The following is a 71,316-nucleotide window of genomic DNA, read 5'->3' as shown; positions in this document are numbered from 1 at the left end:
GTGTCTCTTGCAGTTGGGAAAGTCCCTGGGGACCCACGGAGTCAGGGCTTTGCCGCAGACTCTGCTGTCTGAGGCTCTCACAGAGGCTGTGCATTCGCCCTCTGTGGACGAAACAAAATGTCTTATGTGTCCTATACAGGAGACATGGATTCACCAAATACCAATATTTGCTTTATTTTTATTTTTATTTATTTTTCAAAATGGAGTCTTACTCTGTCACCCATGCTGGAGTGCAATGGTGTGATCTTGGTTCGCTGCAACCTCCACCTCCTGGGTTCAAGCGATTCTCTTGCCTCAGACTCCCAAGTAGCTAGGACTACAGGTACATGCCACCACGCCTGGCTAATTTTTGTATTTTTAGTAGAGATGGGGTTTCACCATGTTGGCCAGGCTGGTGTCGAACTCCTGACCTCAGGTGATCTGCCTGCCTGGCTAATATTTGCTTTAAAATGTGCCAGAGAAACCTTCTTTGAAAAAGAAGCAGCTTATTGATGAAACAACGCATGTTTCTTATGCTTTTGGTTTTTTAAAACAGCTCTTAATTTTTGTTTGCATTTCAGGTAGAAGATGACTGGAAATACGTGGCCATGGTGGTGGACAGAGTATTTCTTTGGGTATTTATAATTGTCTGTGTGTTTGGAACTGCAGGGCTATTTCTACAGCCACTACTTGGGAACACAGGAAAATCTTAAAATGTATTTTCCTTTATGTTCAGAAATTTACAGACACCATATTTGTTCTGCATTCCCTGCCACAAGGAAAGGAACGCAAAGGCTTCCCACGCAAGTCCCTCATCTGCTAAAGCTGATGGCTAGATGGAAAAAGAGGACTTTCTTGCACCTCAGGAGGTGGAATATCCTCCACTGTAGCACAGGGGGAGAAGTGAGAAGGGTTATGACATTAGTGCCCAGATTGGGCAGCACCCACGGCTACAGTATCAGGTCAGTTTTCTCATGTCTGTGTGTTTGGCTTCCCAGGACACAAATGACTTACAATACAGCCTAACTATGTAATTTACATCAAGCCACACTAAGAAGTTCTGCTTCACCTCCAGCGGTTGCTGTTTCTCAGTATTATGACATGTGACAGGTGAACTCCGGGAATTGGACCTTGCGACATTTGTGAACTGTTTACAATACTTGTGAACTATTGCATCCTTGATTTCTTGTGCACGTCTCTGTGATGTAGCTCACCCCCTCAGCATTATTTGATATAGATTGTTTTTTTTTAAAAAAAAAAAAACAGTTTGGCCAGGTGTGGTGGCTCACGCCTGTAATCCCAGCACTTTGGAGGCTGAAGAAGGAGGATTGCTTGAGCCCAGGAATTCGAGACCGGCCTGGGCAACATAGGGAGACCCTGTGTTACAAAATTAAAAACATTAACCACTGTGGTGTTTTGCACCTGTGGCCCTAGCTACTTGGGAGGCTGATCTGGGGAGGATTGCTTGAGCTTGGGAGGTTGAGGCTACAGTGAGCCATGATCACACCACTGCACTCCAGCCTGGGTGACAGAGTGAGACTCTGTCTCAAAAATAAATCAATAAATAAAAACTACCAGATAGTCAGAGTCTTTCTCAACAGGCTGTATTTGCTTAGCATTCATCTGGCAAGAAGCTTGAGGGGAAACCCAGTGCTGTGCTAGGCATTGCAAGGGTGACAGCAGTGGGTTCTTTCACACAAGTGCTTGTAGCTTCTTAGGAAAAGTAGTAGCTATGAAGACTGTAGGCCAGATGTCATCTGGGGAATGTCACTAGAGCAACCAGAATAGGAGAACATGACGAGACATGGCCAGGGAAACCTAAGGCAACCCTTTTGTTGTGGTTGGAAAAAGTTGTCTTTCTAGTCTTTTCAATTTTTTTTTTTTTTTTTTTTTTTTTTTTTTTTTTTTTTTTTTGAGACACTGTCTTGCTGCGACACCCGGGCTGGAGTGTAATGGCTCAATCTCGGCTCACTGCAACCTCTGATTTCCCCGGTTCAAGTGATTCTCCTGCCTCAGCCCCCGCCGAGTAGCTAGGACTACAGGTGTGCGCCACCACGCCCAGCTAATTTTTGTATTTTTAGTAGAGACAGGATTTCACCATGTTGGCCAGGCTGGTCTCGAACTCATGACCTCAAGTGATCCACCCGCCTCAGCCTCCCAAAGTGCCAGGATTTACAGGCGTGAGCCACCGCGCCCAGACGTCTAGTCTTTTTTCATCAACAGTTTTCATTTCTTCATTGTACTGATACTGAAAATAAAGTTATTTCTTTTCTTTTCTTTTTTTTTTTTTGAGACAAAGTTTCACTCTTGTTGCCCAGGCTGGAGTGCAATGACGCGATCTGGGCTCACTGCAACCTCTGCCTTGCGGGTTCAAGCGATTCTCCTGCCTCAGCCTCCTGAGTAACTGGGATTACAGGCATGTGCCATCGTTCCCAGCTAATTTTATATTTTTAATAGAGATGGGGTTTCATCATGTTGATCTGGCTGGTCTCAAACTCCTCATCTCAGGTGATCTGCCTGCCTCGGCCTCCCAAAATGCTGGGATTATAAGCGTGAGCCACAGCACCTGACCTAAGTTATTTCTTTTTTAAAATTTTCATTTAGGTTTTTAGTTTTAAGTTGGGTCCAATGCCACATGCATATTTCTTCTATAAGGAATTATAATCTTGGAGCTTTTGGAACAATTCCTTTTCTGAGAGGGAGAAGCTTGGGAATTCTGTTTTATCATACTCTGATTATCTTCTTATTTGTCGTATAAATATTATAACACTTTTAAACATGTATTTTAAGGCAGAAAACAATAAATCAAATCTAGCAAAGGAAATAATTTCATTTGTGCCTTTTCCCTTCTAGTCTTTGTCTGTATGCAAACACTTCAATTTTACCTTGCAATGCTGTTTCCTTAAAACATAATATCAGCAACATTCTCCTTTACAGAGTCTTGAAGTATAATTTTTATGATGGCATAATTAACATTGTGTTGGTACATCATAATTTTTATGACTACCATGTGAATTCTTCTTTGTCTTTTTTCTGCTGGAGCTTGAGGTTCTCTGTAGGACATTAGGCAGAGGTCTTGAATTTGAATGACTCTATTTTATTTTTTATTCTTTCTTTATTTTTTTGAGATAGACTCTCACTCTGTCATCCAGGCTGGAGTGCAGTGGCACGATGCCGGCTCATTGCAACCTCCTCCTCCCGGGTTCAAGCGATTTTCCTGCCTCAGCCTCCTGAGTAGCTGGGATTACAGGGGCCTGCACCATGCCTGGCTAATTTTTGTACTTTTAGTAGGGATGGAGTTTTGCCATGTTGGCCAGGCTGGTCTCGAACTCCTAACCTCAAGTGATCCACCCGCCTCAACCTCCCAAAGTGCTGGGACTACAGGCATGAGCCACCGCACCCAGCCTGAATGACTCTATTTTAGAGCATTTTTATTCCCTGTAATGTTGGTGACTGTAGTACCTACCTTTTATCTTCCTGTCTTTATAGAGGATTGGTTGTTACACAATACTTTATTTTTTATTCCTAAGCCCAATCAATATTTAATTTCATTTACCTTTTTTTAACTGTGGTAAAATCATATAATGTAAAATTTCCTATATTAGCCATTTTTAAGCATCCAGTTCAATGGTATTAAATGCCTTCTTTTTTGTTTTTAAGATGGAGTATTGCTCTGTCACCAGGCTGGAGTGCAGTGGCACAATCTCTGCTCACTGCAACCTCCGCCTCCAGGGTTCAAGTGATTCCCCTGCCTCAGCCTCCCAAGTAGCTGGGACTACAGGCACGCACCACCCCACCCGGCTAATTTTTTGTATTTTAGTAGAGATGGGGTTTCATCATGTTGGCCAGAATGGTCTCAATCTCCTGACCTCGTGATCCGCCCACCTTGGCCTCCCAAAGTGCTGGGGTTACAGGCATAAGCCACCACACACAGCCCATAATGCCTTCATGTTGTTGTACAACCTTCAGCACCATCCATCTCCATAACTCTTTGTCCTGCAAAACTGAAACCCTGTACCCAGTAAGCAATTACTGCTCCTCCTGTCCTACCTCACAGGCAACCCCCATTCTACTTTCAGTCTCTATGAATTTGACCACTCTGGGTACCTCATATAAGTGGAATCATATTGTGTTTGTCCTTTTGTGACTGGTTTATTTCACATAGTGTAAACAGCTTCAAGGTGCATCTATATCGTAGCATGTGTCAACATTTCTTTCCTTTTCAAGGCTGAATAATATAGTGTCGTGTGTATTTACCGAACTTTATGTATCCATTCACCTGTCAATGGACACTTGGGTTGCTTCTACCTTTTGCCTGCTGCCATGAACTTGGGCTTACAAATAATTCTGAGTCGCTGCTTTCAGTTATTTTAGGTATGCACTCAGAAGTGAAATTGCTGGATCAGATAGTTATTCTATTTTTTAATTTTTAATTTTTGTGGATAAATAGTACTTGTATATATTTATGGGTTATGTGAGATATTTTTATATAGGTGTGCAATGTGTAATAATCACATTGGTGATTATTATAAATGGGGTGTCCGTTACCTCAAGCATTTGTCCTTTGTGTTACAATCTAATTATACTCTTTTAGTTATTTTTAAATGTACAATTAAATCATATTTTACTAGTCACCCTGTTGTGTTAGCAAATACTAGATCTTACTCATTCTTTCTATTTCTTTGTACCCATGGTTATTCTATTTTTAATTTTCTGAGGAATCATTATACTGTTTTCCACAGGGCTGCACCATTTTACATATTCCCACCAGCAGTGCACAAGGGTTTTGATTTCTCGGCATCCTCACCAACACTTGTTATTTTCTGGGGTTTTTGGCAGTTGCCATCCTAATGGGTAAGAGATGATGTCTCATGGTGGTTTTGTTTTGTGTTTCCCTAATGATTAGCAATGTTAAGCATTTTTTCATGTGCTTACCGGCCATTTGTGTATCTTCTTTGGAGAAATGTCTATTTAAGTCCTTCACCCATTTTAAAAATCAGGTTATTTGTGGCCTTGCGTTGTGGTGCACGCCTGTAATCCCAGCACTTTGGGAGGCCGAGGCAGGCAGATCACAAGGTCAAGAGATCGAGACCATCCTGGCCAACATGGTGAAAGCCCATCTCTACTAAAAATACAAAAATTAGCTGGGCATGATGGTGCACACCTGTAGTCCCAGCTACTTGGGAGGCTGAGGCAGGAGAATCACTTGAACCCGGGAGGTGGAGGTTGCAGCGAGCAGAGATTGTGCACTCCAGCCTGGCGACAGAGTGAGACTCCATCTCAAAAAATAAAAAAAATCAGTTTATTTGTTTTTTGAGTTGTTGAGTTGTAGGAGTTCTTGATATGTTCTGTATATTAATTGCCCATCAGATATAAAAACAAGACTTTCAAGAATTGCATTGTAGCCAGGTGCGGTGGCTGATGCCTGTAATCCCAGCTCTATGGGAGGCTGAAGCGGAGGGATTACCTGAGTCCAGGAGTTTGAGACCAGCCTGGGCAACATGATGAAACCCCGTCTCTACAAAAAATACAAAAATTAGCTGGATGTGCTGGCACCTGCAGTCCCAGCTACTCATGAGGCTGAAGTGGGAGGATTACTTGAGGCCAGGAGGTCAAGGTTGCAGTGAGCTATGATCATGCTATTGCATTCAGCCTGGGCAACAGAATGAGACTCTGTCACAAAATAAAACAAATAAAATAGAAAAAGGAACTGCATCGCAGGAAGATGGGAGGAGAGTGCTCCCAGCCAGGGTCAAGCAAACCCCATCCTGACTTCTTAACACATACCTTTCTACTTGAGCATGCCTTAGACTGCTCAGTTCAGCTTTCCAGAAGTTGCTCAGTGACCCTTAGGGGAGAGAGAATCTTGAACTTACAAGTAAACAAACTAGCAACATAGTTTTAAGAAGAAATGAACTGAGCATTGGGGGGGAAAAAAGGGGAATCACAGCATTTGTTCAGAAGAACATATGAAAGCGTGGATTGAAAATGTATAAAGGGGCATGAAGGGAGTAAAAAAAAGGATCTCTTTGTTAATTGAGATTTTTAGCTTTTATTTTTATTTTTATTTTTTTTTTGAGAAGGAGTTTTGCTCTTGTCACGCAGGCTGGAGTGCAGTGGTGCGATCTTAGCTCACTATAACCTCTGCTTCCTGGGTTCAAGCGATTCTTCTGTCTCAGACTCCCTAGTAGCTGGCATTACAGGCACACGCCACCATGCCCAGATAATTTTTGCATTTTTAGTAGAGATGGAGTTTTATCAAGTTGGCCAGGCTGGTCTCAAACTCCTGATCTCAGTTGATCCACTGGCCTTGGTCTCCCAAAGTGCTGGGATTACAGGCATGAGTTACCTCGCCTGGCCGGAGGTTTTTAACTTTTAGAATTGACTTGAAACAATCTTGATTATGATTTCATCATTAATATCTGTATGTGTGTATGTTCACACGTGTGCACATGCATTAGGGATTGTCTGTGTATCTGAACTATAGAATCAATGACTTAGACGTGAAATGAAACTCATAGATTATTTAACCCAAGTCTTACTTTATCTCAAAAGATAGAGTAGTTTGTCCACAATCATACAGCTAATCAATAACAGATCCAACACTAAAAAACAAATCTCCTGACTCTTTAACCATGTCTCTACCTTCTGTACAATTCATCCTCTTCCATGAGATGAGAGTAGAAAAAGAAGTAAATCAATTGAGATAGTTCAACCTGTCCCCGCCCCAAACCCAGGCTCACCACCACAGGACAGGGGTGGCAGGGGATGCCCGAATTAGGGAGGGTGGTTTTGGGGACACCTTTCACTGTCAGTAGTCAGTAGGGAGAAGAAGGCTTTCAAATGTAAACCATGTCAGGAAGACAATGGAGCATGCGGCCCACTTATTTTAGGAAGATCAGGGACTGGGTGCGGTGACTCATGCCTGTAATCCCAGCACTTGGGGAGGCCGAAGTGGGCAGATCACGAGGTCAGGAGATCGAGACCATCCTGGTTAACACAGTGAAACCCCGTCTCTACTAAAAATACAAAAACTTAGCCGGATGTGGTGGCGGGCGCTTGTAGTACCAGCTACTCGGGAGGCTGAGGCAGGAGAATGGCCTGAACCCGGGAGGCAGAGCTTGCAGTGAGCTGAGATCGCGCCACTGCACTCCAGCCTGGGCGACAGAGTAAGACTCTGTCTCAAAAAATAAACAAATAAAAAAAATAAAAAAGGAAGATCAGGACTATCAGTTGGGGGGGGAAAAAAAACCTGAGAAAGTTTATTTTAATGAGCATAAAGGATAAAAATACCTAATGTATACAAGTTTTCACAATGAGACCAATCAAGGAGGTGGCAAGCTGAGTTGTGTGGTTGATATTTGGAGGAAGACAAGTCACAGGCCAGATGGAAACATCCCGGGTTTCCTCTTCCCACTGCCCTGCCCCACCCACCCTGTCACACTTTCCATGGCAGAGGCAGCAGAAAGTGGGCAGAGGAAAAACCACTGACATCATCAGATGCTGAGTGCAGAGGGGCGATGTCTGGAGTAGGTCATCCTGGAAGCTCATGAGCCAGATTGGAGTTGGCTGGGAAAGACAGGCAGACACCCCAGTGCCCTCACCCAGCTCCACTCGGTAGCCCTCGAAGCCGCATGCTGGATGTGGCCTCAGGTGCTTGATCATCTGATTTTTCAGAGAAACAATGATGACCAAAATGAAGGACTGAGGCATGTCTCTATCATTGAGGTTTATTAAACCACTTGAAGGCGAGTCTGGGAAAAACACCGCACCTGTGGGACACACCTGTGGCTGTTTTTCGGAAGAGGATTTCAGTAGGTTTAACATTTATACACATCCTTAGAGGTGGGGGTGGGGCAAGTAGGGAGAGGGACAGGCTGGCTCCAAATGGTGCATTTTACATAAGAGGTGAACATCTGGAGAGGAAAAAGGGAAAGAATCAAGCTGGGCGTGGTGGCTCATGCCTGTAATCCCAGCACTTTGGGAAGCCGAGGCAGGTGGGTGCTTGAGCCCAGGAGTTCGAGACCAGCCTGGGCAACACAGGGAGACTCCCATCTCTACAAAAAAATACAAAAATTAGCCGGGTGTGGTGATGCCTGCCTGTGGTCCCAGCTAGTTGGAGAGGCTGAGATGGGAGGATCATCTGAGCTTGGGAAGTCAAGGCTGCAGTGAGCTGTGATCCTGCCACTGCACTCCAGCCTGGGTGACAGAGTAAGACCCTGTCACAAAGAAAAATAAAAAAAGATAACAAAGTTAAAACTATAAACTAAATTTCTCCCAGTTTGGCCTATGTCCAGGGATGAACGATGGCAGCTTGGAGGTTAAAGGCAAGATGGAGTGGGTTAGGTCAGATCTCTTTTCTTACTGTTATAATTTTTACAAAGGTAGTTTCAGGAACAAGGCAATAAGAATAGGGGCACACATGTGCACACCTCCCCTCACCCATCCCCTTTAGACTTTGGAGCGATTGTCTCAGTACCTCAGCATATCCAGCTGCTGTATACTGAATGTGTGTCCTCCTCAAACCCATAAGTGTATTTTATTTTTTTTATTTTATTTTATTTTTTATTTTATTTTATTTTATTTTTTGGAGACAGAGTCTCACTCTGTCACCCAGATTGGAGTGCAATGGTGTGATCTGGGCTTACTGCAACCTTTGCCTCCCATATTCAAGTGATTCTCCTGCCTCAGCCTCCTGAGTAGCTGGGCTACAGGCAGCTGCCACCACATCTGGCTAATTTTTAAAATTTTTATTTCTAGTAGAGATGGGGTTTCACCATATAGGCCAGGCTGGCCTTGAACTCCTGACCTCAAGTGATCCACCTGCCTCAGCATCCCAAAGTGCTGGGATTGCAAGCGTGAGCCACCGAGCCTGGCCCAAACCTGTAAGTTTAAATCCTAAACTCCAATGTGATGATGTTAGGAGGTGGGGCCTTTGGAAGGTGATTAGGTCATGAGAGTGGAGACTCCATGAATGGGATTAGTGCCATTATAAAAGATACCCCAGTGAGTTCCCTCACCCCTTCCACCATGTGAGGACTCAGGGAGAAGAGGGTCATCTATAAACCAGGAAGCAGCCCTCACCACACACCAGACCTGCCAGCACTTTGTCTTGGACTTCCCAGCCTCCAGAACTGTAAGTGATAAATTTCTGCAGTTTAGAAGCCACCCAATTTATGGTACTTTTATTATAGCATCCTGAATCGATTTAGATACCAATTATTCTCAACTGGAGATGCCACTGCACCCATTCTACACACACACACAGACACACACACAATTTCCCATTGGTGTTTGGAAATGTTTAAAGGGGTATTTTGGCTGCCACGGTGACTGGGGGTGGCCGAGTAAAGTAGGGTGAATCCTTCCCCATTCCCACTCCATGGAATTTTGCAGATGAAGAGAACCTTCATCTGTAAAACAAGAGCAATAATAGCGCCTTTCTCACAGGGCTGTTTCTCTAAGGTTGCCTGAGCTGACGTCACAGTTTTCATCCTTCTGTTGTTTCCTTTTGAACACTGTGATCTTCTAGCCTGGCTGACTCTCCTCTTGATGCCCAGAGCTGAGACTGTCCTTGAGCATTCAGACGAGCATGTGTAATTCCACAGCAGGCCAGGCTGCCCTGTCCCATGACCATCAACACTGCCTGGAGGTGTGACAGTCCACATCTGGGCACGGATTGCTGCTCTCACCTAGTTTTCCCAAACCCGAGATTATGTCCATGAGCCAAAGACATAGCGTTACTTTTATGGTCACTGGTACTTGATTGACATACTGAACAGAAAGTTTTAATGCAAAGAAGAAATACATGTCAGGTTAAACATATATGGTAAGCACTGTGTTAATTAAATGAATGAATTTAAGTGGATAACAGTAGGTACTTCAGAGAAAGAATTTTGACACAACCGAAAGGTCCACTGCAACATAAGAACATTACTCTCTGGAAATTACTGTGTTCCAATGTTAACTGGCTATATACCATCCCCAAAGGGACCAAGATCATAGCTAAGAGTTTTTGTAACTTTGCTGTGTGTTGTGGCCACAGGCTAGACCACAAGATTTACTACTGGATACAGTGGAGAGATCAGACTTGCATTACCTTAATCTAGGGATTAATCTTAACTCTAATGATCAAATAGCCAAGTGGCCTCCCTCCTCACTGTCGTACAATATGAACGCTATGTTACCATCTATAGCACATCCCTAACAAAAAGACTGCGGTGACTCACGCCTGTAATCCCAGCTCTCTGGGAGACCCAGGTGGGAGGACTGCTTGAGTCCAGGAGTTCAAGATCAGCTGGCCAATATGGTGAAGCCCCATTTCTACTAAAAATACAAAAATTAGCCTGGCGTGGTGGCACAAGCCTAGTGGCATAAGCCTATAATCCCAGCTACTCAGGAGACTGAGTCAGGAGAATCGCTTGAACCTGGGAGGTGGAGGTTTCAGCGAGCCGAGATCGTGCCACTGCACTGCAGCCTGGTGACAGAGCGAGACTCCGTCACAGGGGAAAAAAAAAGATTGAACCAGAATTATGGTTAGGGATACAGTTGTAACTTTCAGTTTACAGAAAAATACAGGAGACAAAGGAATAAGCTAAATGCCACCAGAAGCAAGGAACCAGACAAACTCCAAGTAGGGAGATATACTTGGGGAAAACGGATCTGGTCCTTTCAACAAATCAGTGCCAAGAAAGAGATTAAAATAGATTTAACATCACGCCTGTAATCCCAGTACTTTGGGAAGCCGAGGCAGGCAGATCACGAGGTCAGGGTATCGAAACCATCCTGGCTAACATGGTGAAACCCCGCCTCTACTAAAAATATAAAAACAAAATTAGCCGGGCGTAGTGGCGGGTGCCTTTAGTCCCAGCTACTCAGGAGGCTGAGGTGGGAGAACGCGTGAACCTGGGAGGCGGAGCTTGCAGTGAGCTGAGATCATGCCACTGCACTCCAGCCTGGGTGACAGAGCGAGACTCCGTCTCAAAAAATATATAAATAAATAAATAAAAATAAAAAGATTTAAGAGGCATAACAAACGGTCTTGGGTGAACTCTTATTTGAGACAAGCTAAATATCAAATTAGGATAATTTTGAGGCGGGGAACTTGAACGTAGAATTATTAATTTTGCTAAGTACGATAATAGTATTTTGGAGATTGTTTTAATGTAAGAAAATGTTGTTTAAGGTGCATACTGAAAATTACACATACACACACAGCTAGAAATGTTTGGAGGGGCTGAGCAAGAGTACATGTTTGTCCCCATTTTAGACAACTTCGTCCAAAATTCCTGGTATCTGGTTTAATTAATCAACAAATATCAAGTAAGCCTTGACTGTCGACTAAGCTCTATTAGATGTTGTTTGAGGTATTACAGAGAATATGCTGGTATAGCTAAGAAAGTGAGGTTCACTTAATATAATAATAGAAATGATATTCTAAATCATACAGCATACACTGGAAATGCCACTGGCTTTCCAACACAGGGAGCCTGGTGGAGGCCATGTGTTCTATGAAGGCTTCAGAAGGAGCAGTGGAGTGGGTGTGTGACCAGAGGTCTGAAGGCTGCACATAACGTGGACAGCTCTCTGTGGCCCCCCATGTGTGGGCCTGCACACGTGTGTCCCGTACTCACACATGTGATACAGAGAGAAATCGTTCTTGCAGCTTCTTGGATTAGTTGGCAGATTTTGCACACAGATTTTTCTTGCTATACATTTGGAATTAAAATTTATTTGCCTTAGAGTGATCTTTTGTGGTTACTTCCTTAGGATTATTATGTTAAATAAATATTTGTTCTTTTCTGTGTTTGAAGCTGTTATTATCTCCCACCTTGGCTATGTGCATGCATGTGAAGGCTTAATCTTTTCTGAATCTGTGTCTGATCAGTAAGAAGCTTGCTGTAGAAGGTGTTTCATACTGGTATTTTCCTTTTTTTTTTTTTTTTTTTTTAACATTGTTTTGTTTTTGTTTTAGACATGAGGGCTCACTCTGCTGCTCCAGGCTGGAGTGCAGTGACACAATCACAGCTCACTGCAACTTTCAACTCCTGGGCTCAAATGACCCTCCCGTTTCGGCCTCCCATGTGGCTGGAATTACAGGCATGAGCCACCCCACCTGGCTCATACTGGTATTTTTTCAAAATTTGAAAGTGAATTCAGATCTAAACACATTTTTCTGAAATTAGTATCATCATTGTGAAAATAAATAAAATTTAAAAGCTGTTGGAAATCCCCAAATGCTTTAAGCTTTGAGAGAGATGTGGCTGTTATCTGAGTTATATGGCATGTTGTTGTAACATCTGTTTCTTAGATTATAACTTAACTCTCTTCCTCATTGTCCTTGTTCTGTCATTGTCTAGGAAAGACCAGACCTCCCTCTTCCAAACACTGAGCGTTGTGATAGATTAACTGCCTCCTTTGTTTTCCTGTACCTAACTCAGGCCAGATGGTGTCCCAAACAGGGACCCCATGACAGTTCCATCTTCAGTGTAGAATGTTAAATATACCTTTCCCAAAAGAAAAGAACCACCTTGACTAATGAGATCATTGTGACTATGCATTAAGACTTACACAGAAAAAGGTTGAAATTCTGTTAAACTTCCCTAAGGTTTGTCTATAAAAGTGATCCCAAATTTGTAACTTTGGAACGCTGACTTCCTTTCTTTGGAATCCGTGCTTCCTGGGAGAGTTGTCCTCAAATTTTGCACTTGAATAAACTGCTTAAACTAGATTCTGAAATTTTTGATTATTTTAGGTTGACATCATTTACCTAGCAAACTAAGAGTTAAAGTTAAGTGGTATGTTAAAGTCAATAGTATTCTCAATAAAAAGGAGAGGAATAGTGGCTTGCCCTTTGAATCCACAATCCCATCAATAATTTAAGGCAAGGAATCCTTGATTTTCATCACAATGTATTCCTGCAAATCCCGTCCTAAAGTACTGATAAAGCAGATTCTATTTTCCCAAAGGAACAAAGTTACAATGAGTTGGGTGGTTTAAAAACTCTGAAAGCTCCAGTAAAATTATCCAAAGTATAGAAATTTAGAGCACGGGAGAGCTTCAAAGGTCATGCATGAATTATAACTTCTGTAAGCTGAAACTAAAATGTTAAGGCCTCCCAACCATCTGAATGGTCCCCTCCTTTTGGCCAGGGCAGTCCAAAATTAATCTGAAAAATTAATCTTGTTCAGGCCATGATGGAAGTGGGGCTCAGACATGCCTCACTATACCCTCCTCCTTTTTGGAATTTAGGAAAAGCCAACCAGAATTAACATCAACACCAATCTGAAGTCTGATAAGGAATATTTGCAATCTCTTATCTCTGAAGCCTGCTACTTGGAGGCTTCATCTGCATGATAAAACCTTAGTCTCCACAACCCCTCATTGTCAACCAGACATTCCTTTCTACTGATAATAACTCTTTCAACCAATTGCTAATCAGAAAATTTTAAAATCTACCTATGACTCAGAAACTCTCTCCAACCCCACTGCTTTTAGTTGTCCTGCCCTTCCAGATAGAACCATTTTAGGCTGGGCGCGGTGGCTCACGCCTGTAATCCCAGCACTTTGGGAGGCCGAGGCAGGTGGATCACAAGGTCAGGAGATCAAGACCATCCTGGCTAGCACAGTGAAACCCCATCTCCACTAAAAATAAAAAAAATTAGCCGGGCATGGTGGTGGGCGCCTGTAGTCCCAGCTATTTGGGAGGCTGAGGCAGGAGAATGGCGTGAACCCAGGAGGTAGAGCTTGCAGTGAGCTGAGATTGCGCCACTGCACTCCAGCCTGGGCGGCAGAGCAAGACTCCATCTCAAAAAAAAAAAAAAAAAAAAGAACCATTGTAAACCTTACATGTATTTGATTGATGTCTCCTGTCTCCCTAAAATGTATAAAACTGGGCCATGCCCTGACCACCTTGGGCACATGTCCTCAGGATCGCCTGAGGGCTGTGTCACAGGTCATGATCACTCATATTTGACTCTGAATACATCTCTTCAAATATTTTACAGAGTTTGACTCTTTTGTTGATACTTCTTGTTACCAACTGGGAAACTGAAACCCGAGAGGGACCTATTGAGTGGGGAATAAACATCGACCCCAGCATGCTCCCCATCTAGAGCACGGGATATCACACAATAATGTTTTCAAAGCTCCAAGGGAAAATGATTTTGAAACAGAATTCCATGCCCAGCCAATCCATTATTTAAATATGAGTGTCACACGCATCCGTATGAAGAGAATCCACCAACAGGCTTTGTGTGAGCAACAAGGCTGTTTATTTCACCTGGGTGCAGGTGGGCTGAGTCCGAGAAAGGAGTCAACAGGCCGGGTGTGGTGGCTCATGCTTGTAATCCCAGTACTTTGGGAGGCTGAGGCAGGCGGATCACGAGGTCAGGAGATCAAGACCATCTTGGCTAACACAGTGAAACCCCGTCTCTACTAAAAAATACAAAAAAATTAGCTGGACATGGTGGCGGGCACCTGTAGTCCTAGCTACTCGGAAGGCTGAGGCAGGAGAATGGCGTGAACCTGGGAGGCGGAGCTTGCAGTGAGCCGAGATCGCGCCACTGCACTCCAGCCTGGGTGACAGAGTGAGACTCCATCTTAAAAAAAAAAAGAGTGAGCAAAGGGTGGCGAGAATATCATTAGTTCTTATAGGTTTTGGGATAGGCGGTGGAGTTAGAAGCAATGCTTTGCGGGCAGGGGGTGGATCTCACAAAGTACATTCTCAAGGGTGGGGAGAATTACAAAGAATCTTCTTGAGGGTGGGGGAGATTACAAAGTACATTGATCCGTTAGGGTGGGGCAGAAACAAATCATAATGGTGGAATGTCATCAGTTAAGGCTATTTTCACTTCTTTTATGGATCTTCAGTTGCTTCAGGCCATCTGTATGTATATGAGCAGGTCACAGGGGATATAATGGCTTAGCTTGGGCTCAGAGGCCTGACATTCCTGTCTTCTTTTTTTGTTTTTTTTGTTTTTTTTGTTTTTTTTTTTTTGAGACGGAGTCTGGCTCTGTCGCCCAGGCTGGAGTGCAGTGGCCGGATCTCAGCTCACTGCAAGCTCCGCCTCCCGGGTTTACGCCATTCTCCTGCCTCAGCCTCCCGAGTAGCTGGGACTACAGGCGCCGCCACCACGCCCGGCTAGTTTTTTGTATTTTTTAGTAGAGACGGGGTTTCACCGTGTTAGCCAGGATGGTCTCGATCTCCTGACCTCGTGATCCGCCCGTCTCGGCCTCCCAAAGTGCTGGGATTACAGGCTTGAGCCACCGCGCCCGGCCCCTGTCTTCTTATATTAATAAGAAAAGCAAAACAAAATAGTGAAGTGTTGGGGTGGCGAAAATTTTGGGGGGTAGTATGGAGAGATAATGGGTGATGTTTCTCAGGGCTGCTTCGAATGGGATTAGGGGTGGCATGGAAACCTAGAGTGGGAGAGATTAACCTGAAGGAAGATTCTGGGGTAAGGGATGATATTGTGGGGTTGTTAGAAGCAGCATTTGTCATATAGAATTATTCGTGATGGCCTGGATGCAGTTTTATATGAAAGACACAACGTCCAAGTAAAAGGAGAAAAATAGGTATTAAAGGACTAAGAATTGGGAGTACCCAGGATGTCCAAGTAGAGAGTGTCCAAGGGGGTTCAAAGTTATTGTTTGCTTGGTTGGTGAGGTTTTGGGCTCTATCCTTGAGTTTTTTTAATGATGTCATATACCAGGCCAGATTGATTTAGTAAAAACAACAATCTTCATTTAAAAATATACAGCGTGTTTCATGTGTCCGTGTGAAGAGACCACCAAACAGGCTTTGTGTGTGAGCAACGTAGCTGTTTATTTCACCTGGGTACAGGCAGGCTGAGTCCGAAAAAGGAGTCAGCAAAGGGTGGTGGGATTATCATTGGTTCTTACAGGTTTTGGGATAAGTGGTGAAATTAAGAGCAATGTTTTGAGGGCAGGGGTGAAGCTCACCAAGTACGTTCTCAAGGGTGGGGAGAATCACACAGAAACTTCTTAAGGGTTGGGGAGATTATAAAGAACCTTCTTAAGGGTGGGGGAAATTACAAAGTACATTGATCTGTTAGGGTGGGGCAGAAGCAAATCAAAATGGTGGAATGTCATCAGTTAAGCCATTTTCACTTCTGTGGATCTTCAGTTGCTTCATTCAGGCCATCTGGATGTATACGTGCAGGTCGCTGGGGATATGACGGCTTAGCTTGGGCTCAGAGGCCTGACATAGAGTCCTCGTTTTTCACCGGCGAATAAATTGAGGCCTTGGCAGTTCTGGAGCTAAAGAGTCAACCTGGGCTTGGAGAACAGATAAAGTTTGTGATATGTCTGTAATGCTAGCAGAGAAGTCATTAGAGAGGCTGTGGAATGTTGTGACAGAGGTTGAGATGCCTGCTATTCCAGTTCCAAGTGCAATAGTGGAGGCAGAAAGTCCTAGACACACAATTAAAGGGATTAGTGGGATGACTCTTTTTTGTAGTGTTGGTGTCATGAGGGGGACAGGCAGTTGTTCGCTCCCAGCTGCAAACTGGATTTTGGGGGTAAGGAAGACTAGAATACATGTGCCCATCCAGTTGGCAGGTAGGTACATGTAGGTGGAAGAGCCACATAAAAAGAAGAGACCTTGTGTCAGGCAGAACTGGAAATGTAAAGTGAAAAGGTGAGAGGGTATACTGAAAGAGGAATCCTGCACCCAAAATCCTGGAGATCCAGCAAGGGCAGCAGCCGTTAGAGGTTGTAATGGGGATTGATGGTGCAACTGCATAGAGAGAGAGGTTTGGTTTTCATGGTGTATCAGAAAATGCATAGTGTCTACAAGTAACCTTTCACTGCTATTCATGGGGCTGGATATAAGCAAGCAAGAGGAGGGGCTAGAAGGAGATTCAGATGAGCAGGGGGAGGGTAGCCAAGGATGGAGTGAGATGCAGGGTAGGTGTCTTCCTAAACAATAGTGACTGCCAATGTTTTTTAGTTTGTCAGTAATGATAGAGGGCTTATCAGTAATGCGAAGTTGGAATGCTCCTATCTGTTTGGTAATGTGTGGCTGGGTTCTGGAGATAAAGAGTAAAGGAACATTTGGACAGTGGAAGGTTGCCTAAAGGGATTCCAGTAGGCTGTTGTTGGGAGATGCATAAAGGAGTGGCAATAGGGATAGTTGTTTGTGTGGTTAGGGGTCCAAATATGGAGGTGGTGGTGGAATTGACATAAGAAGAAAGGTGCCATAAGTAGATGTGAAGAAGTGTGGCCCCTTGTTGGTATGAAATGTCTGGGGAGTTCTCACCAAATTTGTCTAGAAAGTAAAGAAGTTCCTCAGGTGGGTAAAGATGAGGGCTATTAAAGGAGGTTCTGAGGTGTGGGGAGACAGGAGAGGTAGCCCAGTCGGCCTGTAGAATGGGCATGGCTGTCTAAGGGAAGAAAAGGAAACGCATAGCCAGCAATTCTGTGCTAGAGAAGGATTGGAGGCAGTGAGGAGAGAGTGGGTGAGATCGATAGTATGCTGGAGGTAACTAGGGAGAGGTAGTGAGTGGCATAAGAATGGGAATGAGAATAAGAGTGAGTATAAAAGTAAAGAATAGAACTTCATCAGGGTACTGCACAGCCCTGCACTTTGGCTGTGTGTAATGAAAAGGGTTGGGATGAGTCAAGGAGAACTAGTGTGGGAGCAGTCTCTAAAGCTGTCTTCAAGGAATGGAAAGAGGAGTGGGGAATGGATTTAGGATCTGTGGAGTCAGCTAGATTTACTTTTGTGAGTTTACATAATGGTTTAGTCAGGATGGTAAAACTAGGTATCCAAAGGCGGAAGTACTTAACCATGCCTAGGAAGGAAAGGAATTGTTGTTTTGTAGAAGCAGTTGGGGTTTGGGAGATTAGCTGGACACAATCAGCAGGGAGAGCATGTGTGTTTTCATGAAGAATTATGCCGAGATAGGTAACAGAGAAGGAAGAAATTTGGGCTTGACTGAAGTAATGGGGACTGTCCGCAAAGACTTGTGGCAGTACAGCCCAGGTAATTTGCTGAGCCTAATAGGTGTCAGGGTCAGTACAAGTGACAGCAAAAAGAGGCTGGGATGAAGGGTGCAAAGAAATAGTAAAGAAAACATGTTTGAGATCCAGAACGGAATACTGGGTTGTGGAGGGAGGTATTGAGGATAGGAGAGTATATGGGTTTGGCACCATGGGGTGGATAGGCAAGATGATTTGGTTGATAAAGCGCAGATCCTGAACTAACCTGTAAGGCTTGTCCAGTTTTTGGACAGGTAAAATGGGGGAAATGTAGGGAGAGTTTATAGACTTTAAAAAGCCATGCTCTAACGGGCAAGTGATAACAGGCTTTAACCCTTTTAAAGTGTGCTGTGGGATGGGATATTGGTGTTGAGTGGGGTAAGGGTGATTAGGTTTTAATGGGATGGTAAGGGATGCATCATCCATCACCAAGGAGGGAGGTAGAGGTGTCCTATGCTTGTGGATTAAGGTGGGGAGATACAAAGAGAGGATGTGAAGGAGGCTTTGAACTGGGGGAAAAGGCGGCAATGAGGTGTGACGTTAGCCCAGGAATAGTCAGGGAAGCAGATAATTTAGCTAAAATGTCTCAACCTAACAAGGGAACTGGGCAGTGGAGATAACTAAAAAGGAGTGCATTAAAGAATGTTGTCCAAGTTGGCACCAGAGTTGGGGAGTTTTAAGAGGTTTAGCAGCCTGGCCATCAATACTCACAATGGTTGTGGAGGTAAAGGAAACAGGCCCTTGAAAAGAAAGTAATGCGGAGCGGGTAGCCTCCACATTGATTAAGAAGCGAATGGACTTACCCTCCACTGTAAAAGTTACCAAAGTGTCCATGATGGTCCAGAAGGCTTCTGAGTCGATCGGGCAGCATCAGTCTTTAGCCGCTAAACTGAGAAGATCTGGAAAGGAGTCCGTCAGAGAGCCTTGGGCCAGAGTTCCAGGGGCTCTAGGAATGGCTGCTGGGTGAGTTGGACAGTCCAATTTCCAGTGGGGTCCCACACAGATGGGACATGGCTTAGGAGGAATCCCGGGCTTTGGGCATTCCTTGACCCAGTGGTCAGATTTCCAGCACTTGAAGCAAGATCCTGGGGGAGACAGTCCTGGAGGAATGCCTGGCCACTGTGGTTCGACGTTTTGAAGTTCTTGTGTGCTGGAGATGTGGCTGGGGTTTCTCTCACAGTGGATGCAAGTAGTTGCAACTCAGAAATACGTTGCTACTTGGTTGCCTCTAATCTATTACTGCACACCTTGAAGGCAAGGTTAATTAGGTCCTGTTGTGGGGTTTGAGGGCTGGAATCTAATTTTTGGAGCTTTATTTAATGTCGGCAGCAGATCGGGTAATAAAATGCATATTGAGAATAAGACGGCCTTCTGGCCTTTCTGGGTCTAGGGTGGTAAACGTCTAAGGGTTGTTGCCAAATGGGCCATGAACTGGGTTGGGTTTTTATATTTGATGGAAAAGAGCCTAAACGCTAACTGATTTGGGAGAGGTTGGATAAAGAAAAAGGAGCATTAACCTTGGTTTTGCCTTCAGTTCCAGCGACCTCTTTAAGAGGAAATTGTTGGGCAGGTGGGGGAGGGCTAGTCACCGAACGAAACTGTAAGCCAGACCGGGTGCGAGGAGGGGAGGTAATAGAAGGATTGTAGGGTGGGGGAGCGGAGGCTGAGGAAGAATTGGGACCTGGCTCGGCCTGGTGAGGAGCAGCCTGGGGAGGAGGCGAGAGGTCAGATGAGTCCACAGAAAAGGATAAGTCCCTAGAAAAGGAGGATTCAAAGGACCCAGAGCTTGGGGTGGAGACTGAAGGAACAGACAGGAAAGAAAGAAGGAAGATTTGGGACGAGTTGCATTGGGAGCAGAGACTAGGGAGGGACCAATGTGTAAAAGAATGCCTGGACGTCAGGCACCTCAGACCCATTTGCCCATTTTTCAACAAAAATCATCCAGGTCTTGTAAAAGGAGGAATCAAAAGTGTCATTTTCTGGCTATTTAGTACGATTGTCGAGTTTGCATTGGGACCAAGCGGTGTTGCAGAAGAAAATAAGACACTTACATTTTAGGTCAGGAGAAAGTTGAAGAGGTTTTAAGTTCTTGAGAACACTGGCTAAGGGAGAAGAAGGCGGAATGGAGGGTGGAAGTTTGCCCATAGTGAAGGAGGTAAGTTTAAAGAGAAAGGTAGAGACGCAGAGAAGAGGGTGGGTGAGCAGCCAATGCAGGCGTCCCACAATTGACTTGCCACCAAGGGAATGTAGGTGAATGACCAAGGCAGGCATCCCCGCGGTGATCAGACACCAGTGAAATGTGGGTGAATAATCAGGCAGGCATCCCCGCAGTGATTAAACACAAGGGAAGACTGTCTCCCTGAGTCCGTGACCGGTGCTGGAGTTTTGGGTCCATGGATGAAACATGTCTCCTTTGTCTCTACTAGAGAGGAAAAAGAACTGGAGTTGGAAGGACCGGGAGATTGAAGGGTAGCAAGAGAGGCTGGAGAAGAGAGTGAAAAGACTGCTTAGTTGGAAGGACAGGGAGATTGAAGGATAGGAAGAGAGGCTGGAGAAGAGAGTGAAAAGACTGCTTAGTTGGAAGGACAGGGAGATTGTAGGATAGGAAGAGAGGCTGGAGAAGAGAGTGAAAAGACTGCTTACCCGATTTGAAATTGGTGAGATGTTCCTTGGGCTGGTTGGTCTGAGGACCCGAGGTTGTAGGTGGAGCTCCTCATGAAGGGAGGGCGAGGACAGGGGACTGGTCTCCCAAAGAAGTCCTCCTGTCCCGGGTCTTTGGCACCAAATGTCACGCGCATCCGTGTGAAGACAGTCCACCAACAGGCTTTATGTGAGCAACAAAGCTGTTTATTTCACTTGGGTGCAGGCGGGTTGAGTCCAAAAAAGGAGTCAGCAAAGGGTAGTGGGACTATAATTAGTTCTTTAGGTTTTGGGATACCCGGTGGAGTTAGGAGCAATGTTTTGAGGGCAGGGGGTGGATCTCATGAAGTACATTCTCAAGGGTGGGGAGAATTACAAAGAACCTTCTTAAGGGTGGGGGAGACTACAAAGAAACTTCTTAAGGATAGGGGAGGTTACAAAGTACATTGATCAGTTAGGGTGGGGCAGAAACAAATCACAACAGTGAAATGTCATCAGTTAAGACTATTTTCACTTCTTTTGTGGATCTTCAGTTGCTTCAGGCTATCTGGATGTATACGAGCAGGTCACAGGGGATATAATGGCTTAGCTTGGGCTCAGAGGCCTGACAGTGAAGGCAAAATCAATTACAATTTCAGAAAAGCAAGGGTTCAGGAAGGTTACCACACTCAAATACTTCCTGAAAAAATTACTTGAAGACATGTTCTTCTGAATAATGGAAGAAATGAAGCAGAAAAAGAGGAGTGCTTAAGATGAAAAACAGTGATGAACAAAGAAATGAAATTGTTTGCCATGTGGTTGTGGACAAAACGTGTGGTCAATACATAGTTCTTAGGGAAAGGAATACATAATATAAAAATTAATCATACTGAACTAAAATTTATGATTTAAAGAAAATGTAGAAGGGGATAAAAGTGAAATGAAGGTGAGGGGAAATGAGGGTCCTAAAGAAATTATTTTGTGTAGAAAGTGACAGCCACAAACACTAATTCTCAACATGGATTTTAAAAGTTGAATGTTTATTAATTAATTAACAGAAGTGGACACGTAACTTTCAAGCCATTAAATGCAAACAAGGAATGGACAAACTACAAACTCGGCTAAGGCTGAAAAAGAGGGAAAAAGGTGAAGGAACAAGAAAATGTTATACAGAAAACACAAACTAAATGGCATTAATAAGACAAAATACATCAGTAGTAACAATATGTGAAGGTTTTTTCATGCTTAGATTTTTTTTCTTTTTTTTAATGGAGTTTTGCTCTGTTGCCCAGGCTGGAGTGCAGTGGCATGATCTCGGCTCACTGCTAGCTCTGCCTCCCGGGTTCAAGTGATTCTCCTGCCTCAGCCTCCCAAGTGACTGGGACTACAGGCATAGGCCACCACACCTGGCTAATTTTTTGTATTTTTAGTAGAGATGGAGTTTCACCATGTTAGCCAGGATGGTCTTGATCTCCTGACCTTGTGATCCACCTACCTCAGCCTCCCAAAGTGCTGGGATTACAGGCGTGAGCCACCACACCCGGCCATTTAGATTTTCTTTAAGAGACTGCGTCTTGCTCTGTTGCCCAGGCTGGAGTGCAGTGGAGCAATCATGGCTCACTGCAGCCTCCAACTACTGGGTTCAAGTGATCCTGCCATTTCAGCCTCCTGAGTAACTGAGATTATAGGCACACATCACCATTTAAAATTGTTAAAATTTTTTGTAGAGATAGGGTCTTGCTATAGAGAGAAGGCTGGTCTCAAACTCCTGACCTCAAGCAATCCTCCTGGTTTGACCTCCCAAAATGCTAGGATTACAGGTGTGAGCCACTCTACCCAGCCTAGACTGCAAACTGCTTGCAAGAGCCATGCCTAAAAGTACTCCAAAAAGGGATTTGGATTTGTAACCGGGCAGAGAGAAAAATTGCTTTAAGCTAAAATTCAGGAAGGATTTGGCGGCAGCAGCAATTTTGGAGGGCAAGAAGAACCTGAGCAGACTCCCCTCGGAGTCTTAGAGGAGGAAGGACGGTGGGTGGGGGTGAAGCCCACCCAGGTGCCAGGAGACAGGGAAACAGAAGGTGGAGCCTAGGGGATCGTGTTGGTATGGATCCGAGTAGACGAGGTGACATCAAAAACCATTATCAGAGAATGCTCTGTACCCTAGTTTACTATGGAAAAGATAATGGATATTAATGAATTCACTTCTGGTAGCAAAGGGTTGTTTCTTTTGTGAGTTATTTTGGTATGCATGACCTTAAAGCAAGTCACAGCTCACAGTGGGCTCCAGTTTCACCATCTGAAAGCCTTATCGTGCTGGGAATAAACCATGAATAACATCTGCCTCGGTAGGCCAGGCATCTTGGAATCTGTATTATTGTTAAGTGTGTAGTGCCAGCTGCCCTGCCAGTGTAATCCCCAAACCCTTCTTGAGATTTGCCTGGCCCATTGCTACAGAAGCACAACACAGCCCCAGTTTGCAACTCAGACAAAACCACCAAGGAGGTCAGTGCTGGGTGGGAGATCCAGGCTCTGTCCACACAGATAGTTCAATGTGGAGACCTCCTTAAACTCTGGGTGGATTCCCCCTCTCCCCACCGAGGCCTGCTGGTTCTAGGAGGTGTTCCTCTACCAAGTAGCAACAGCTTTTTGTGCACTCTGGCTGTGAGCTCAAGCCTGGACCTATTATCCCTCCCTGAATGTTCAGGGAAACCAAGGCAGGGGCCTGAGGAGGTGTCACTTTCTTTAAAAGCAGTTCACTCTCATGGCAACCACAAATGAGCACATTTACCACAGTTTCTCCTGTGAGGAGATGTTCCATTTCCACGAAGACAACGCAATCAGGGTTCATAGAACAAGCACGTGCATTTGGATTCTGTCTGTGCAATAGCCAGATGTCAGGTCTAAGATGTAATCTAGTCTTTACATCTTTTAAATTCCTAATGGTAACTACGTAGCCACATCTTCAAAGCAGGGGTAAAAATCAGAACCGAGCCGGTAACTGACACTATCAGAAAGAGCCACAGGAAGATTCGGTCAAGAACTTGAGCTACAAATTTCCAGTCTTGTACTACCTGCAAAAGAGAAAAAGATGCCTTTCACTCAAGACACTGAGCAACTGTTCTGTATTCATCTCAAGGGATTTAAAAAGAGTAACATTCAGATTTATAGCATTTACTTAAGTTTTCAAAATGCATCTAATGTCCCAACCACACTACAGGCTCAGGTTCTTTCAGGGACTTCGCTAATCATGCCCAAAGGAAGTATCTTGGAACACTGTCATCAGCACTGAAGAAGGAAAATAGAAACAATAGAATTCCATGTGCATATGTCAACATTCCTGATCAGAATGGGAAAAGTCTGATTTTTACGTGAATAAAAAGCCAATATAGGCCAGGTGTGGTGGCTCACGCCTGTAACCCCAGCACTTTGGGGAAGCTGAGGTGGGGGGATCACCTGAGGTTGGGAGTTTGAGACCAGCCTGGCCAACATGGTGAAACCCCCTCTTTACTAAAAATACAAAAATCAGCTGGGCATGGTGGCGGGCGCCTATAATCCCAGCTACTCGGGAGGCTGAGGCAGGAGAATTGCTTGAACCCAGGAGGCAGAGTGTATCTTAGTATGCCAGTATATCTTACTAGGGTGCTTCCTGATACTTGTATGAAAAGAATCACAAATTTATAATTTAAGAGTTTTTGTGGCCAAATGTCACAGGCTTTCTTTTCTTCCACTCCACCTGTGCTGCAGCTCCAGAAGGAAGGGTGCTGCCGAGCAGAAGAATCCACCAGGACAAGACAGAAATTCACGAAGGAGACGGGAGACTGAGTCCCCTTCCCTAGGAAGGGGAGGGGAGATGCAGAGAGTGGGCAACAGGTCCATAACACAAAGTCAAGGCACGACTGGCTGAGGAAGTCTGAAAGGAAGGGGAGTCCTCATCCCTCTAGAGTAAATAAATGTCCTCCGTCTTGGGACGCGGGGGGAAGAAATCTTTGTATTAGGTTTTTATTTTGTTTTTTTGAGACGTAGTCTCGCTCTGTCACCCAGGCTTCAGTGGTGCAATCTTGGCTCACTGCAACCTCCACCTCCTGGGTTTAAGCGATTCTCCTGCCTCAGCCTCCCCAGTAGCTGGGATTACAGGCACTTGTCACCATGCCCAGCTAATTTTTGTATTTTTAGTAGAGAGGGGGTTTCACCATGTTGGCCAGGCTGGTCTCGAGCTCCTGACCGCAGGTGATCCACATACCTCGGCCTCCCAAAGTTCTGGGATTACAGGCGTGAGCCAGCACACCCAGCCTGTTTTTAAAAGATGTTAAGAAACAAACAAAAAAATCCGCCCAGCTTGACAGCTGAATGTTTCTTGTCTAGCAGCAGTCACTTTCCTAGTGTTTTAAAAAAAAATTTAAGTGGATGAAAAACATGACAGATTGTTAAGAGAGAGGGTGTATGAGGCAGTGTCTGAGAACACAAGAGAAAATGTATAAGGATAATTCTAAAAAAAATTCTTAGCCGGGTGCAGTGGCTCACTCCTGTAATCCCAGCTCTTTGGGAGGCCAAGGCGGGCAGATCACAAGGTCAGGAGATCGAGACCATCCTGGCTAACACAGTGAAACCCCGTCTGTACTAAAAACACAAAAAATTAGCCGGGTGTGGTGGCGGGCGCCTATAGTCCCAGCTACTCAGGAGGCTGAGGCAAGAGAATGGTGTGAACCTGGGAGGCGGAGTTTGCAGTGAGCTGAGATGGCGCCACTGCACTCCAGCCTGGGCGACAGAGCGAGACTCCATCTCAAAAAAAAAAAACAAAATAAAATAATTCTTTCATCAGTTTGTTTAGAGGATGAGGCTCTTGGCACTAATTTTCACCAATTTTAGAGTAAAATACTTGAACCCTATAAAGTGAAGTTATTATATAAATTGAAAATATGTTACTTGCTGTAGGCAACAGATCACTTTTTTTTTTTTTTTTTTTTTTGCTGGACACTTAAAAAAGAAATCTGTAAACTAAATAACCACATCCTCTTTCCTCACCAAAATATCTGTTATAACACTAAATTTTTTATTAATCAAAAAATCTGATTATTTCTGGTCTTTTATTTCTAAATACTGTGGTTGAACATATCTATCATCCCATGAAAAATGAGAGATAAATTACCAGAGACCAGGATAACCAACTTAAAATGTGTAATTGAGGCCGGGCACGGTGGCTCACACCTGTAATCCCAGCACTTTGGGAGGCCAAGGCGGGCTGATCACGAGTTCAGGAGATCAAGACCGTCCTGGCTAACACAGTGAAACCCCGTCTCTACTAAAAATACAAAAAATTAGCCGGACGAGGTGGCAGGCGCCTGTAGTCCCAGCTACTTGGGAGGCTGAGGCAGGGGAATGGCGTGAACCCAGGAGGCGGAGCTTGCAGTGAACAGAAATCACACCACTGCACTCCAGCCTGGATGACAGAGGGAGACTCCGACTCAAAAAAAAAAAAAAAAGAAAAATGTGTAATTGAATTATTTAATATAGAATTATAAGAAACAATTATAAGAAACAATGCTTACTCAACAGTTGCTTCACTTTTGCTCCTTATGTTTTTGTGAACTACTTCCTAAAAATTCATACTAAGATCACTATGTTATGTGAGGGCTTGCTTTAAATGGTACATGTATAAAAAGGATGTCTTATAATGTCACATTTAAACCATGACAACATTTTATGGTAAACAGATGTCAAAATATTTGTCTTTGGCCCACCTTTATAGCGGCATAATTGGGAATACCAGTTTACTCACCTGGCTGATAAAATGTTCTTTCTTCACATGTCTTGAAATGTATCTAATGGAATCAGTAGCTTTTTCCAAAAAAGCAACCAGAACTTTTTCTCCATCACTAAGCTGTTTCTGTTTCTTTTTTTCGAGGACTTTGCCTTTCACTACTGGTTGACTCTCCTCTTTCTCTGGGAATGAGTAGCGATCCACGTGGTCTTTCATGCAAAGTAATTTTGGAAGTTTCTGCAGAAAGAACCTCTTAACCCAGGGGGCCATGGGGTGGTATGTGGAAGAAGATCTATGGTGAACGTTAATGACAAACACGGTAACAATGATGGACAGGGTCACGAAAATCATGATGAACAGCAGGTACTCCCCAATGAGAGGAATGACTTTGGAAGACGATGGGATGATTTCTTCAATCACTAAAAGGAAAACAGTCAGAGAAACCAAGACTGATGTGGATAATGAAAGTTTTTCTCCCTCATCTGAAGGTAAATAGAACACGAGAACTGTTAGGAAAGACAGCCCCAGGCAGGGGATGATGAGAAAGAGTGTATAGAATAAAGGCAGGCGTCTCAGGACGAAGGAATATGTGATAAAGGGATAGGAGTACATGCCGTCCCTTCTGTTCCCCTTCGTCCCCTTTGCATTCAGTATTTCCCATTCTCCGTTATCGAAGAAGTCCTTTCTGTCAACATTTTCATTGATCAAAATGAGGTCAACCATGGTGCCATCATAAGTCCAGGATCCAAACTTCATGGAGCAGTTCTGTCGGTCGAACGGGAAAAACGTGACGTCCATGGTGCAGGAGCTTTTGTAGCTGGCGGGAGGGGTCCAGACAACGGTTCCATTTGATTTCACGATGACCTTGGTCATCAGGGAGCCTTCAAAACGGCCGTCAGCGCTGCAATCAAAGTAGTTTCACCTTAGCAGTCGGTGGAGCACCTGCTAGTTTTTGTTCTTTTTCCCAGCATTGCCTATTTCTATTTTATGACTTTTCTTTTCTTTTTTGAGATGGAGTCTCACTCTATCGCCAGGGCCGGAGTGCGGTGTGGCACCATCTTGGCTCACTGCAACCTACACCTCTTGGGTTCAAGCAATTCTCCTGCCTCAGCCTCCTGAGTAACTGGGATTACATGCGCCTGCCAACATGCCCAGCTAAGTTTTTGTATTTTTAGTAGAGACAGGGTTTCACCATATTTGCCAGGCTGGTCCTAAACTCCTGACTTCGTGATTAGCCCACCTCGGCCTCCCAAAGTGCTGAGATTACAGGCATGAGCCACCGTGCCCTGCCCTATTTTAGGACTTTTCTACCGCAACACCAGGCAACTGTTTTAAAATAAACAATTTTTTAAATTTAAAGTTGAATAAGTATTTTTGCCTGAATCAGAATTTTCTATTCCTGGTGTTAATCAGGAAAAATAGTTTTCTTCTGTGATATTTACTTTTCTTTTTTTCACTTTTTTAAAAATTTATTTTTTTTCACTTTTTTAAAAATTTATTTTTTTCCCCATAAGTGAGAAACAATGTGATACTTACTTTTCAAAGAGAACTATGTCAGGAAGCCACAGAGATTCTGATGGAACTTTAATGGAATGGATCCCACCATAATCATCAGGATTCCAGCGTAACTTGTGGTCTGTCCATTCCTGCATGAAATTGGTACACTGTGATTTTATTCTGAAAGTTCAATATATTAGATCTTGAAATCTTCAAGTTTCTGTTAGCTTTATCAAGCCACTGTTTTATTAAGAAAAGGAAATTGTCCTGGTTGGACTGTGTGACCCTACTGGGGACTCAGTACAGGATTCACCTTGGGCCAGTCTGGCCTCTGATCTCATGCAGGCCCACACACTTTGCATGTTACATATTTCCAAAATCACTGTATCTGCCTCACCACGAAGAGGCTCTACAACAAACGCCACTAATTCATGATCTATCTTTTCAGCCTATTTTCTCTTAACAAACAAACAAAAGAAAAGCAATGATGTGTCTAATTCAGTTTATTCTAGGAGGGTGAGTCCAGTAATACTTTAATCACATGCTAACAGGTACAAGTGATTTTGAACACCACTCAAGAGGCTTGGATGAACATCCACCTGCTATGTTAATATGAGACATCCATTTTCCATGAATTCTTCTTGATCACATTAGAACTTGTATCCAATAAAAAATGTTTTCCCAGCATTTTTTTTTAAGTTCTGAATTTATTTTTGGAGCTCCCAATTATAATTTTAAGTTACATTCCTAATATTGTTAGTCTCCAGGCACTTACACATTTTTCTTCATAAGGATGAAATCACATGGCATGTTTTACGGGGCTGATTAATCTAGATAAATAAACCTGACCATGAATTGGTCAGACTGCGAAGGTCAAGAGGATGATGTATGGATGACTCGATCACAGCAGAGTGGACTCTACTAAAAAGATTTTGGGTCCAAAATCATAGGAAATCTGACCTGAAAATTGAATTTTTCTATTCTACAGCCTCTCATGTGGGTAGGTGAATAAGGATGCAGGAGTTCAGAGAGTTAGAAGGGCATGCCCAGCATGAGGCTTCCCAGAGCCCAGTGATGCCAACTTTGTCATTAAAACATCAGGAATCAGCAGATGGATGATATCACTAGATAGTAAAATACTGAAATATGCATGATGCCTGACAAATGATGGAACTCCACACCCCAGAGGAAACTGTCTATCTTAGACAATATTTTTGAGACTTGATACCCCAAAAACAAAGTTTAAGATGTATGGGCCTTTAAAAAACTAGAATCTAAAGTGTAACAAAATGGCATGATATTTATGGGAAAACATGCATATGAAACTGACAATTTAAGAGCCCAATAATAAAGTATTCACCGTGTTTACTTGGTGCTCATGGGCTTCCCTTTTTTTCTTCCTCCTCTGCCTATTTTGAAGAGCAAATATATTCTCCTTCCTAGGAATAATTTGTCTCCTGCTGAGGAGACTCTTACTATCATTGGTAGGTCTGAGTCTCGGAAATCTTGGAGGGAACTCACTTCTAGTAGCATTTGTGGTTTGTTTCAATTCCACTTTATGCACTTTGTAAAAATTTACTTACAATAAAATTCACTCTTGTTTACAGCTATTAATGCAAATAGCTGTATAATAACTGCAGGCATTAAGACACCAAAACAGTTTTTTTGCCCAAAATATTTCCCAGGTGCTGCCCTTTTGTAATCAACCCTCCCACATTTCCAACCCTCAGAAATCCCTGATTTGTTCTCTTTTTCTATAATTTCACCTTTTCTAGAATGTCATGTAAATGGAATCAACATAACATTTCAATTCTGACGTCTTTACTTAGCAGTGCGTTTAGATTCTTCATTTTTTTTTTTTTTTTTTTTTTAATTTGAGACAGAATCTCGTTCTTTTGCCCAGGCTGGAGTGCTATGGTGACATCATGATTCACTGTAGCCTCAACCTCCTGGGCTCAAGTGATCCTCCTGCCTCAGGCTCCCAAGTAGCTGGGACCACAGGTGTGTACCATCACACCCAGCTAATTGTTTTGCTTTGTAGAAATGAAGTCTTCCTATGTTGCCCAGGCTGGTCTTGAACCCCTAGGCTCAAGCAATTCTCCTGCCTCACCTCCCAAAGTGTAGGGATTACAGGCATGAGCCATTGAGCCCAGATTCATTGTGTTTTTTAATATGCATTTTCCTAATGACTTCATTAGGAAATCATTAATATCTTCATGTGTTTATCTGCCATCCATGTATCATATTTGGTCAAGTGCATAATGTTTAATCAAGTTGTTTGTTTTCTTACTGAGCTTTAAGAGTTCCTTATACATTCTGGATACAAGTGGTTTGTCAAATATTTGATTTACAAACATCTTCTCTCAGTCTTTTTTTCCTCTTAATAATGTATTTCACAAGTCAGAAATTCTAAAAGTTCATTTTATCAGTTTTATTGTTTATGGATTGTGTCATATCTAAGAAATCTTTGCCTAACACAGGGTCACAAAGATTTTCTTATATACTTTCTCCTAGAAATTTTGTAGTTTTTTGTTTTTTGAGACAGAGTCTCGCTCTGTCACCAGGCTGGAGTGCAGTAGCACAATCTCGGCTCACTGCAACCTCTGCTTCCTGGGTTCAAACGATTCTCCTGCCTCAGCCTCCCGAGTAACTGGGACTACAGGTGCATGCCACCACACCCAGCTAATTTTTGTATTTTTAGTAGAGATGAGGTTTCACTGTCTTGGCCAGAATGGTCTTGATCTCTTGACCTTGTGATCACCAGCCTCAACTTAGGTCTAAGATCCATTTTCAGTTAATATTTTATAAAGGTGCAGGAATGGGTTGAGGTTCATTTTCTTTTGCATGTGAGTGTCCAATTGTTTCAGTACCTTTTGTGGAGAAGACTAAACATTATCCATGGAACTTCCTTTGTACATTTGTCAAAATGTAGTTAACTATATATGTGCATGGGTCCATTCTGGACCGTTCTGTTTCACTGATCTGTGTATCTGTCTTTTTTTTTCTTTTTTTTCGAGACAGAGTCTCACTCTGTCCCCTAGGCTGGAGTGCATTGGTGCGATCTCGTCTTACTGCAACTTCCACCTCCCAGGTTCAAGTAATTCTCCTGCTTCAGCCTCCCAAGTAGCTGGGATTACAGGGGTGTGTCACCACGCCCGGCTAATTTTTGTGTTTTTAGTAGAGACAGGGTTTCACTGTCTTGGTCAGGCTGGTCTTGAACTCCTGACCTGAAGTGATCCACCCACCTTGGCCTCCTAAAATGCTGGGATTACAGGTGTGAGCCACAGTGACTGGCCCTGTGACAGTATCACACTGTCTTGGTTATTATAGCTTTAAGTAAATTTTTGAATCTGCTTGTTGCTATCTACAAGATATCCTGCCAAGATTTTAATTGTGATTGATTTGAATATACAGATTAGTTTGGTGAGAACTGGCACCATGATACGGAATCTCCTGGCCCAGGAATATTATTTATGTCTCCATTTACTTAGGTCTTGATTTTTTGTTGTTGTTGTTTTGTTAGTGTTTTGCAGTTTTAGGCTTACAGACATTGCACATATTTAGTTAGATTTACACCTAAGTAGGCCAGGTGCAGTGGCTTATGTCTGTAATCCCAGCAGTTTGTGGGGCCAAGATGGGTGGATCACCTGCGGTCAGGAGTTCATGACCAGCCTGGCCAACATGGTGAAGCCCAGTCTCTATAAAAATACAAAAATTAGTCAGGCATGATGATGGGTGCCTGTAATCCCAGCTACTCGGGAGGCTGAGGTAGGAGAATCGCTTGAACCCGGGGGCAGAGGTCGCAGTGAGCCGAGACCACACCAATGTACTCCAGCCTGGATGACAGAGCCAGACTCCGTCTCAAAAAAAAAAAAAAAAAAAAAAAGAAAGTCATTTAATTTTTAAAATTCCAATCGTTCATTGTTAGTATCTACATATACAATCAACTTTTGCATATTGACCTGGTCCTGTGACCTGGCTTAGCTGATTTAGTTTTGGGATATTTTCTGTAGATTTTCTGTATAGACAATTATGTCATTTGCAAGTGGAGCGTTTTATTTCTTCCTTTCCAATCTGAATAACTTTGAATGCTATTCCTTGCCTTAATTACTGAGTAGTAGTAGCTGCAACACCAGGAAGATGGCAGAGCAAGAGCAAAGAAAAATCCCTTTGGTTCCAGAAAATCTTCTGAAAATGAGGAAGGCCTATCAAGCCCTCGAAGCCACCCAGGCAAAGCAGGCACTTTTGCAAAGAAGGAGCAGACAAAAGGAAAAAGGCTCAGGTTTAAACAACTGGAATCATTCCTATATGATTCCTGGTGGCAGAAACGTGACAAGGTGTGTCTCAGGCGACTAGAAGTGAAACCTCGCGCCTTGGAATTGCCAGATAAACATTCCTTGGCCTTTGTTGTACGCATCGAAAGGACTGATGGCATGAGTTTACTGGTGCAGAGAACCACTGTGAGACTTTGCCTAAAGAAAATTTTTAGTGGTGTCTTTGTAAAAGTCACCCCTCAGAACCTAAAAATGCTGCATAGAGTGGAACCATATATAACCTAGGGATTTCCAAATCTGAAGTCTATCCAGGAGCTCATTTTGAAATGTGGACAAGTCAAAGTCAAGAATAAGACCATCCCTCTGATAGACAACACAGTGATTGAGGAGCACCTGGGAAAGCATTTCCAGGAGATCTCATCGTTCTTGCACCCTTTCCACCTCTCAGGGGCCTGTCATGCTACCAAAAATAGAGTGGGCTTCCTCAAGGAGACGGGCACACCTGGCTATCAGGGTGAATGCATCAATCAGCTGATCTGCCAGCTGAACTAGACCTAGGTGCCAAACTGCAGTAAATTTTTTATCAATGAATTGGAAGCATGTGTTTTTGTATTTGGGGGAATTTTTATCAAGTATCTTCAGAGAAGTTTATTTCCTGCTTTATCTTCAAAAACTGGAAAGGAAGGGTCAAAGACAAGACAGTAGCTGGCCGGGTGCAGTGGCTCATGTCTGTAATCCCAGCACTTTGGGAGGCCGAGGTGGGCGGATCGCCTGAAGTCGGGAGTTTGAGACCGGCCTGTCCAACATGGAGAAACCCCATCTGTACTAAAAATACAAAAATTAGCCAGGTGTGGGGGCTCATGCCTGTAATCCCAGCTACTAGGGAAGCTGAGGCAGGAGAACTGCTTGAACCCCGGAGGTGGAGGTTGTGGTGAGCCGAGATTGCACCATTGCACTCCAGCCTATGCAACAAGAGCAAAACTCCATCTCAAAAAAGAAGAAAAAGAAAAGACAGTAGCTTATGTCCATGGCAAGCACCTCTCATCACAGTCCAGTTTTGGCATTTGAAAGTCAGAAAGATTTGTGTTGCTTACCCGACCTTCAAAAGCAGGATTAACAACTGTGACCAGAGATAAAACGGAGATAGTGGTTTATGGGGCTCACTGTTTTCAAAGAGTTCATTCATTCATCAAATATGCAAGGCATGTACTAGCACTGAGCACAGCTGCCTCGACCTCTTATCCTGGGGCTGACTCAGATGATAAATCAGTCAACTAACAAATACCCACACCTCCTGACAGTTGCTATAAAGGAGACAGTTTTGGTATGGGATACAGAACAGTGGAGTAGACAGGGAAAACATTTCCAAGGAGATGACATTTAGACTAAACATGCAGGGTAAGAAGGAGTCTGAGGGCTGGGCGCGGTGGTTCACGCCTGTAATTCCAGCACTTTGGGAGGCCGAGGCAGGCAGATCACAAAGTCAGGAGTTCGAGACCATCCTGGCTAACATGGTGAAACCCTGTCTCTACTAAAAATACAAAAATTAGCTGGGCATGGTGGCACGGGTCTTTAGTTCCAGCTACTTGGGAGGCTGAGGCAGGAGAATCGCTTGAATCCAGGAGGCAGAGTTTGCAGTGAGCCAAGATTGTGCCACTGCACTCTAGCCTGGTGACAGAGCAAGACCCTGTCTCAAAAAAAAAAAAGAAAAAAAAAAAAGAAGGATTCTTAGCAGGACAGGGTTGAGAAGGCTGGCCAAAGATGGAACCACCTGTGGGAAGGTGCTGGGCAGGAAGGAAGGAGAGCATGAATGAGGGATGCCTTCAGATCCTTGAGGAGGATATTAAAGGGATCTAGAGCAGACTCAGTTGCTTCTAACCAGTAAAGAAAAACAGGCTGGGTGGGACTTGTGGTCAATACTGCTTACACTGGTGGCCTCGAAAGAGAAAGCACACTAGACTCCACTCACAAGCCCTGAGCTCCACACTAGGACTGTGCTTTACTAGCTGTACAACTTGGATGAGTCATTGATCTCCAGCTGCTGCATTGCTTTGCAAGGGTGAGAGAGCATTCTTCACAACCTTAGTGTCCTTCTGCTATCAGACCAGGGAATCACAGAGCGTTCTCCCTGAGATGCCCATCAGAGGGTTCATCCAGTTTCTTTCCTGTTGTTTTTAGACAGGGTCTCACTTTGTTGCCCAGGCTGGAGTGCCGTGGTGTGATCACAGCTCATTGCAGTTTCAACCTCCTGGGCTCAAATCATCTTCCAACCCCAGCCTCCCGAGTAGCTAGGACTACAAGTATGCACCACCACGCCCGGCTAATTTTTCTTATTTTTTGTACAGACAGGGGACTCCCTGTGTTGAACAGGCTGGTTTCAAACTCCTAGCCTCAAGTGATCCTCCTGCCTTGGCCTCCCAAAGTGTTGGGATTACAGGCAGGAGCTACCACGCCCAGCCCACCCAATTTCTGCCAGGATGCGTGTTCACCACAGAGCTGGCTGTGCCCTGTAGCCCAGGACCACTGTGGGTTTAGAATGGCACAAGCCACAGGACATTTGCAAGTGGTGGAATTAGCAGTGCCCAGCTGAGGAGCCACAGCCCAAACCTCTATCTTGTTCTCTAAGGGGCTGCGAGGTTTTCTGGTCACTTCTTTGTTCTTTCTGAAACCCTGGTGACATCTGGAGATTAAGCTCCTGTCTCTCCCTTCTTAGGGTAAGAGATGAGAAATAATATTCCATGTTTGCATAGTGTGTTCTAGCTGAGACGCTTAAAGCCGTTGTCAAACACCAGCTCTGCATCACAGCAGTTCCTGGCTTGAGAGCCCTGTTTTTGCAGGAAACAGGAGCGCAAAGGGTATGTCAGAGCCAAATATCAAAGTTAATCTATGACTAAGAAAAAAATGGAAAAACACTCCAACTCTAGGTTTCCTCATTCAGAAAAATTGCAATTTCAAATCCATTTCAAATATATATATAACCCTTTAAAATGGTCTTTTCTTACATGTATTACCTGAATGATCACTCATAAATGTCTAGCTAAACCACAACCCAGAGTCAAATTTTATTTAAACCTAAATCATAAGCTTTTAAAGAAAACTGTAAACAAAGTCCCCGACTTTTTTTTTATTTTTATTTTTTTTGAGACAGAGTCTCCCTCTGTCACCCAGGCTGGAGTGCAGTGGCGTGATCTCGGCTTACTGCAAGCTCTGCCTCCCAGGTTCGTGCCATTCTCCTCTCTCAGTCTCCCGAGTAGCTGGGACTACAGGCACCCGCCACCATGCCCAGCTAATTTTTTTGTATTTTTAGTAGAGACGGGGTTTCACTGTATTAGTCAGGATGGTCTCAGTCTCCTGACCTCGTGATCTGCCTGCCTCGGCCTCCCAAAGTGCTGGGATTACAGGTGTGAGCCACCGCACTCGGCCAAGTCCCCGAATTATTTTTACTTCAATGCTAAAAGGACCAAGAGATAAGGAACAAATATTCTTTGCTGTTGTCTTGATATGCAGTCTCTGGGACATCCCTGGGATCTCCAGTTATCTTAGATGTGAAATTCTTAAAGTCAAATTATTGTTGATTCATTTTAATCTTAAAGGCAGCAACATGACATATTATATGTTTCATATTCCTGTTAAATTCGTGAGTTGTTAAGGCCAAGAAATGTGATTTGTTATTAAGGATGAAGGCCAGGCATGGTGGCTCACCTGTGTAATCCCAGCACTTTGGGAGGCCCAGGCAGGCGATTACATGGGGTCAGGGTTCCAGACCAGCCTAGCCAACATGGTGAAACTCCGTCTTTACTAAAAATACAAAAATTAGCTAGGCGTGGTGGCACATGTCTGTAATCACAGCTACTCAGGAGGATGAGGTACGAGAATCATTTGAACCCAGGAGGTGGAGGTTGCAGTGAGTTGAGATTGCACCACTGTACTCTACACTCCAGCCTGGGTGACAGAGTGAGACTCTGTCTCAAAAAAAAAAAAATAAATAAAGATGAGAAAGCTCAAAAGTGGCAACAGGAAGTGACATTTATTGAGCTAGTCATATTCACACACATTATCTCATGTAATCCCCCAGACAACACTGTGAGCTAGTTATCACCTCTATTTAATAGATGAAGAGACTGAGGGTCAGAGAGGTGAAGTGACTTGCCCAAGTTTATATAGTAGGCCGTTTGACCCCTACTCAATTCTTACCAGGGTCCACTTGAATAAGAAGTCCAAACTTGGCCTCCTTTGCTAAGGTCAGAGTAAGGTTGCAGAAAAGGAAGGAAAATCAGATCATGAGTAAAGATCTGAGATGAATTCATGAACTTACAAGTGCCATTCCAGGTGGTGGATGGTAGATTTTGGGGACATAACCCAGACCTCTAGGACTAGCTTGACCTTTCCACAACAGGTCTACTTCTTATTTCTCCTGAGAAATCAGCTCCAGGGGTCTATCCAATAAGGCCTTCATGTTTGCTGAACTTTTTGTTGATCTAAAACAGACATCAGCTATTGGAAAGACACTGCTACTTCAAGATGTTGGCCTTGGCAGACATTCCAGCAGTTTTATTTTCCTCAGGATTGTCATGGGGAGAGGAGAACAAACTGTCTCAGCTACAGTGAAGCCGAGTCATTTAGTCCTCTCATTGTCTTATTTTTATATGCAACAGTGCCCAGCTCAGGGCCTTATGAGGCAGAAGGTGAAACTGACTCTAGAGGCGGGGACTCGGGTACCGGACCAGATTGAGAACTAGCTAAACAGGGCAGGGCAGAAGTGGCTTTCCATAAGACACAGCCACCAGGGCACTATGTCAGTTTACCATCACCAAGGCAACACCCGGAAGTTACCACCCCTTTCCATGGCAATGACCTGGAAGTTACCACCCACCTAGACATTTCTGCATAAACTGCCCCTTAATTTGCATATAATTAAAGGTGAGTTTAATTATGACTGCAGCCCTCCTCTGGACGTACTGCTGGCAGGTAGCCATGGTCTGTAGGGAGCAGTATCTCTGCTGCCACTGTCCTTCAGTTCTTTTCTCGGTGAAGCCAGGCTAAGCCCCAGTTTTGGGGCTCACCTACCCTGCATCACCTACACAGTGCAGAGTAGGCTCTCAGGAAATAAGGAGTGAGTAAATTTGGCATTTGTTGTCATAGTGATTATTTCTATGATAACATCTAGGCAAAAGGGCCAACCCTTGTGTCATTTCAAAAAAGGTCAGTTTCGCTCAGGCAGTGGCTCACGCCTGTAATCCCAGCACTTTGGGAGGCCAAAGCGGGTGCATAACCTGAAGTCAGGAGCTCGAGGCAGCCTGGCCAACATGGTGAAACCCTCCTCTCTACTAAAAATACACAAATTAGCTGGGCGTGGTGGCCGGAGCCTGTAATCCCAGCTACTCGAGAGGCCAAAGCAGAATTACTTGAACCCAGGATGCGGAGGTTGCAGTGAGCCGAGATCATGCCACTGCACTCCAGCCTGGGTGACAGAGCAAGACTCTATCTCAAAAAAAAAAAAAGAAGGTCAGTTTAATTTTCATTGTCTCTAAGGTGCTTTCCATGTTCTCCTAACCTTGATATGACGGTGTAGGATCTGAGGGGCTGGGGCAGTAAGTACTTTCTCACGTAGTCCTAGTGAGTCAATGTTAACAATATATTTATAGTTTATAGGGTTTTGATTACTGTCTGGAAGTACAAAGGAGGAAGACAAACTAGTTCTCAATATAAAATCAATAAAATAAAAATAGCACCATGTAGAAGACTTCCTCTGGATGTCACTAGATTTGTGCTGTATAAAGTTCTTTCTAGAAGAAGAGTGTCTAAATATACCGGAGGAGAGCTATGGAAACAGAGGATAAAACAGGAGAATTGACTAAAAAAACCCCACAAGTATCTCATTTGCATGCGCTACCATGGAACGTGCTTTTGTTCCAAGTGGGTAGACTTCTCTTCTCCATGTGGATACGAATTAGAGAACATTTTTCAGTGTCTGGGAGGCAAATGAGGAAAGAGGGGGAATTGGGCATTTTTGTTTTCTTTTTGACTAAGGGACACAGAGATGAATACAAAGAGTTACCAATGGGTTTGCTCAAATGTGAGAGCTTTTGGATAGTGGTGTTATTGGGACTACTATTCACTATTCAGGTGGTTCACAACTTCTCCACCTTTTTGACTTGTAGAACTTCTGTTTGTCCTGTAAGACTCAAATTAAATATCCCCTCCCCTTGGGAGCTTTCCCTGACTTTCTTCCTGTCTCACTGTCATTTCTCAAGCTCCACAGTGTTTTATATGTACTTTGTGATATTTATCATGGTTATTATTTTTTGGTAACTAACGCTATGTCCTCTTCTTTCAGGCGGTGCTGTGTGTCGTTCTTTATATATCCAGGATCTAGCAGGGCGCCTGGCACATAGGCTCTCAATAAATCCCGGTGAATGGATGGGAGATGGAGTGGATCCTAACTTCATTCTCTCCTGAATTCTTTCTAGACCAACTCCATCAGATGTTCCGGAGATTGAGGAATCCAAGCCTTAGAAGACCAGGATTAGGAAATTATACAGGAACAGGACTAACAGGAGAACAGTATACTCTTCAAACTCTCCCTCCAGTCTAAGGCAAGTGAAAGATTTCTCGACATAAGTCAGACTTCCCCTAACAGTGCTTAACCCTGGGCAAGTCACTTCCACTCTCCAGTTCTCAATTTCCTCATCTGCAAAGTTAGGATAATAATAGAACCTCCCTTTTAGGATGACTGTGAAAATTAAATGGGATTATTCCTATTACAGTCAGCATAGTGCCTGGGCACTTAGTAAGTACTCAGTAAATCTTAGATATTGTTATTAGCTGCTCTGAAACTAAGATCTGTATAAAACACCAATGATAGCTTTTTATAAATATCTGTTTTATCTTGTTGTTGTTTTTTTTCATCTTTTTTTTGAATCCTTCAACTTTTTTAATCCATGTAGTTTTAAAAAGCTTTTTTTTTTTTTTTTTTTGAGATGGAGTCTTGCTCTGTCACCCAGGCTGGAGTGCAGTGGCGTGATCTCGGCTCACTGTAAGCTCCGCCTCCCAAGTTCAAGCCATTCTCCTGCCTCAGCCTCCCAAGTAGCTGGGACTATAGGCACCCGCCACCACGCCCGGCTAATTTTTTTGTATTTTTAGTAGAGATGGAATTTCACCGTGTTAGCCAGGATGGTCTCTGTCTCCTGACCTTGTGATCCACCTGCCTCGGCCTCCCAAAGTGCTGGGATTACAGGCGTGAGCCACGCGCCTGGTCAAAAAGCCTTTTTTTAAAAAGCATAAACAACATCATGGCGAAGCGATATGCCTCCTGTTCCAGGCAGCCTTCCCTTCTTGCCACCCAGTGTTGTAAAAATGACCTTTCTTTTCTGCCCCAACATTGTGCCATAACAGCACACATTAACTAATATCCACTGTAAAATTTCCCACTCCAAACTCAATCCGTGCGAATGGACGTCGCATTGACTATATCCTCTGTAGTTTTCTGGAATGTGAAGCTTTGTTTCCCCTGCTTCGGCTCTTCCTGTGGTCTAGAAGCAGGGCTTAGTGTTCAGGGAGGAGGCTGCATAAGGCCAGAAAGATCCTGGCCAGGGGTTAGGAAACCCAGATTCCTGCCGGATGAGGACTGGACTCTTCTATCTCTATAGAACAGGGGTAATGATGTCTCTTTTCCTAAGTCAGGTGGTAGAGAGGTTTAAATGAGATAAACCTCGTTTATGCATTTGTGAATTAAACACAAAATATATTAATCTCAATAGATATTGGAGACTCGGAAGAATGGGAGGGTGAAAGGTGGGTGAGGGATGAGAAATTACCTAATGGTGCAATGTACATTAGTATTCAGATACACTAGATTTCACCACTACACAATATATCTGCGTAAAAAAAACCACACTTGTACCTTACACATTTATACCCAAAAAAGTTGATTATTCTCATTGCTTCTGTCAAATGGGAACTTCAGTCAGTGGGCTGACTTTTCCAAGTGTCACTGTGCTCCTTGCCTGTGGATTTCTCCTGCTTGGTTTTGGATATTGAATTGACTTTTAGGACTTAATTCTGCCTTGGTTTGAAGACACCCACCAGGCTTCTGGGATTCTGGTGGCAAACTTTGTGGAAAGTCCTTTCCAAGGCTGTAGCTGAGGCCCGAGGGACCCTTGGCACTCACTTTTTTGTGTCTAATGCTGTTCTCTTTGGCTGAAATGACTCCTTATTTTCAAAAGCACAAGAAAAGTGAAAAGACCTACTATCCCCATGTGAAGGCCCGGAGTCTCTGGACCCCTGCTTTATGTGAGAGATTAGAGCTTAATCTCGGCCAGGCAAAGTGGCTCATGCCTGTAATCCCAGCACTTTGGGCTGACATCAGGGGTTCGAGACCAGACTGGCCAACATGCTGAAATCCCGTCTCTACAAAAAATACAAAAATTAGCCAGGTGTGGTGGCACGCGCCTGTAGTCCCAGCTACTCGGGAGGCTGAGGCAGAAGAATCTCTTGAACCTAGGAGGCAGAGGCTGCAGTGAGCCGAGATCGAGCCACTGCATTCCAGCCTGGATGACAGAGTGAGACTCCGACTCAAAAAAAAAAAAAAAAGCAGTGGGGTAGGAGGCATGAGGGAAGTAAAGGTTTGTGTGTGTGTTTGATTTTTGTTAACTTCTAAGCCTATTTTCACCTTAAGAGGAAAGTGTGGGTTCTTTTCTGCCCTGCAAGCTTGAATGTAGGATTTCTTCTTGTCCTTTGTTAACTCAAAATACTTCCCAAGTCTATGGCCTCTGAATTGCAAAAGTGGGTAAGTCACCGAGGAATGAGATTGTTGTATAGCAAGGTATGTTTATTTAAGTGGTATTTTTATATATACATTCCAAGCTTATTATTTTCTTCTGGATATTTTTATTTGCAAGTAAAACAATATGCAGATCCATTTCACAACTTGTTCACATATCTACTGATTAGAGAATCAGATGAGTAGAAAGCACTGAAAATCATCATAGTTCTCTAATTCTCACTAAAATTGTTGGGTGGGAGAAATTTGATGACATGAAATGAAGCTGAGGGAAGCTCCTTGCTGTTTCTTGTATCCATTGCTCCCTATAAAGCATTAGTAGAAAGATATCCCACCAGGAATATTTTAAAACTATGGGGCAAATTAGGCAATATCTGGACATTCATTTAAATATTTAGGCCTGGCGAGGTGGCTCACGCCTGTAATCCCAGCACTTTGGGAGGCCGAGGTGGGCAGATCACCTGAGGCCAGGAGTTCAAGACCAGTTTTGCCAACATGGTGAAACCTCATCTCTACTAAAAATACAAAAATTAGCCAGGCGTGGTGGCATGTGCCTGTAGTCTCAGTTACTTGAGATGCTGAGGCAAGAAGATCACTTGAACCCGGGAGGTGGAGGTTGCAGTGAACCGAGATTGTGCCATTGCACTCCAGCCTGGGTGACAGAGTGAGATTCTGTCTCAAAAAACAAACAAACAAACAAAAACACAAACAAAAAACTTTGGAAAATCGAATATTGCATGTTCTTGCTTAGAAGTGGGAGCTAAACAACTGGTACGCATGGACACAAAGATGAGAACAAAACACACTGGGGACTCCAAAAATGATGACGTGGGAGAGAGGGAAGGATGGAGGGAGGGAGGGGAATGAGCTGAAAAACTGCCCGTTGGGTATGATGTTCACTATTTGGGTGATGGGTTCACTAGAAGCCCAAACCCTAGCATAACGCAATAGATCCATGTAGCAAACCTGCACATGTAACTCCTGAATCTAAAAATAAAAAAATACATACAGAGATTCAAGTCTGTAATCCTAGCACTTTGGGAGGCTGGGGTGGGTGGATCACTTGAGGCCAGGAGTTTGAGACCAGACTGGCCAACATGGTGAAACCTTGTCTCTAGTAAAAATACAAACATTAGCTGGGCATGGTGGCGGGCGCCTGTAATCCCAGCTACTCAGGAGGCTGACTCACAAGAATCACTTGAACCTCGGAGGCAGAGGTTTCAGTGAGCCAAGATCATGTCACTGCACTACAGACTGGGTGGCAGAATGGGACTGTGTCTCAGATAAATTTGTAAATAAATATAAGACAAAACTAAATTTTTTAAAAAAGCTAACAAAACAAAAACACAAAGTAAACAATTAAACCAAGTGTAGTTATTTATTTTTTTGACACAGGCTCTTGCTCTGTCACCCAGGCTGGAGTGCAGTGGCACAATCTCGGCTCACTGCAGCCTCTGCCCCCTGGGTTCAAGCAATTCTCCTGCCTCAGCCTCCCGAGTAGCTGGGATAAACCAAACTTCTTACCCACTATCAAGTGTCAATATTTTATCTTTGTAGATAACATATGCGAAATTGGGATTTGAATGGTAATTATTTACTGACAATCCTAAAACAAACTCCTCTGGACACACTCCCCTGAGTTTAGGAAATAAACTCTAGCCAAGCTAAAAACAATTATCTAAAAAGAAAGCTGAAAACGATTCAAAATGCATTTTCAGTGATGTCAGGAAAACACATATTCATCATTTTGTTTTGGGCTTCACTCTGTTTTGAAATTAACGATGGGCAGCCCTGTTATTCCCTCATTCAGGGCTCAGTTCTTCCTTGGAAGCAACAAGAAGTATTAGAGGTAGATTCTACCCACAGAGGACCAGAGGAGGCTTGGAAGGATGTAGTCCTGATTTTCCTACCCAGCTGCAGTTCCCTACCTGGGGGAAAGTGGTGCATCTTGGAGGCTCTTTGTTCTTTTTCTAAGTGGTCCTAGGGCCCATCCCCAGGCCTTATGGCAGGAGAGTCACCTCCGCCCACCGCACAAGCAGCTCTACTGCTGGAAGCAACCACGCACAGCAGTGTGCATCCAGGGGCTTGCCAGGATCAGTTCCCCAACACTCACAATGGAAAATAAAAGCCATAGACCCTTCCCACAAATCTCCCTGAGGAACACGATATGCCCTCTTAAATAAATATTTTTCAGATGGGAGGCTTTCTAAATAGAAAATAAGTGACTGGGTTAGCAGACACAATCCTTGGATCGAAATTTACCTGTTTGAGCCACACATTGGTTGTCATCAGCTGATTCTTTTCATCCTAAGAAAATGACAATTAAAAGAATACTGTAAGTTGAAGTGAAAGTAAGTTGTGATTTTTGCTGTTGTTTTAGAAATGGGGTCTCAAGATGTTGCCCAGGCTATAGTGCAGTGGTGCCACCATAGCTCACTGCACCCTCGACCTTCGGGGCTCGAGCCATCCTCATGCCCCAGCCCCCAAGGAGCTGACTATAGGTGCATGCCACCACACCCAGCTGTTTTTTGTTTGGTTTTGATCAGGAAAATCTATCTGAGTCTTACCTTTGAGGTGTTAAAAGTACAAAAGATTCTCAATTTTAAACAGTCAAATGGCATGTAAACAGTCAAATGGCATATAAATAGTCAAACGGTATGCAGGTTTTGCTTAAAATGAAAAATAACTAAAACAAGTAGCAGTTCATTGTGGCTATATTTATATAAAATTGCATAACCCAGAAGGCACTTTAAAGGTACGAAGTAGGCTGGGCACAGTGTCTCACTCCTATAATTTCAGTACTTTGGGAGGCCAAGGCGGGTGGATCACCTGAGGTTAGGAGGTCGAGACCAGCCTATCCAACATGGCAAAATCCTGTCTCTACAAAAAATACAAAAATTAGCTGAGCATGGTGGCGCCTGCCTGTAATCCCCGCTACTCGGGAAGCTGAAGCAGGAGAATCACTCGAACCTGGGAAATGGAGGTTGCAGTGAGCCGAGATCACATCACTGCACTCCAGCCTGGGTGAAAGACAGAGTGTCTGTCTCAACAATAATAGTAATAATAATAATAATGAAGGGGCAAAGTAGAGGGAAATAATAGCTAAATTGGAGATGGGCTTTGCATGACTTCCTAGAAGGAATCCTGGGGTATTGAGCCAGCCAGGGCAGGTGAGCATGCACACACGTGTGTAGTGGGGTGGAGAAAATGGACAACATAGGAGGATTCTTCTGGGGCTTTGGGGACCATAGCAGGACAATTTTGTTGCATTTGGGGAGTTAAAGTTCACTGGTTTCTTCTAAGAACACAATCATGGCAGAAATGCAAGCTCAAAAGGAAAATTAGAATGTGAAGGCATGGGTGAGTTCAGAAGAGGTGACGGGGCTGCCTAGGGAGAGCAAGAATGGGCCTGGCTGTGGGCACTGTTGTTACCACCCTGTCTCCCTGTAGACCCCCCTACCAGCCCAGGGCACAGCCACAGAGGATCCAAGATCACAGCGTGTCAGCCCCAGGCTCAGCTCCTCTTCTCTGCAGTTCTCAGCCCTCCTTCTGAGTGTTCAGCAAACCAGGCCAGGGGCAACGACTATCTTAGCAACCACATCCTCCCCCGAGCAAAAAGGTCCCACACTAACAGTGCTGCAATTTACCCTGTGATACCTTCTCGTTCTTTCCTCAGGTCATTTCAGTGGCTTCTTGGGGGCAGATTTTCTCTCACAATAAATTATTTTTTAAATTGAAATGTCAGACATAGGGAAAAAATATATTTTAGACTCATAAACAGGGTAAGGAATGCATGTTCTTTTTAGCTAAGTGCCAAGGCTTACTCACCACATCTACGAGCTGGGATATTTTCAATCCAAAATGTACTTTTATGGTGTCATTAGAATGTAATACAGGGCGGACCCATTTCTGATAACCTTGGAACAAATGTCTGAGGAGGGCATCTTCATTTTCGGCGATTGAACTGAACCCTGCAGTGGCTGTAAAAGAATCATGGGGGGACATGGGTAAATGGGAGGGGCACGATGCCTGGATGAGTGTCCCGTGGCATCCTGCACCATAGGCTGTGTCTGTTTCTAAACAGCCCAGTTCCTGAAAGGCAACTTGGAGCATGCAAGAGTCTCCACGCCCACTCCCACCTCCCTCCAAACACACACAGCTGAAAACAGAATCCGCATTTTTTTTTTTTTTTTGGTGAAAATTTTTTTTTTGAGATGGAGTCTCGCTCTGTCGCCCAGGCTGGAGTGCAGTGGTGCGATCTCTGCTCACTGCAAGCTCCACCTCCAGGGTTCACGCCATTCTCCTGCCTCAACCTCCCGAGTAGCTGGAACTACAGGTGCCCACCACCATGCCCAGCTAATGTTTTGTATTTTTAGTAGAGATGGAGTTTCATCATGTTAGCCAGGATGGTCTGGATCGCCTGACCTCGTGATCCGCCCGCCTTAGCCTCCCAAAGTGCTGAGATTACAGGCATGAGCCACCGCGCCCGGCCCCGAATCCACATTTTACCCAGAGTTCCGCTCTCACAAGATTTTCCCATCATGGGGTCAACACCCGGGTCCCAGAAGCTCTATCTGCAGCCACCCCGACCCCCACCTCTGGTCCCATCTGCAATGCTCCCTCTTCACAGACATGGGCCCTGCCCATGAGCTGTTCTCTGTCCCTGAGCCTCCAGCATCTCCCTTTGGAAGTCTCTTGTTATTTGTCACACCTGTCTTCCTCTGGAGCCCTGACGATGGGCGCAGTGGGCATTGTATTTGATCGTGTTTACCCAGCACCTAGAACAGTGCCTGGCCCATAGTGGGTGTTCATTTTATGTGTGTTGGTAGGTGTCAGAGTCGGCATGTGGTCACTGAACACCAGCCATGTGCCCCTCACGGTCCTCTTGTCTTTTTCCCAAGGAAGTCTTTCCTTATGAAGTCCTTCGTTGGTCAGCAGCCAGGAAGTCACACTCTGCCTCACTGTGTGAGAACCTCAGAAACACCCAGTGTTAAACTGTAACCCTCCAGTTGGGGAAATGGCTTAGGAATGCAGCCCCAAAATAAAGTTTTATTTCCTTACAGTGCAGTGCTATCACATTTAAAACAAGCAAGTCCTCTACTTTTTTTAAAAAAAAAGATGGGGTCTCACTGTGTTGCCCAGGCTAGAGTGCAGTGGCCATTCACAGGTGTAGTCCCATTACTGATCAGCATGGGAGTTTTAACTTGCCCCTCCTTGCCTGTTCAGCACCCGATTAATATGCTACAGCAACTCATTCTGCACCATGTCCTGACCATAGAAAACCTTTTTCTTCCCACTGAGACACCCATATGCTGGGTAATGATCTCATGAGCGACATACCCTCCAGGTTTACCCAATCAAAGTCCAGGGATTCTTTTAGGAAGAAAAGCAAAAGTGTACCTACCCCCTGTTTGCAGGAGGCTTCTGTGGGCACTTTCCTAAGAGAGGAGCAATTCAAGGTGCCTCTGTCCCAGCACCTCAGAGGCATGGGTGAGGTGGGCTGTGTGCTCTGAGGGTACCCAGCCCCGTTTTCCTCCACATAAATGCAAATGAGTGATAGAGACGCAACCTTACATTTATGCTTATTTATTTAAAAACTGTGGGCCAGGCACGGTGGCTCATACCTGTAATCCTAGCACTTTGGGAGGCTGAGGTGGGAGGATCGTTTGAGCCCAGGAGTTGGAGACCAGCCTAGGCAACATAGGAAGACCCTGTCTTACAAAAATGAAAAAATTAGCTGGGCATGGTGGCGCACCCCTATAGTCCCAGCTACTTGGGAGGCTGGAGCGTGAGGATGGCTTGAGTCCTGGAAGTCAAGGCTGCAGTGAGTGGTGGTCGCACCACTGCACTCCAGCCTGGGTGACACAGCAAGACACTGTCTCAAGAAATTTTTTTTTTTAATGAACAAAAACTGATCTGTTGATTACTATTAGTACCAAGAGCAGCACTGGGAGCAGCCAGCTGGGCAGCCACCAGGGTGTCAGTCTGTAAAGAGCCAGGAAACCTTCCTGGAAATGTACAGGGAGAGAACAGAGGGAATTCCCCACAGCCTCTAGGGGGCAAGTTGTGTATTTGCTCAGGGGGACATTCTTGAAGTCATCTTTGACTCCTCTCTTTGTCTCCCACCCCGCATCGGGTCTTAATGTTCTTCAGAATACATCCCAGCCCTGATTGTTCCCCACCATCTCCACCGGGGCCACGCTGAGAGCACAGATGCTCTCTCTCGGGCTCCTGCACTGCTTCCTAATTGTTTCCACTCCTGCCCTTTCTACAGTCCATTCCGCACACAGCACCTAGAGAGGATTATGTCAGTTCCTGCTAAGTGCTCCAGATGGTTTCCCATCACACTCAGAAAGAAATATCCTAAGTTCCACCACAGTCTCCCTGACCCCATGTGGCCCTGACTGTGTACCCCCCAACCATACTGCCCGCATCCTCCTCCCCAGTCCTCGGGGCAGTCTGCGATTCCCAGAACAAGCCAGAATGCATCTGCATGGGGAAAGTTCTTAGCTTATCCAGAGAGTCCACAGCCATTCCTTCACTTGTCCAGTCTTTGCTCAAATGTCATTTTCTTGAGTAAGTCATTTCAGGCTACACTATTTAAAAATCCCTCTCCTCTCTATCCTTTTAGGGTACTTTATCTTCCAGTAGAGAACCTAATCATATCACATCTATCTGTTTATTGTTGTCTCCCCTCCCTAGATGATGCCAGCTCCAGGAAGTTGGGAATTGTCTTCCTTACTCCTGTATTCCCAGCTCCTAGAATAGTGACTGTCACCCAGCAGCTGCTGAGCTAACGACTGTTGAGTGGACAAACACTTGAGCAATGATGCAGTCAGCTTTGTGGCCTTTGTTTTACTGAGGGGCATCTGGAAAGTTGGGACCAGAGGTGAATTGCTCAAGAGAAGAGGGAAGCGGTGAGGACACAGCTGTCCTCCTCCATCTATTCCCAGGTCAGGGAGCCCCCTCCTCTAAGGCAGAGAATATTGTTTGAAAGGCACTTGTCTTCACCTGTTTTGTGCGGGTACAACAGAATACCACAACCTAAGGAATTTGCAATGAACAGAAATTTATTGGCTTACGGTTCTAGAGACTGGGAAGTTCAAGATCATGAGACCAGCCTCTGGTGAGGGCCTTCTTGCTGCATCAAACATGATGGAAGGGCAAAGAGGGGGTGAGAAAGACAAGAGGGGGCCAACCCCTCCCATGATAATGGCATAAATCCACTCATGAGGGTGGTGCCCCCATGACCCAAACACCTGCCATTAGGCCCCACCTCCCAACACTACTGTGTTGGGGGTCAAATTTCCAGCACATGAACTTTGGGGAACACATTTAAACCACAGCAGCACTGTGGCAGATACTGCCAGTTCCCTGCCCAACAGCCATTCCCCCCTTTTCCTTGGCAATAGATGCTAAATTTATTCAGGGTTGCATGGTGCCAGCATAAAAAGCTCAGCTCCGGGCTTCCTTGCATCTGGGAATGACCTATGGCACATGTAGCCAATTAGATACAAACAGAAGCTGTTGGGATTGGGGTGGTTAGAGGAAAGGTTATTAAAAAGGATGGACTTGATCTGACATGTCTGCTTCCTTCTTTTTATCTGGAACTGGAGATTTGGCCACTCATCTGTCTTGCAAACCTGATGAAAGTTACACACATAGGAGGGCAGAGTGATACACAGAACCTGGATTTCTGATAGCCCTGTACTATTGGCCTCGAAATTTCTTGGTATGAGAGAAAAGCAATCTCCTATTTGGTTAAGCCACTGTAGCCACTGACAGGCATCTGAACACAGCCCTGATGGCTGCTTGCACCACCTGACTAGCTGCTGAGGTGCTGGAGTGCTGAAATTCCTGCAGAGTCCCTGAGACCCAGGTCAGCCAAATTAGCACAAATTACTGAAGACAATGGGTGGAGGCACTCCAGGGAAGCTGAAAACAACTGAATGATGCCTGAACCAACACATGCGCACACGCGCGCGTGCACACACACACGCACACACCCCTATTAGCTCAGACAACTGTGAGCTAGGATAATTTCAAACACATAAGAGAGAGGGTTCCCGAAGATGAGCAGGGACTATAACCATGAACTTCCTTTCCCAAAAGGAAAATTGTCCAGTCATTCTGAAAGGAGATGGAGTTGCACGTTGGGAGGGGAAATCTAGAATTCCGACCTGAAATGCTTAGCATTTGCACTTAGGCAGCTGTGTCCCCTGTGAAGATATAGGAATCCTGCTCTTCACCAAGATCCAGGCGCAGCGAGCAGCTCTGCTCTTTCATGCACAGCATGCATCTCCACCTGTGTTACCACTGTCAGAAGGCGCACTTTCCGTCTGAATTAACAAAAAGCACGAACCATACTGGCTGTTAGGGACTGAATGTTTACATCCCTCAAAAATCAAATGTTAAAGCCCTAACCCCCAATGTGACTGTATTTAAAGACAGAGCCCATAAGGAGGCCCAGAGGATGAACCATGTGAGGACACAGCAAGAAGGCAGCCTTCTGCAAGCCAGGAAGAGAGTCCTCACCAGAAACTGACTTTTTAGTGCATGATCATAGACTTCCAGTTTCCAGAATTGTGAGAAAATAAATGTCCATTTTTAATCAGTCTATGGTATTTTGTAATGGCAGCCTGACTAATGCACATCTGTTCTGACCAAAACAGACTTTATCCCCCTAACAAAAAAAGTCAAAGATTAAATGATTTCTGCTTAATATCCTGAAATTTCCGAACCTTTCCAAAATAGAAGCTGAAGTCATTGGCATTATTGAAGCAGACTTAGAGGAGAAGCCTGGAAATGTTTCTGGTTTGTCCTTCTTGTGAAATAGAACATTATAAGAAAGATCAAGTGCTTCTCACAGTTGATCCTTTGAGACCAGGGCCTCCATAAATATTTGATGATGTTTGAATGAACAAATGAACACATGAACAAAAGGCCATAATGGTGTTTTCTGTGACCCAGGGGAATGAGGCAGAGCCAGCCTGGCTCACTGCTCCCGTAGATGTAAAATTACAGATACCCTCAAGGTTTCCAGGACAAGTGGTCTTTGTATTATAGAATAAAAGGACTCCTGGAAAGTTGTGCATAGACCAAATTTTTGCAAAATAACTTATATTTAAGATTAATCACAATATTCTAAGATTCATTTCAGTAATCCATTGAGAAACCAAGAATTTTTTCTCAAAAGATGAGTGTCCTCCATTGTGGATGCACATATATATATATATATATATATATTTTTTTTTTTTTAGGTGAAGTCTTGCTCTGTCACCCCGGCTGAAGGGCAGTGGCATGATCTTGGCTCACGGCAACCTCCTGGGTTCAAGTGATTCTCGTGCCTCAGCCTCCTGAGTAGCTGGGATTGCACCAACATGTCTGGCTAATTTTTGTATCTTTAGTAGAGACAGGGTTTCACTACATGGGTCAGGCTGGTCTCCAACTCCTGACCTCAAATGATCTGCCCGCCTCAGCCTCCCAAAGTGCTGGGATTTCAGGCATGAGCCACCACTCTTGGACATGGATGCATTTCTTAGAGAAGCTTGGACCCAATTTCAGCCACAATGAAAGAGGAAGGAAAATTGAACTGATAATGAAGTTAAGACAATAAAACCAAGAAGGACCTCCAGGATCACTCCAGCCCCTCGTTTTACAGGTGAAGATACTGGGGCATTGAGAGGAGCCTTGCCCAGGGTCATCCAGCTGATGGTGGCCTGCGTGGTCTTCTGGTGGCCAGGCCAGCCATCTTCTCTTATTCCAAAAATTCAATTCGATAAACATGTATTTGCTGTTATTGCTATTTTTGATGTTTTGCTGTTAGCATTGTATTTTCCAGAATCCTTTACTGTTATTTAGAGCAACCTACTACCTGGAAGAATTATATTATTTTTATTTTTTTGAGACGGAGTCTCACTCTTGCCAGGCTGAAGTGCAGTGGCGCCATCTTGGCTCACTGCAACCTCTGCTTCCCGGGTTCAAGTGATTCTCCTTCCCCAGCCTCCCAAGTAGCTGGGATTACAGGCACGTGCCACCATACCCACCTAATTTTTGTATTTTTAGTAGAGACAAGGTTTCAACATGTTAGCCAGGATGGTCTCGATCTCCTGACCTCGTGATCTGCCCGCCTCGGCCTCTCAAAGTGCTGGGATTACGTGCGTGAGCTATCATGCCCAGCTGAATGATATTTTTATTTTATTTTATTTTATACTTTAAGTTCTAGGGTACATGTGCACAACATGCAGGTTTGTTACATAGGTATACATGTGCCATGTTGGTTTGCTGCACCCACTAACTCGTCCTTTACATTAGGTATGTCTCCTAATGCTATCCTCCCCCTAACCCACCCCCGGCCATGACAGGCCCCTGTGTGTGATGTTCCCCGTCCTGTGTCCAAGTGTTCTCATTGTTCAGTTCCCACCTATGAGTGAGGACATGCGGTGTTTGATTTTCTGTCCTTGTGATAGTTTGCTCAGAATGATGGTTTCCAGCTGCATCCATGTCCCTGCAAAGGACATGAACTCATCCTTTTTTATGGCTGCATAGTATTCCGTGGCGTATATTCTAAAATCACATCACAAACAGCATTTGTTTGGCAGTAGGGAGACTCTAAGCCTTGGTGACAGGTTATGTCACACACTTGAGACTCCCTCTGCTGTAGTCAGTCAGGCACAGAGGCCTTCACCCAGGGCCTCCCCAGTGGGCATCGCTCTGGTTGTGCCCCTTGGTGGAGGAGGTCCCATGCTCTTCAGCGACGGCACATTCCTGCCTCACATGTGGCCGTGTGCACCCAACATTTCCTTGCTTTGAGTCTGTCTCCCCCCAGCCCCAAACACACACACTTAGTCCAACAACACGGCTTCAGAGAGTATTCGCTGCGTGTTAAACTTTACACCACCTCTGTTGGTAAAAAAGAAATTTTGCTACTTCTCTAAACCCCTATTCTTCCTTTTTCTCTCCTCTACTGCTTTTCCTTGCTTTTTTTTTTTTTTTTTTTTAAACAGAGTCTTGCTCCTTTCGCCCAGGCTGGAGTGCAGTGGCGTGATGTCGGTTCACTGCAACCTCTGCCTCCTGGGCTCAAGTGATTGTCCTGCCTCAGCCTCCCAAGTAGCTGAGATTACAGGTGCCTGCCACCACACCCGGCTAATTTTTGTATTTTTAGTAGAGACAGGGTTTCCCCATGTTGGCCAGGCTGGTTGCAAACTCCTGACCAAAGGTTATCTGCCCACCTTGGCCTCCAAAAGTGCTGGGATTACAGGCGTGAGCCATGGCGCCTGGCCTTCTTGCTTAATCTTTGTCTCATTTTTCTTCATCAAAATATTTCCTGGGGGGCTGGGTGTGGTGGTTCACAACTGTAAATCCCAGTTACTTGGGAGTCTGAGGCAGGAGGATTGCTTGAGGCCAGGAGTTTGAGACCAGCCTGGGTGGTGCAGTGAGGCTCTGATAAATAAATACATAAATGTTTACTTCTATTTTAAATAAATGTGTATATTTCCTCTGGGGCCAGACAGACAACTCCATGGGCAGAGGAAGGAAGATGGAGAGCCAGAGAGCGAGTGTGAAGGCTTCAGTTTGGAGGCCGAGACAGGGATGGAGCGCACTTGGCCTGATGCTGGTCATCTCCTGTGCACCAAGCTCAGGCTGGGACAGGCTCTGGGAGAGTGTCCTGCTGTTGGCTCAGAAGGCTGATTCCCTTGCCTAAGTCATCACTCATTAGGATGAGATTCCAACAAATATTTATTTAACATTGAGAAGCACTGGACTCAGATTTAGAGACCATGGGTTCTGGTGCTGATTCCAAGCATTTAACATCTCCCAATAAGAAAAGGGAACGGGTGATGCCTGAGGCCTCCAGCAGCTCGCACCTTTTGGGCTTTTAGAGTCTTTGTGTCTAAGAAACATCGACAAAATTGGCCTATTAACCCCAGATATTTGCTGTTTTCAAGATACAAAAGATAGCCAGAGTTTAAGATGTGCCCATGACTGGGGAGCAGCCCTTCACTCACAGCTGCTGTTTATCTCAACAGACAGAGCAATCAGGTAAAAGTAACACAGCTACCAGGGGACTGGAGAGACACCTCTGTGAGGGGGTTGGGGCTCTCTCAGCCCCACTGAATGAAATCATGAAAGATATTGATGAGGTGCCTAGTAATACCTTAAGACAAAGAAATTTTCCTTTGGAATTGAAGACCTAACCTGGTCTCTTTATTCTTTTTATTTATTTATTTATTTATTTATTTATTCATTTATTTATTTTTATTTTTATTTTTTTGAGATGGAGTCTCACTCTGTCGCCCAGGCTGGAGTGCAGTGGCGCGATCTTGGCTCACTGCAAGCTCCGCCCACGGGCTCATGCCATTCTCCTGCCTCAGCCTCCCGAGTAGCTGGGACTACAGGCATCTGCCACCACACCTGGCTAATTTTTTTGTATTTTTAGTAGAGACGGAGTTTCACCATGTTCGCCAGGATGGTCTCGATCTCCTGACCTCGTGATCTGCCCACCTTGGCCTTATTCTTTTTATTTTTTAATAGAGACAAGGCCTTGCTCTGTTGCCCAAGCTGGAGTGCTGTGGCATGATCATGGCTCACTGCAGCCTTGACCTCCTGGGCTCATGTGACCCTCCTGCCTCAGCCTCCCGAGTAGCTGGGACTACAGGAACACACCACCATGCCTGGCTAATTTTTAAATTTTTTGTAGAGACGGATGTCTCTCACTATGTTGTCCAGACTGGTCTTGAGCTCCTGGGCTCAAGTAATCCTCCTGCTTTGGCCTCGCAAAATGTTGGATTACAGACGTGAACCATTGCAGCACCCTTGGTCTGTTTTTTTTTTTTTTTTTAAGACAGAATCTTGCTCTGTTGCCAGGCTGGAGTGCAGTGGCGTGATCTCGGCTCACTGCAACCTCCGACTCCCTGGTTCAAACAATTCTCCTGCCTCAGCCTCCCAAGTAGCTGGGATTACAGGCATGTGCCACCACACCCAACTAATTTTTGTGTTTTTGGTAGAGACAGGGTTTCACCACGTTGGCCAGGATGGTCTCGATCTCCTGACTTCACTATCTGCACGCCTTGGCCTGGTACATCCTACCAGTCTCTTTATTCTTGATTCTATTTCCTTTCCTCAGTCTCTCAGATGCCCCTGCTCTCTTTCCTCCACCATATCAACATCCACTTTTAACAAAATTTGACAAACACACACTGAGGTACAAACAACTGATAAGACTTAATAGATAAAACTTTTCTCTCTCACAGATCTATACTAAATCCAATAACCTCTTATAAATCTCAGATCTGTGAGTATTTCTAGATCCATCAGCACCTGTTCATAATTTTACAAACAGGATTTCATAAAAATCTTCAGGATTATTTATGATTTTACTGATAATGCCATTTGTTTTATCCTCAGCCAGGACAGAAAAGAAATAATTGGGCCGGGCGCGGTGGCTCACGCCTGTAATCCCAGCACTTTGGGAGTCCAAGGCGGGTGGATCACCTAACGTCAGGAGTTTGAGACCAACCTGGCCAACATGGTGAAATCCCATCTCCACTAAAAATAAAAAAAAATTAGCCAAGTGTGGTGGTGGGCACCTGTAATCTCAGCTACTCAGGAGGCTGAGGCAGGAGAATCCCTTCAATCCAGGAGGCAAAAGTTGCAGTGAGCCGAAATCGCCACCACACTCCAGCCTGGATGACAGAGCAAGATTCCATCTCAAAAAACAAAACAAAACAAAAACAAGGCTGGGCGCAGTGGCTCACGCCTGTAATTCCAGCACTTTAGGAGATTGAGGCGGGCGGATCACGAGGTCAGGAGATTGAGACCATCCTGGCTAACATGGTGAAACCCTGTCTCTACTAAAAATACAAAAAAATTAGCCTGGTGTGGTGGCGGGCGCCTGTAGTCCCAGCTACTCAGGAGGCTGAGGCAGGAGAATGGTGTGAACCTGGGAGGCAGAGCTTGCAGTGAGCTGAGATGGCGCCACTGCACTCCAGCCTGGGCGACAGAGCAAGACTCCGTCTCAAAAAAAAAAAAAAAGAAATTACTGAAGAATTTCAAATCTCAGCAAAGACGATTGGGAAATGTGGACTTTTTTGCTTTGACACCTTTTGGTATGTTATGGTTTTTCCTTCCACTATTGCCACCTTGTCAAAAAAAAAAAAAAAAAAAAAAAAGCATACCACGCCCATGGAGCTAGCCCTCATGGTGAAATCAAAGAATGCATATTTAATGGATTCTTGAGAGCATGAGAACTCTTTTTTTTTTTGGGGGGGGGGGGGGCCGAGTTTCACTCTTTTTGCCCAAGCTGGAGTGCAATGGTGTGATCTCAGCTCACTGCAACCTCTGTCTCTCAGGTACAAGCAATTCTCCTGCCTCAGCCTCCCGAGTAGCTGGGATTACAGGCGTGTGCCACCACACCTGGCTAATTTTTTGTATTTTTAGTAGAAATGGGGTTTCACCATGTTGGTCAGGCTGGTCTCAAACTCCTGACCTCAGGTGATCTGCCTACCTTGGCCTCCCAAAGTATTGGGATTACAGGTGTGAGCCACGATGCCCAGCAGAGAACTTATTAGAATGGCTTTGTTCTCATTTCCTCTTGCATTCCTAGACACTGGAACCATTCCTGGGATACAGTAGATGCTCAATAAGTGTTTATTGAATGAATAAACACATGATGTCTTATCATATCACAATGTTGTAAGAGAGATGGGAAGATAAATAAGATACACCTCCTGCTTTTTGAGAGCAGACACCACACACAAAATATGAAATAGCAATATGAGAGACATCCCATGGCCACACCGGAGGATCCTCTTTACCAAAGCCAGAAATATAAAAATGAAGGGGTTGCCTCTTGTAATTTGAAAAATGTAGTTTTGCATAACCAAAAGAAACTGTTTTCTTTACAATGAGTAGTAAAGTTAAAAAACGTAAGGAAATATGGAACAGATTTAAAAATATGAGCAGATGCTGATGGATCTAGAAATACAGATGTAAGATTTATCACAGCTTATTAGATTTATTATAGATTTGTGAAAGATCACACAATCTTCTCAAGCTCTTCCAGCCCACACAATGGAGACCAGTGCCAGGTGCCAAGCAATTCCAGTTTTCTTATATAATCCTGATTGTGCACAGAGGACGAGGCTTAGCTGAACCAAGAGAGTTTATGCTAAACACCCTCGCTAGCCATTGAGAGAAATCATTTTCTGGGAAAAGAGTGATGAGAATGAATTATTTTATAATAAATAGAATAATAAAGACAGAAAAACATCAGACACACGTATATTAATGGTAAACTCAAACACACAGAAGTTTCTTATTATTTTTGTGATTGGCAAACTGCATTTAAGACTTTGAAAAGTCTAAATTTCATGATATTTGAAAGTGAGTTTGAGGCTTCCTGCATTTAGAAATTCCTGCTCCACTTTGAGTCCTTGGTCTGAGAAAAGACTGTTTTTGACAATAGGATAATGTTCAGGTGCCTCACAGTCTTGGGACCTTGAAATGTAGAATTTATTTCTGGATTTGGGCAAATCTCCCTCAGTGTCTCCAGTTTTCCATTTGAAAATTACAATAATCAAACGTGGCAAAAATACTACTGAGAAATTAATACAAATTGCTGGTGGACCGACCCTTTTCTCACCATCTGGCTGCGGTTTCAGATGGTTTCTGATTCAATGGGGGAAAACTTTCTGTTCTCAGGTTACACAAAAAGTGAAATGATTCCCAAACCCAGGAAATTGGCAGGTGCAAATGACCAATCCCCAAAGCCTTTCAGTACTTTATTCCTCTTTCCTTTTCTTTTTGTTCTCTTTCTCTGTGTGTCTGTCTCTATCTTTCACTCTTTCCTTTTATTTGTCCTTCATCCTTATGAAAAATTCTTCTATTTTCAGTTGATAATAGTCACATAAAACACATATTCATAGAGTTTTGATACATTTGTGTTTAATTGTGATACATAAACATACTAAATCTACCTACATACACAAATTTATTAAAATATTTATATAGGTCTACAGGGCATATTGGACAAAATTAAATATCTACACGCAGATACAGAAATTATTAGTAAATATGATAGAAAAATGTCGATATAATAAATTTCTGTGCCAAATATTTGAACAATTCTCTGAGTAATGCTCAGTGCATTCAGTAATGTTTTTCCTGCTTTTGTGTTTTCTTACCAAGCTCATAGTGATTCAGAAGGAGAAATGCAGCAAATGACAAAAACATAAACATTATGAAATTCATAGATATGATTTCTTCAGCAAAAAACCCCCACATCTCATAGAATTACTCATTTGGGCCACATTTTAAAGGTTATGCTAAATGTGTCCTGTGCATTACATGTTGTAATTCTAACATTATCAACACCATAGTTTTGCCTCCTCTGCTTAAATAAGTCTGCAACTGTAGTTTTAATTTAGTGTGACTTGTGCTTACCTGAGGAAGGGATGCCAAGGATGATGAGAATCAGCATAAAATCTGGGAGCATCGTGATGTCAGTTTCAGAAAGACAATTTCTTCCTTTTTAACAACAGAGCATTTCCATTGGAAAAGGGGGTTTTGAAAAGAAAATGCAGGGGTTCAAAATCTGAAGTGGAACCCAAGAGGACAGCAACACCTGGAGTGGAATAAAACAGTCTCAACCCCTCTTGCCAAGTGCGCTGCTTCTCAAAGTGCACTTCATTGATTTGCAGTCAGCTGTCAGATCGTGTAAGTCTAAAACATATCGCTGGGTCCTAACTCCTGACTTATTAATTTACTCCCTTGCAAGAGATGCAGGGCACTGGAGAAAGGATGAAGCTAGACAACTTCTGAATGTTCTGTGATATTTTTCTTACGATTGGAGATCTGCATATGGAAGAACCACACTTTACCACATCCATAGTGAAAAGTTTCTCATCCCCATTATTTCTCTATTCTCTTTTCTTTTCTTTCTTTTTATTTTTATTCTTTTTATTTTTTATTTTTTTTGATACAGAGTCTCACTCTGTCACCCAGGCTGGAGTGCAATGGTGCAATCTCAGCTCACTGAGTCCTCCGTCTCCCAAGTTCAAGCCATTTTCCTACCTCAGTCCCCCGAGTAGCTGGGATTATAAGCACCTGCCATCATGCCCAGCTAATTTTTGTAGAGACAGGGTTTCACCATGTTGGCCAGGCTGGTCTTGAACTCCTGACCTCAGGAGATCCACCTGCCTCAGCCTCCCAAAGTGCTGGGATTACAGGCGTGAGCCACAGTGCCAAGCCTCTCTATTTTGTTTTCCAGTTGGACCTGAGAGTCATGAGTATGTCCTGGAGCCTCCCTATTCTGCCGGTTCCCATGTGTGTTAATATCAGCATATTCTCTGTGGTTCCCTTGACCCCACCAGGTCCACCTTCTGGTCACTACAGGGGACAGTAGGGTGGGAGGTTAGTGTTGTTTTATGTATGAGACTTGGACACTGAGAACACCATCCTTTCTTCTTCACAGTTGATCAGATTTCATCTAGTTCAGTGCTGTGCACACCCAGAGGGCCCTTGATAAATGCGTAATACATCAAATAGATGGCAAGTACAAAGTCAGGGCTAGACAGATAAGAGGGCCAGGTGGGAGCCAAGACCTACCTGGTTGGGAACTGAGTGCTGGAGGAACCCACTCCAGGGCACGGAGGAATTCCATCTTAGCGGCAGTGATTTAGTCCAATTTTTAAATTTCTTAATTTAACCCTCCTGTGTGCCATTAGTGAGTTTGAGACACCAAGAGGGTGCTCAATAAGGAGCCATCGTGTCCTGAAAAGAGGTCTAGCCCAGGACCCCGGGACCCTGAGCTCTTGAGCCCTGCCTGTTCCTCAGGGCCCCTGTCTCAGAGCCCCTCACATCACAATGTTGCTGCCCTGCCTAACCTCCCTTCCTAGACCACCAGCTCCTGTAGGAGGGCTTGGCCTCCAGCCCTCTGGAGTTTCCCCTGTGTCTCTCTGTGTCCAGGGCCTGACACCTGCAAATGCTTGAGAAGGTTGCGGGAATGCAGGGAGGAAGGAAGGAGCCACACACTGATTTCCTCCTATCCATCCGAATTGTGCTCTGGCCTGCTGAGAATTTGTAACAGTCTCAGGAGTAAATCAGCCACCGCCAATCCAGGTGTGCAGGAAGTTTTACCTTTATTTTCAAGAAATCGAATAAAATGAAGATAGCCTTCCATGGAACTGGCTGGAAATCCAATCTCAGTCATTGCAGATCCTGCAGCCCTCTCCCTAGGGGAGGAACTGGATCAGAAGCCTTTTGTGGTCCCCAAAATATGGCACAGTCCTGTATCCTCCAGGCTGCCTCCAGCCGGGGTCCATGCCCCGCTCACACAGTCCCCTGGAGCCAGCAGCTCGGTTGCTCTTTGCCTTCTCCAATGCCCAGGATTCTGCCAAGACCCAGGATTCTGCCAAGACTGGAGGCCTCGGTAACAGGACCCTGCCTCCCTGGGCCCCACACAACCCCGGCCTGCTGAGGACTGCACCCCTCGAGTGCAACACTGAGCAGGGCACAGTCCTGCCGCCAGAAGGACCTGCCAGCCCCTTCCTATGCCTTGGGAAGTTCTTTTCTGTCTCTCTTTATAGTCACCTTTCTCCCTGCAAAGACGCTCAGCTCTTCTCCATCCCACTGTAGAAACCTCAAATCATCTCTCCATTGAGTTTAGACTTTGAGGGGAAAAGCAGACATCAAACAGACACAGGAAGAGAGGCTGTCTTGCTCTGTTGCCCAGGCTGGAGTGCAGTGGCATGATCTCAGCTCACTACAACCTTCACCTCCCAGGTTCAAGTGATTCTCCTGCCTCAGCCTCCTGAGTAGCTAGGATTACAGGTGCCCACCACCATGTCCAGCTAATTTTTATATTTTTAGTAGAAGCAGGGTTTCACTATGTGGGCCAGGCTGCTCTCAAACTCCTGGCCTCTAGTGATCCACCTGCCGCAGCCTCCCAAAGAGCTGGAATTACAGGTGTGAGCCACTGTGTGAGCCGGGCCAGGCGTGCTTTCAATTGAAGATGTAAGTTCTGATTGGCATTTAGTAATCATGAAAGTAGTGTAATACTAATACCATATTTCAAGACCACTTATAGTCCATGATTCTAATCCAATCACCATCAATGCTTTACTTCCTTCCAGTGCACACACACATGCACACACACAAACATGCACGATAGCATTGTGGTCACCCAGTTGACATATGAGTTGACACCCTTCAACTGAGATGTTACTTTTTATAACATAAAACTCAACATCATTAAAAAGGTTATTAAGGCAGGAAAGATAAAATATTTTTTAAAGAAAAGGACATTTTAGTATTGATGAAAAAGGAGAAACTTTGAAAAATTATTTCATGACCTCTAAGGGGACACAAAGGAACACTGTGGTTGGTTCCGTAGTACATGTAAGTGAACTCAGAACTAGTTGAGCAACTGTAAACAATGGTGTGGATTAACAAATGGATGTCAAGCCTGGAAGAGGGTCTCTAGCGGTGGGTTGCGTAGATCTAACACATTTAGCATCTTGAAGGCATGGAAGTTACACTTTATGGATTTGCAAATAACAAAAATAAGAGAGCCAGCCTGATTGCCAAGGTCCCTTCCAGTGTGAAACCGTACCTGCTTATCCACCAAGCAGGACAGAATTACAGTACCCAGTGACCTCAGAAGTGGGGGGTGCTGGGCCCATGCTAGCAAGATAGATTGGCTTAGTTCATGGCCACGTTTGTGTGAATTGGGACAAAATGTCTTTTTGCTTTATTATTTTATTTCTACATCTTTTTGCAGTTAGAAAAACAAAATCACACTGAGGTATTTAATTAATTGCCTTAACTGCCTGCATGATACTGACAGTCACTTGGTCACTCTATGAATGGCACTCGTCGCAGCACCCCAGCCTGTCTGGAGCCGCCTTAGGGCACTGTTTTGTTTAGGACAGCACAGTTTAGGAAGTTAAATATGTTTATTCTGGGGACATCAAGAGACCTGGGATCTAGAAAGGAAGATTTATGAGAAAAAATTAAAAAGCGAGTTTAGATGAGAAGAAAAGAAGTCTGGCTGTGCGCGGTGGCTCACGCCTGTAATCCCAGCACTTTGGGAGGCTAAGGCAGACAGATCACTGGAAGTCAGGAGTTTGAGACCAGCCTGGCTGACATGGTGAAACCCTATCTCTACTAAAAATACAAAACCTAGCTGGGCGTGGCAGCACATGCCTGTAATCCCAGCTACGCTACTCGGGAAGCTGAAGCAGGAGAATCACTTGAACCCGGGAGGTGGAGGTTGCAGTGAGCCGAGGTAGTGCCATTTCCATTACAGCCTGGGGGACAAGAGTGAAACTCTGTCTCAAAAGAAAAAAAACAAAAACAAAAAACAAAACAAAACAAAACAAAAAATAACAAAAAAACAAGTCTAAGGGAACTGTCTTTCCTCTATAAAAAGCTTACATGTGAGTTACCTGTTCCTCACCAACACCTGGGGAGGTGAAGTCACAGTGAGGCGGGGGCGGGTTTGGGGCTGGTACCACACCTCCCACAGCTGGGTGCTCTCACTGTCTCTGTACCATGATACTTAATAAGCAATTCCACTAATCACAGTGTGCCAGTTTATCATGGAGAGAACACACTCCCTGCCTTCTGGAGGTCCATCAGCTCTCCCTTCCTCAGTCACCCATCAGGGTGCTCCCTTCCTCGGGGCCTTCCTTACATCTAACCTCAGTCATTCCTGCTGTAGCCTGCCTGGCTCTACAGCCAGCCAGCATTTCAAATATTCCGATCCTCTTCTCACTACCAGTGGGGAGGTTTTGTGGGAGGGAGCAGGGATGCTGTCTGAGTTCACAGGATTCAGAAGGTCTGGATTCAGGATCCAAAATATCTGAATTTGAAATTCTCACTGCCCTCCCAAAAACCTCTCATCTTTTGACGCCTAAAATTTCACTCTAGAGATAATTGTTTTGGTTTAAATCTTATTATATCCACCACTGGGCAGGATAACACTTTAATCCAAAGAGCCAACTCTTTTTCTTCCTGGGCTCTATCCACACGAATGACATTTTTTTTCAATAGCCACATCTCTCACTATTGGTAGAGGTGGGAAAACCATGGCTTTTATTTTTTAGGCAGAGACAGGGTCTTGCCATGTTGCCCAGGCTGGTCTTGAACTCCTGAGCTCAAGTGATCCTTCCACCTCGCCCTCCCAAAGTGCTGGGATTACAGGCTTGAGCTACCGTACCCGGCTTTTAAATAAGTGTCCAGTTCTTTCCTGGGATCAGACCACGGAAGCCCCGGACTCCTGGACGTGCTGCGCGCCCTCCCTGGGCTGGGCATTGCGGGGCCTTGGACCAGGATGAGTTGTGGAGCTCGGGCGCCCTCTGGTGGCTTACTCGTCACACTGCAGGCCTTTAAAGGGTGTTTGCTTCAGACGGCGTGTGTTCTTCAAATTTTAAATAGAAAGGTAGTAATAACAGCCTGCCTAAATCCCAAAGTAAGCACTGGAAGGCAATGGGCTGCTGGTTTAACAGCTCTACACTTCCACTTACCGCTTGCCAAGAGGACAGTGCGAACCCGGAAGAACTGTAGCCCGGAAGGCCTGCGCGTTCCTTAAGGCGGAGAGTTGGTGCCGGGGACCCAGCTGGAATCAATCGCGGGGCCGCAGCCCGGGCCAGAGCGCCGGGAACCCAGGTGTGCGCGGGAAGAAGGGTTCAAACAGAAAGAAACCGTCTAAATGGATCACATGAGCAACGTTTCCCAAACCTCCCTGTGCTTCCCAACCATCTGGGGAGCTTTCAAGAAACACGAATTCGGCCGGGCGCGGTGGCTAAGGCCTGTAATTCCAGCATTTTGGGAGGCCAAGGCGGGTGGATCACCTGAGGTCAGCAGTTCGAGACCAGCCTGGCCAACATGGCGAAACCCCGTCTCAACTAAAAATACGAAAATTAGCCGGGCGCGGTGGTGGGCGCCTGTAATCCCAGCTATTCGGGAGGCTGAGGCAGGAGAATCACTTGAACCCGGGAGGCGGAGGTTGCAGTGAGCGGAGATGGCACCACTGGCCTGGCGACAGAGCGAGACTACCTCTTGAGAAAGAGAGAAAGAGAAAGAAAGACGAATTCCTGGTTGTTTTCCACCAGGGTTCTGATCCAGTAGCCTGGAACAGGACCTGGGCTCTCTGAGAGCAGCCAGGGTCCCAGACCCTGACCGTGCTGGCCTCCTCTTCCAAGTGAAACCTCCGAAAAGACCAGGAGGAAAGACTCAGTGGCCGCAGGGCCCGATCGCAGCACTGAAGCACCACGGGCCACGAGGGTGCCGGCGACCAGGAAGGCCCCAGAGATATGAGGGGCACTGGGAGGGGCACGGAGTGCAGCGCGGGACCCCTGGTTGAAGAGAGGCGCCTTGCCTCTCCTTTCATTCTTCAGCCATTCTGTTTCTTTTTTGAGGCTTCCCCTCATCTTGTCTGAGCGACAGGAGCATCCGCACTGTGTCCTCCCGCTGCCACTGTTCCTCAGGACTGCAGCTTGGTCGGAGGACCAGGGAAGTGTCTGCACCGACTGGCCAGGCACCGAGGTCTGCTTTTCCACCACGATAAGCATTGGGATTCAAAAAGCTTTGTCCCAGCTCCTCTGGGTGGGAATGGGCCAAACAGGCTGCAGATGCACTGGGCTCCTGGTCCTGGTCAGCCACCCCAGTGTCCACAGCAGATGGACGCCCAGAGCTGAGGGGACAGAGGGCTGCGATCAAACTGCTGAGGCCACGTCTTGTAAATCGGAGCAAAGGCGATATCTGGGCAAAAGAGTAGGGGCTGAATCTAATCCCTGGGCAAGGAGTAGGGGCTGAATTTGAAAGATCAGCCTGAGGACTGCTGAACTGAGAACGGCCCAAGGAGGAAGATCAGGAGGGAGCAGGGAAGGAGAGGCCTGCGATCCCCGCTACCCCAACAAACCCCGCTGGAAGCTCAAAGTGCTGCTTTATTGAAGGCCAGACTGGTGGTGTGTGGGCGCCTTGCCCTGATTAACAGCACTGGGCAGGGGGTCGATTGCAGGCAATGAGTCAGTAATTAACATCTATAAAAAGACTGTCCTATGCAAAGGACACTGGCCCAAGAGTCTGGAACTCTGAGCTTGCCTCTTAATAATTGTGTGACCTTGGACAAATAACCTTTTGTGGCATCAAGATTCCTCGCCTATCAGGGAGAGAAGCTGGATTAGATCCTCTGTTCTTCATGCTGGCTGCTCACCGCTCTTGGGAAGCTTCTAGAAAGTACTGATGCCTGGGCCTTGCACCTGGACATGTTGATTTCATTGGTCTGATGAGAGACCCAGGAACTTATTTTTATTTATTTATTTTGAGACGGAGTCTCGCTCTGTCGCCCAGGCTGGAGGGCAGTGGCTCAATCTCGGCTTACTGCAAGCTCTGCCTCCCAGGTTCACGCCATTCTCCTGCCTCAGCCTCCCGAGTAGCTGGGCTACAGGTGCCCGCCACCATGCCTGGCTAATTAATTTTTCTATTTTTAGTAGAGACGGGTTTCACCGTGTTAGCCAGGATGGTCTCGATCTCCTGACCTCATGATTCACCCGCCTCAGCATCCCAAAGTGCTGGGATTACAGGTGTGAGCCACCGCGCCGGGTCTTTTTTTGTTTTTTGTTTTGTTTTGTTTTGTTTTGTTTTGTTTTGTTTAAACTCCTTAGGTAATTCTCATCCATAGCCAGAGACGTGAACCCACAGATTAGATGAGCTGGAAGCTCTCTTTAGGTTTGACAATTCCGCAAGTCGGTGTTATAGGTAGGGCGGCCCAGCTTCCTGGTTTGCCCAGGAATTCCCCAGTATTGAAATAGAAAATCCCTTGTCCCAGTAATCCCCACAGTCCCTGGCCACATTCCACATCATTCCCCCTCTGACATCAGTAGGTAAGAAAGAAGAGGCATCCTTAGAACACTCTGGGGTGTGTGTTCATGTGCATGGGCTTTGTGGGTGACCATTAGGACACCAGGAAGCAAATGTATGATTCCACCGCCCACCTGCTCATCATTGCTAGTCTTGGAAGTACACATGTGTGTGAAACCTACCTTGCCCAGATTTCTTTTTATTATTATTATTATTTATCTATTTTTTTATTATTATTTATTATACTTTAAGTTCTAGGTACCTGTACATGTGCACAATGTACAGGTTTGTTACATAGGTATACATGTGCCATGTTGGTTTGCTGCACCCATTAACTCATCATTTACATTAGGTATTTCCCCTAAGGCTATCCCTCCTCACGCCCCCCACCCCATGACAAGCCCCCATGTGTGATGTTCCCCGCCCTATGTTCAAGTGTTCTAATTGTTCAATTCCCACTCATAAGTGAGAATATGCAGTGTTTGGTTTTCTGTCCTTGTGATAGTTTGCTCAGAATGATGGTTTCCAGCTTCATCCATGTCCCTGCAAATGACATGAACTCATCCTTTTTTATGGCTGCATAGTATTCCATGGTGTATATGTGCCACATTTTCTTAATCCAGTCTATCATTGATGGACATTTGGGTTGGTTCCAAGTCTTTGCTATTGTGAATAGTGCCACAATAAACATACGTGTGCATGTGTCTTTATAGTAGCATGATTTATAATCCTTTGCGTATATACCCAGTAATGGGATCGCTGGGTCAAATGGTATTTCTAGTTCTAGATCCTTGAGGAATCACCACACTGTTTTCCACAATGTTTGAACTAGTTTACACTCCCACCAACAGTGTAAAAGTGTTGCTATTTCTCCACATCCTCTCCAGCATCTGTTGTTTCCTGACTTTTTAATGATTGCCATTCTAACTGATGTGAGATGGTATCTCACTGTGGTTTTGATTCACATTTCTCTGATGACCAGTGATGATAAACATTTTTAATGTGTCTGTTGGCTGCATAAATTTCTTTTGAAGTGTCTGTTCATATCCTTTGCCCATTTTTTGATGAGGTTTTTTTTTCTTGCAAATTTGTTTAAGTTCTTTGTAGATTCTGGAAATTAGCCCTTTGTCAGATGAGCAGATTGCAAAAATTTTCTCCCATTCTGTAGGATACCTGTTCACTCTGATGGTAGTTTCTTTTGCTGTGCAGAAGCTCTTTAGTTTAATTAGATCCCATTTGTCTATTTTGGCTTTTGTTGCCATTGCTTTTTGTGTTTCAGTCATCAAGTCCTTGCCCATGCCTATATCCTGAATGGTATTGCCTAGGTTTTCTTCTAGGGTTTTTATGGTTTTAGGTCTAACATTTAAGTCTTTAATCCACCTTGAATTAATTTTTGTATAAGGTGTAAGGAAGGGATCCAATATCAGCTTTCTACATATGGCTAGCCAGTTTTGCCAGCACCATTTATTAAATAGGGAATCCTTTCCCCATTTCTTGTTTTGTCAGGTTTGTCAAAGATCAGATGGTTGTAGATGTGTGGTGTTATTTCTGAGGCCTCTGTTCTGTTCCATTGGTCTGTCTCTCTATTTTGGTACTGGTACTGTGCTGTTTTGGTTACTGTAGCCTTGTAGTATAGTTTGAAGTCAGGTAGCATGATGCTTCCAGCTTTGTTCTTTTGGCTTAGGGTTGTCTTGGCAATGCGGGCTCTTTTTTGGTTCCATATGAACTTTAAAGTAGTTTCTTCCAATTCTGTGAAGACAGTCATTGGTAGCTTGACAGGAATGGCATTGAATCTATAAATTACCTTGGACAGTATGGCTGTTTTCACGATATTGATTCTTCCTGTCCATGAGCATGGAATGTTCTTCCATTTGTTTGTGTCCTCTTTTATTTCGTTGAGCAGTGGTTTGTAGTACTCCTTGAAGAGGTACTTCACATCCCTTGTAAGTTGGATTCCTAGGTATTTTATTCTCTTTGTAGCAATTGTGAATGGGAGTTCACTCATGATTTGGCTCTCTGACTTTACTGGTGTATAGGAATGCTTGTGATTTTTGCATATTGATTTTGTATCCTGAAATTTTGCTGAAGTTGCTTATCAGCTTAAGGAGATTTTGGGCTGAGATGATGGGGTTTTCTAAATAGACAATCATGTCATCTGCAAACAGGGACAATCTGACTTCCTCTTGTCCTAATTGCATACCCTTTATTTCTTTCTCTTGCCTGATTGCCCTGGCCAGAACTTCCAACACTATGTTGACTAGGAGTGGTGAGAGAGGGCATCCCTGTCTTGTGCCAGTTTTCAAAGGGAATGCTTCCAGTTTTTGCCTATTCAGTATGATATTGGCTGTGGGTTTGTCATAAATAGCTCTTATTATTTTTATTATTATTATTATTGCTATATATATATATATTTTTTGAGACGGAGTTTCTCTCTTGTTGCCTAAGCTGGAGTGCAATGGCGTGATCTCGGCTCACTGCAACCTCCACCTCCTAGATTCAAGTGATTCTCCTGCCTCAGCCTCCTGAGTAGCTGGGATTACAGGTGTGTGCTACCACACCTGGCTAATTTTTGCATTTTTAGTAGAGACGGAGTTTCACCGTGTTAGCCAGGATGGTCTTGATCTCCTGACCTCATGATCCACCCGTTCAGCCTCCCAAAGTGTTGGGTTTACAAGCATGAGCCACCACACTCGGCCTAATAGCTCTTATTATTTTGAGATATGTTTCATCAATACCTAGTTTATTGAGAGATTTTAGCATGAAGGGCTGTTGAATTTTGTCAAAGACCTTTTCTGTATCTATTGAGATAATCGTGTGGTTTTTGTCATTGGTTCTGTTTATGTGATGGGTTACATTTATCGATTTGCGTATGTTGAATCAGCCTTGCATCCCAGGGATGAAGCCGACTTGATCATGGTGGATAAGATTTTTGATGTCTTGCTGGATTCGGTTTGCCACTATTTTATCGAGGATTTTTGCATCGATGTTCATCAGGGATATTGGCCTAAAATTCTCTTTTTTTTTGTTGTGTCCCTACCATGCTTTGGTATCAGGATGATACTGGCCTCATAAAATGAGTTAGGGAGGATTCCCTCTTTTTCTATTGATTGGAATAGTTTCAGAAGGAATGGTCCCAGCTCCTTTTTGTACCTCTGGTATAATTTAGCTGTGAATCCATCTGGTCCTGGACTTTTTTTGGCTGGTAGGCTATTAATTATTGCCTCAATTTCAGAGCCTGTTATTGGTCTATTCAGGGATTCAACTTCTTCCTGGTTTAGTCTTGGGAGGGTGTATGTGTCCAGGAATTATCCATTTCTTCTAGGTTTTCTAGTTTATTTGCATAGAGGTGTTTATAGTATTCTCTGATGGTAGTTTGTATTTCTGTGGGATCGGTGGTGATATCCTCTTTAACATTTTTTATTGTGTCTATTTGATTCTTCTCTCTTCTTTATTAGTCTTGCTAGCAGTCTATCAGTTTTGTTGATCTTTTAAAAAAACCAGCTCCTGGATTCCTTGATGTTTTGAAGGGTTTTTTGTGTCTCTATCTCCTTCAGTTCTACTCTGATCTTAGTTATTTCTTGCCTTCTGCTAGCTTTTGAATTTGTTTGCTCTTGCTTCTCCAGCTCCCTTTTTTTTTTTTTTTAGACAGAGTCTCACTTCTTTGTCCAGGCTGAAGTGCAATGGCATGATCTCCACTCACTGCAACTTCCGCCTCCCTGGTTCAAGCAATTCTCTTGCCTCAGTCTCCTGAGAAGCTGGGATTACAGGCACTTGCCAGCATGCCTGGTTAATTTTTGTATGTTTAGTAGAGATGGGGTTTCACCATGTTGGCCAGATTGGTCTCGAACTCCCAATCTTGTGATCTTTCTTTTCTTTCTTTCTTTCTTTCTTTCTTTCTTTCTTTCTTTCTTTCTTTCTTTCTTTCTTTCTTTCTTTCTTTCTTTCTTTCTTTCTTTCTTTCTTTCTTTTCTCCTTCCTTCCTTCCTCCCTCCCTTCCTTCCTTCCTTCCTTTTCTTCCTTTTCTTTCTTCTTTTCTTTCTTTCTGAGATAGAGTTGCTCTTGTTGCCCAGGCTGGAGTGCAATGGCGTCATCTCGGCTCACTGCAATTTCTGCTTCCTGGGTTCAAGCGATTCTCCTGCCTCAGCCTCTTGAGTAGATGGGATTACAGGCACCCGTCACCACACCTGGCTAATTTTTTGTGTTTTTAGGAGAGATGGGGTTTCACCATGTTGGCCAGGGTTGTCTTGAACTCCTGACCTCAGGTGATCCACCCACCTCGGCCTTTCAAAGTGCTGGGATTACAGGTGTGTAATCCTGTAATCACTTGGCCCAAGGGCCCAGAGTTTCCGATTCGGGAGGTCTGGGTAGGACTGATAATTTGTGTTTCCAGCAAGGTTCGTGTGTTACCCATCACATTCCAGGGCAATGCGTGGAGATATGGCAGCTGGGACATCGAACTCCAGGAGAGGATTCTGTCCTGTGGGCTGTGGGGCTTCCTTTTTAATTGTGGTAAAATAAACAGAGGGAAATTTCCCATCTTAACCATTTATAAGCATATTATTTAGTGGTATTAAATATATTCACATTGTTATTCAACCTTCACTGCTATCCATCTCCAGAACTCTTTTCATCTGAAACTCTATACCCATGAATCAATAATTCCCCATTTCCCCTTCTCTCTTCCCCTGGGAAAGACCTTCTACTTTCTGTGTCTGTGAATTTGAGTACTCTAGGGACCTCATCTAATTAGAACCATACGTTGCTTTTCTTTTTGTGACTGGCTTATTTCAATTAGCAAAATGTCCTTAAGGTTCATCCATGCTTTTTTTTTTTTTTTTTTTTGGAGAGACAGGCTTGCTCCATACCCTAGGCTGGAGTGCAGTAGCATTATCTCGGCTCACTGCAACCTCTGCTTCCCAGGTTCAAGCAATTCTCCTGCCTCAGCCTTCTGAGTAGCTGGACTACAGGCACCTGCCACCATGTCTGGCTAATTTTTATATTTTTAGTAGAGACAGGGTTTCACCATATTGACCAGACTGGTCTCGAAATCCTAACCTCAAGTGATCTGCCTGCCTCGGCCTCTGACAGTGCTAGGATTACAGGCATGGGCCACTGCGCCTGGCCTCAGCCTCCCGAGTAGCTGGGATTACAGGCAGTTGCCAGCTTGTGTCAGAATCTGCTTTTTTGTTTTTAGATGGAGTCTTGCTCTGTTGCCCAGGCTGGAGTGCAGTGGTGTGATCTCAGCTCACTGCAACCTCCACCTCCTGGGTTCAAACAGTTCTCTGCCTCAGACTCCTGAGTAGCTGGGATTACAGGTGCCCACCCCCATGTCCGGCTAATTTTTTGTATTTTTAGTAGAGATGAGGTTTCACCATCTTGGCCAGGCTGGTCTTGAACCCCTGACCTCATGATCTACCCACTGTGGCCTCCCAAAGTGCTGGATTATAGGCATGAGCCACCTGAATACTATTCCGTTGTGTACAGGCCACATTTTGTTTATCCATTTTCTGTAGATGGACACGTGGGTTGCTTCCACCTTTTGGCTATTGAATAATACTGCAGTGGGTGATTTGGTTTGGATGTTCTGTCCCCTCCAAATCTCATGTTGAAAAGTGACCTCCAGGGTTGAAGGTGGCGCTTGGTGGGAGGTATTTGGGACATGGAGGCAAGACCCTTATGAATGGCTTGGTGCTGTCCTAACAGTAATAAGTGAGTTCACACTCTATGAATTCAGACAAAACCTGGTAATTTAAAAGCGCTGGCACCTCCTCCCTCTTCCTAGCTCCCTCTCTCACCATGAGAGACGCCGCCCCTTCTTTGCTTTCCTCCCTGATTGGAAGCTTCCTGAAGCTGCCCCAGAAGCAGATGGGGCACTGTGCTTCCTGTTCAGCCCACAGAACTGTGAGCCAAATACATTTTTTTAAAATAAATTACCCGGTCTCAGTATTCCCTTATAGCAATACAAAACAGACTGATGATGGACGTATAAAAGCTCTTTTGATTATTTTCTATATTCAGAAGGGGAATGGCTGGACCATATCCCACAGTCATTCTATTTTGAATGTTTCGAGAAACCACTGTAAGGTTTTCCACAGCGGCCGCACCATTTCACATTTCCACCAGAGGCACACAGAGTTCCAGTTTCTCCACATCCTCGCCAACACATTAGTATTAGTATTAGTATTATTTTGACAGTAGCCTTCCTAGGCCATGGGGCTTTTAAGCTGTATGATTAAGGAAATCTGTGCAAATGCAGTTTTTAAAACTCTTTTGGCCGGGTGCGGTGGCTCATTCCTGTAATCCCAGCACTTTGGGAAGCTGAGGCGGGTGGATCACCTGAGGTCAGGAGTTCCAGACCAGCCTGACCAACATGGTGAAACCTTGTCTCTACAACAAATACAAAAATTAGCTAGGTGTGGTGGCAGGCACCTGTAATCCCAGCTACTCAGGAGACTGAGGCAGGATAATCGCTTGAACCTGGGAGGCGGAGGTTGCAGTGAGCTGAGATTGCGCCATTCCCATTGCACTCCAGCCTGGGC

The 71,316-nt window shown here is 44.6% G+C and overlaps 2 protein-coding genes and 1 pseudogene across 4 annotated transcripts in view; 2 read left to right on the top strand and 1 right to left on the bottom strand.

Moving 5' to 3' along the window:
• CHRNA6 (cholinergic receptor nicotinic alpha 6 subunit) overlaps nt 1-1,228 on the top strand; it is a 15,867-nt gene extending 14,639 nt beyond the window's left edge. For both annotated transcript variants that reach the window (XM_073018640.1, XM_007962346.3), the window contains one exon: nt 561-1,228. In XM_073018640.1, the coding sequence (XP_072874741.1) occupies nt 561-692 (132 nt within the window). In that variant the 3' untranslated portion in view covers nt 693-1,228. The remainder of the gene's footprint in view (nt 1-560) is intronic.
• A 20,476-nt stretch (nt 1,229-21,704) lies between these two features.
• Nucleotides 21,705-57,588, bottom strand: CHRNB3 (cholinergic receptor nicotinic beta 3 subunit). 2 transcript variants are annotated; one of them, XM_073018639.1, is made up of 6 exons: nt 57,356-57,588; nt 44,741-44,892; nt 43,175-43,219; nt 27,896-28,005; nt 26,378-27,260; nt 21,705-23,672 (listed from the first exon to the last, which is right to left on the bottom strand). In XM_073018639.1, exons 1-6 carry the CDS (start codon nt 57,405-57,407, stop codon nt 23,538-23,540), a joined length of 1,377 nt encoding a protein of 458 aa, XP_072874740.1. In that variant the 5' UTR covers nt 57,408-57,588; the 3' UTR covers nt 21,705-23,537. The 2 variants fall into 2 exon arrangements, with proteins under 2 accessions (XP_072874740.1, XP_007960535.3); XM_007962344.3 differs by lacking the exon at nt 57,356-57,588 and having other exon boundaries at nt 44,741-45,200.
• LOC119618894 (ribosomal protein uL30-like) lies at nt 31,982-32,682 on the top strand (annotated as a pseudogene).
• Nucleotides 57,589-71,316: the final 13,728 nt, after the last annotated feature.

Source organism: Chlorocebus sabaeus, chromosome 8 (assembly GCF_047675955.1).
Source record: "Chlorocebus sabaeus isolate Y175 chromosome 8, mChlSab1.0.hap1, whole genome shotgun sequence".
Lineage (NCBI taxonomy): Eukaryota > Metazoa > Chordata > Mammalia > Primates > Cercopithecidae > Chlorocebus > Chlorocebus sabaeus.
This window is presented reverse-complemented; position numbering and strand designations above follow the sequence as displayed.

What these genes read in the sequence shown, in the direction of transcription:
- CHRNB3 (XM_007962344.3), bottom strand. Translation starts at nt 45,025, where the DNA reads ATGCTCCAAGTTGCCTTTCAGGAACTGGGCTGTTTAGAAACAGACACA. An exon ending in CCAATGTGTGGCTCAAACAG is followed by an intron (nt 28,006 to 43,174) that starts GTAAATTTCGAT and finishes AATTTCATGCAG; the next exon opens with GAATGGACAGACCACAAGTT. An exon ending in GACATAGTTCTCTTTGAAAA is followed by an intron (nt 27,261 to 27,895) that starts GTAAGTATCACA and finishes CTTTGATTGCAG; the next exon opens with CGCTGACGGCCGTTTTGAAG.